The 60,948-nt window shown below is 41.5% G+C and overlaps 4 protein-coding genes across 4 annotated transcripts; 1 reads left to right on the plus strand and 3 right to left on the minus strand.

Annotated features, from left to right (window-relative positions):
- Nucleotides 1–854: 854 nt before the first annotated feature.
- Nucleotides 855–6,915, minus strand: LOC121396128. The gene is made up of 2 exons (XM_041570705.1): nt 6,044–6,915; nt 855–3,556 (listed from the first exon to the last, which is right to left on the minus strand). The coding sequence occupies exon 2, from the start codon at nt 3,473–3,475 to the stop codon at nt 1,391–1,393; it is 2,085 nt and encodes a 694-aa protein (XP_041426639.1). The 5' UTR covers nt 3,476–3,556; nt 6,044–6,915; the 3' UTR covers nt 855–1,390.
- A 17,702-nt stretch (nt 6,916–24,617) lies between these two features.
- Nucleotides 24,618–29,627, plus strand: LOC108719103 (E3 ubiquitin/ISG15 ligase TRIM25). The gene has a single exon (XM_018267734.2). It carries the CDS (start codon nt 26,980–26,982, stop codon nt 28,558–28,560), a length of 1,581 nt encoding a protein of 526 aa, XP_018123223.1. The 5' UTR covers nt 24,618–26,979; the 3' UTR covers nt 28,561–29,627.
- Nucleotides 29,628–34,593: 4,966 nt separating this feature from the next.
- Nucleotides 34,594–44,469, minus strand: LOC121396151. Its single transcript, XM_041570720.1, has 5 exons — nt 43,899–44,469; nt 43,286–43,340; nt 41,379–41,503; nt 37,601–37,656; nt 34,594–35,100 (listed from the first exon to the last, which is right to left on the minus strand). The coding sequence occupies exons 1-5, from the start codon at nt 44,290–44,292 to the stop codon at nt 35,008–35,010; spliced, it is 723 nt and encodes a 240-aa protein (XP_041426654.1). The 5' UTR covers nt 44,293–44,469; the 3' UTR covers nt 34,594–35,007.
- A 2,105-nt stretch (nt 44,470–46,574) lies between these two features.
- Nucleotides 46,575–57,888, minus strand: LOC121396156. The gene is made up of 2 exons (XM_041570721.1): nt 57,675–57,888; nt 46,575–47,884 (listed from the first exon to the last, which is right to left on the minus strand). The coding sequence occupies exons 1-2, from the start codon at nt 57,736–57,738 to the stop codon at nt 46,707–46,709; spliced, it is 1,242 nt and encodes a 413-aa protein (XP_041426655.1). The 5' UTR covers nt 57,739–57,888; the 3' UTR covers nt 46,575–46,706.
- Nucleotides 57,889–60,948: the final 3,060 nt, after the last annotated feature.

Below are 60,948 nucleotides of genomic sequence, written 5' to 3' on the forward strand. Positions count from 1 at the left end.
CTCTATCGATCTCTGAATTGACCCTGGTCATACGTAACAGAAACTGTTCATTCTGAGAAAATTCTGAAATTTGCTTTTCTAATTCACTGATCTTAGCCGTCAAGTCTTTAACATTGCGGTTCTCATATTCACAGGCTAAGGACAGGAGTTGCATGGAACAATTGTGTAACAAATGTTAAGGATATTAGTTGGAGGAAAGAGAACCATTTCCATTTAAGAAAGGTCTAATATAAGGTAGCATTGTGACATCCAAGTAGAGGTAGTGGACAGTCAGGAGAAGATGTAAGTTATGAGTGCTGGGTTGAGATCAGGAGAGGAGAGATAGATCTGAGTATCATCAGCATAGAAGTGGTAGTGGAAACCATACGAGTTGATTATTTTGCCATGGGAGGAAGTATACAGTTAGAATAACAGAGCCTTAAGGAAATCCTACAGAAAGAGGTAGGTGTTAGGGCCACTAAACTCCACTGTGCTATCTCTGCACTGTCCTTGCAGCTGCGAGCCGGCTCGTCTTATACTTGATGCAACGGCAAACCATCTGATATCATCTCCCCAGGCTGCTGATCAGGGAACTTGCAATGAACGACACTGTAGGCTTGTGTGTTGCAAAACAAGTTCAGTTTATTATGGGTAGTACTACAACTTATATAGCATAGTAAACAAAGAGATTCCATTGTGATGTCATACACAATGTAACTACCCTATATTTGGTAATGTTTGAACACCTGAGTGGCTATAGTATGTTTACACAGTCTACAACTTGTGTGTATTTGATAAGAAGCATACTTGCGCTATCAAGTGTTCAGGCAGGAAAAGACATTAGCCCCTTGCAATCCCTTTCAATCCCCCTTTTAGTCACATAAGTGACTATACGCGAGCAGCATGAATAAGCTTAAGTTGCAAGCCCTCAGAAGAAGTAATTAAAGATGAAGTTAATTTCCTGATATAGGGAATTATACAGCAGAAAAGAAATGAAACAAAAATTAAGACAATCAATAAGGTGACACCGATCTGAGCTAAGATTTTTTTGCCAACGGAATTATACCAGAAGGTGGTAGTGCCATCACTTTGTTTGATTGCAACTTGTCGTTCATTAGTAGACTGACCTCCTAAGGTGGCGATGGGGTTTGATCGTTCATGGCTATGGAGTCTTGTATTGCTCTTGAAAAACTGGTAACAAACTGATCCCAAAGGGCTGTGAGGGTTTGGGTAACATATGCAGTTAAGGATTTTCATAATCGGGAAAAATAGAAAAAGGAAAGTGCCAATTATGCACCATAGTGCATATTTTGTGGACTTCCTCAACATCATCAGTGGTAAGAGTGTGAGGTCATCTTCGGGTCCTTCTGTGATGGATTTGGTGGTAGTGTCATGTTCCGTGTTGTCAGCTTTACTCAGTTCCGGCGTTGGAAGTGTTGGCGCGAGTTTCACTCGTGAAGCGTGGATCCAATGGTCGCTGGCATCGGTAAGGACTGCTGTCCAATCTGATGGCAATCACTGTGACTCGTGGGCCAAATGGGAATCCCCCTTTTCGATAGCGATGGAGCTGTCGAACCACAACAGGATCGCCTGGGCGAAATGGATCGGTCGGCTCCTGGGGGGGCAAAGGAAAAGACAAAGAAACATCACCATAGATGCCATTCAATGTAGTAATAAGATTACGTACATACTCCTCCTGAATTGAATTAAGATCAGTGTGTTGGATGACTAAGGAGCCTTTGACCCAGGGAGTGGGAAATGGGCGTCCCATGACAATTTCAAAAGGAGATAATTTAGTAACTGAATGTGGTGTCATGCGTATTTCAGCTAGTACTGCAGGTAAAAAGGACTTCCAATTAGTCGATGTGGCAGATGTGGCTTTGGTGAGCTTATCCTTTATGGTGCGATTCATTCGCTCAACAACACCGGCACTCTGTGGATGGTAAGGAATGTGAAACTTCCATGTGATTTGTAAGGTGGAAATTAGAAGCTGGAGGACCTTACTAACAAAAGCTGGGCCATTATCGGAATTAATTTGTTGCGGACAACCAAATCGGGGTATGATGTCATTAACTAGGAACTTAACAACGGTTTTGGCGTCCTCGTGACGGCAAGGGAAAGCTTCTACCCAGCGAGAGAAATGGTCGGTAAAAACAAGCAAATATTCCTGTAGTTTGCCAATCTTAGGAATATGAGTAAAATCAACTTGCCAGTGAGAAAAAGGTGCAATTGGGGGAGGCAAATTTTGGTGTACTTTGTGTGTTCCTAAGGTGTTGGCCCTAAGACAGGTGAGGCAAGTTTTAACAAAGGTAGAACAATGCTGTCTGAGGTTCTTTGCGATGAAATGTTTTTGCATTTCAGCCAAAGTGAGCTTGGAACTCCTATGGCCAATGCCGTGAGCTTGAGAGATAAGTAGGGGTAGACTGTTTTCGGGGATACCCACTTTGCCTTGGATGGAATAAAGACCAAACTGGTCAAGGGTAAGATTTTGCTGTTCCCAAAAATGCAGGTCAGTCTGAGTGGCAAATGTTTGCAAATACTGTAGAATTTGACTGTCTGGACAACTCGGAGGTGTGTGGAGAAACATGGGGATGACCGTGGGAGTGGCAGAGGATGCAGTAGTTTTGGCAACCTGGACTGCTAGGGCATTACCGAAGGAAATCTCATCAGTTCTGTTGGTATGTGCCCTGCAATGGATAATTGCAATTTCAGAAGGAAGTTGGATGGCCTGTAAAAGATTATCAATGAGGGCAGGGTGTGCGATGGATTTCCCATCTGTAGTAACATAACCTCTTTGTTGCCAAATTTTGCCAAAATCATGAACTACCCCAAAAGCGTATCTACTGTCACTGAATATATTAACGGGGCGGTTGGCAAACAAGTGACAGGCCCTGGTGAGTGCTATAAGTTCTGCTGCTTGTGCAGAATTAACAGGGATAGACTTAGTCTCGAGTACAATATTAGGGAGTTGGACAACTGAATATGCTGCTTTGTAGGTGTCATCGGAAGGCCTGGAGCAGGAACCATCAACAAAAACGTTAGTAGCATGTGACAAAGGAGTGTCAGTCAGATCGAGTCGAGGTGAGGTAGAGTAGTGGTTAGATTCAACACAGTCATGAGGATCGAGTATAAAAGCATTAGTAGGGTCAGACAGATGTAATAGAGCATGCAGTATGGCAGCAGGCCCTTGAGTGTTGATTGCGTATTTGATCTGTAAATTTGCAGTACCTAATAGAATAACTTCATAGCCACTTAATCTTTGGGAGGTCATGTGTTGGGTGGTAATGTTCTTCAATAGGTGTGTAACTTGATGTGAGGTGTGCAAAATAGTATTGTGGCCTATTGTGACAGACTGTGACAGTTCAACAGCCATAGCACTAGCTGCTAAAGCTCTGAGACACGCCGGCATCCCCTGTACCGGAAGCGGCATTACTTTGGAAAAATAGGCCACAGGACGAAAACTTCCCCCAGATTCTTGAGCACAGACCGCAGCCATGGTTTTACAGGTGTCCTTGACATACAAATGAAAAGGTTTAACATAATTAGGTAAACCAAGCGCAGGTGCTGTAACCAATGTCTGTAGGAGAGAATGAAAAGCATTAGTCATTTGTTCAGTCCATTGTACGTAAGATGGTGCATCCTTTTTAGTACATTGTCTTAAGATATTGTCAAAGTAAACAGTTCGGTATCCATTGACGGCAATAGTTGACGATGCCAAGGAAGGACAGCATTTCCTTTGGAGTTTCAGGTTTTTTTTATCTTAGTCAGTGCTTGTACTCTCTTTGGGTTTATTTGTCTCTGGCCATGGGAAAGAATGAATCCCAAATATTCAACATTCTCAGCCCCCATCTGAGCTTTATGTTTAGCAACCTTATGACCCTCTGCTGCCAGATGTTGCAGCAGTGAGGTGGTATCATGTTGGTTGGCTTCCTGGCTTGGACTACACAACAATAAATCATCAACATATTGAAGCAGGACAGAACCATGGCCGGGGGCCCATGACTTAAGGGTATGCTGGAGCACCAGGGAGTAAGCCGCTGGTGAATCCACTAGGCCTTGGGGGAGGCGTTTCCAGGTAAGTTGGAACCCCTCAAAAGTAAAAGCCAAAAGAAACTGTGTCTCAGGGTCTACTGGAACCAAAAAAAATGCATTAGATAACTCCAAAACCGTGAACACCAAAGCATCACACGGAATGGAGGTAAGAAGAACTGTAATGTCTGGCACAATAGGTGCAATTGGTATAATTAGTGAATTAATAGCTCTTAAATCTTGTACGAATCGAAATTCATTGTTCTTCTTAGGAACTGGATTGATGGGAGTATTGTAAGGAGAAACAACACTAGTGAGGATATCCTGATTAAGGAATATCTGTATTAACAAACGGATACCATCTAACTTTTCCTGTGAAAGAGGGTACTGTTTTATGTATACTGGATGTGAGTGTGGTTTAAGTAGTGCTTTGTAAGGTGTACAGTCAACAAAGCCCACATCAAATTTGTCATTAGCCCATACAGACAGAATGGAAGGGTTAGTAAAAAGGTCGTTAAAATTTAGAAAAATAGAGTTAGTTTCGGAAACAAAAATATCTGCAGAAAGGCCCCCATCAGGGGAAATTCTGATGGATTGAAATCCTAACTTGTGGAATAGATCTCTGCCTAACAGATTTTCGGGGCACCCAGGGATAAGTGTAAATGGGTGTGAAATGGTACGGGTAGAGCCTGGGCATACAATAGGTAAAGGTGGTGTTTGGAAGGTGGGAGTTAGTACCCCGTTAATCCCAACTGAAGGTATCGATCCGTGTCTGTCTCCCTCATAATATTTTGTATTAATGCAGGAGGTGGTGGCTCCCGTGTCCACTAGGAATAATAAATCCACTCCTGCAACGTTTAATACAATGTATGGGTCTGCACTGAATGAGGATGAGATGACAGGGAAAAGTGGGGTACAACCTTCAGGGCAGCCCTATGTAGAACCTGGTTATACCCATATCTTTTTCTAATTCGGGCATTTGGGGTATCTCGATTTTATCAGTATCTACTGTATCTAAGCCAGATAGGGGGAAGGCCGGCAATGGGTAGGCTGCAGCTTCAATCATACGGGGTGGGGCAGGGACAGGCATTGGTTATTGAACCAATGGGGCTGCTTGGACTAGTGCTATAGGGGCAGCTTGGGGTACTATAGGAGCAGAAGCTACAGCAATGCAAATCTCATCATCCTCCACGGTATCTGGTTTATGTGTCAAATTGGGGTAGATAGCCATGTAAGGGGGTGGGTAGTATTAACAGTTTGATCACAGGTTGTAGAGCATTGTGAATTGTGTCGTTTAAATAGTTTTAAAACACCAGTTTTTCGTGGATTGTAGTTCTTAGGGAGGGAAGGTGTAGAGTACCAACCTGGGGCAATCTTAAGCCAATTTTCCCCACCCGATGTCATATATGTATAATCCCATTTAGGGTCACCTTCTTTCTTCTGAACACACATTTGATAAACTATATTCATATAATATAAATCATTAGCTCCATCACGTGGAAAAGGATTGTCTAGCTCTAAATGTTCACACCAACCTGCAAGATTATCTACCCAGGGGTCAACATAAAATCCTCCAGTAGGACTACATCTATACACATACTGTTTGCAAGTCTCATTAAGGAGGGGCGGTGGTAAATTTTTGAAGTCTTACCACCCATCTTAATTCAATACAAGTACAGTCTACAAATAAGATTAGTAAGTATCAAAAAGAGAAAAAGAAGGTATAGGATAGACTAATTGGTGGTGTAATGATTAAATGTAACTCACAGTTTTCCTAATGAGAACTGTTTATTTATTCTTATATTATAGGCTGACTCTCTGTTCCAGGTTTATTCACCTATTGCCTGGACATAAACCTAAACTTTTTGCAGGAAAGATAGCCTCGAACTCTGAACACGCAGAGTTTATACGTCTACGGTGTATAATGGGACAAGAATAGGCCGAAGGAAGAGAAGTGAAATAGAGTCAACAGAAATATTGGTTAATCAATTATGTGGACTATCGAATTCAATAAAAAAAACAAATATATCAATACCTTAAATTCTTATCAAAGAACGTGTCATGTACGATTGCAACGAAACAGAGAAGCCAGGGCTGAACTGAGATCAAGGTCCCAACAATACCCGTTAGCAACTCGTGATCACTCTTAACACAAATACACAAATACACAAACAAGACAAGACAATAATACGCATGGAAAGATGAATCAGTCAGTAAGAAATGGTTCCCGTGCACAACCTGAGTATCCCTATTTTACTATACTACCATGGGATCTCTATAACCAGTCTCAACCATACATGAGACAGTCTCAACCATACATGAGACACTTTAGCTGCAAATCATGCCCTTGTCTCAACCATACATGAGACAGTCTCAACCATACATGAGACACTTATTTAAACTAAAGAATCGGTCAATCGGAAAGAGCCAAAGGTAAGAGAAAACACCGTCAGTTCAGACAGTGATTCTACTTACCTCTGGATTTCCAGCCGTTCCACTTCTGACACCAGAAAACTGTTAGGGCCAATAAACTCCACTGTGCTATCCCTGCACTGTCCTTGCAGCTGCGAGCCGGCTCGTCTTATACTTGATGCAACGGCAAACCATCTGATATCATCTCTCCAAGCGTGCTGATCAGGGAACTTGCAATGAACGACACTGTAGGCTTGTGTGTTGCAAAACAAGTTCAGTTTATTATGGGTAGTACTACAACTTATATAGCATAGTAAACAAAGAGATTCCATTGTGATGTCATACACAATGTAACTACCCTATATTTGGTAATGTTTGAACACCTGAGTGGCTATAGTATGTTTACACAGTCTACAACTTGTGTGTATTTGATAAGAAGCATACTTGTGCAATCAAGTGTTCAGGCAGGAAAAGACATTAGCCCCTTGCAATCCCTTTCAGTAGGGGAGAAGGTGCTACTCCATTGTAGGAGACACTGAAGGAATGATTAGTGAGGTAAGAAGAGAACCAGGACAGGGCTGTGTCACAAAAGCCAAGCAGATGGTGGGACTGGAGGAGGAGAGGGTGATTTACAGTATCAAATGCAGTTGAGAGATCAAGCAGTATTAGTAGTGAGAAGTGGTTGTTGGTTTTCACTGTTAAAAGGTCATTAGTCAGTCAGGTAAGGGCAGTTTCAGTGGGAGTGTTGTTACTTAAAACCAGATTGTTATTGTCAGAGAGGAATGAGGTTAGTCAGTTGTAGACTAGGCACTCAAATAGTTTAGAGATGAAAGGTAGCTGAGAGATAGGTCGGAGGTTGTCAAGACCGGAGGGTTTTCTTCAGAATGAGGATGACAAGCGCATTTTCTAGTTGAGAAAATTAAATAGACGAGTTAAGGTTTTGATTAGACAAGGATTAGTATTGCAGAGAAGTGTTGAAGTAATAGGATTAAGTGGACAGGTGGTAAGGTGAGAGGTAAGAGGTCAAATGTTTTGAGACTTCTTTATAAGTCACAGGGGTGAAGGAGCACAGGAGAGACTGGGGAGTGTGGAGGGAGGGTGGTGGAAGTCTAGGAGGGTTGAGTAGTGTAATGTCCCTTCTGATAGTGTCAATTTTGTTTTTGAAGTGCTCCGCAATATCTTGAGCAGAGACAGATGTGCATGGAGGGTGTGGAGAAGGGGAAATAAGAGAGTTAAAGGTGGAGAAAAGTTGTGCTGGATTTTTAGAAAAGGAGTTTATGACTGAAATAAAGTAAGTTTGTTTGGCTTGGGAAAGGCTGGTGGTATAGGAGTATAGGGCAAATTTATAGCTCCATAAGTCTGATTTTAAGCGGGATTTAAACCAGTGATGTTCGAGTGCATGTGAGTGCCTTTGGAGAGCTTTTGTATGAGCAGTATGCCAAGGTTGAAGTGGTTTGGGTCTAGAACGTTTCGTTTTTGCAGGAGCAGCTCATTAAGGGCAGTGGTGAGAGTACTGTATTAGACAAAGGTAGCCACATTAGGACAAGAGATGGCTGAGATATTAGAGTGAAGAGAGTCAAAGGAAGAAGAGAGATGTGACATGTCTATAACTTGTAAGTCACGGTAAGTACGTGTTTGGGGAATAGCAGGGGGTGAGGAGGGAGTTAGTGAGAGTTGAAATGTGACCATATTGTGATCAGAGAGGGGAAATGGTGAGTTAGTAAAATTGGTGGTTGAACAGAGTCTGGTAAATATGAGATCCAGAGCATTACCATTGGAGTGAGAGGGGGAGTCTGAGCACAAAGATAAGCCTAGAGAGGAGGTTAGTGAGAGAAGTTTAGAGACAGAAGAGTTGTTAATGTTGTTGAAGGGTATATTAAAGTCACCTAATATGATGGATGGGGTGTTACATAAAAGAAAGTAAGGAAGCCAGGCAGCAAAGTTGTCCAAAAATTGTGCAGTTGGTCCTGGTGGTGGATATATAAGAGCAATGCAGAGTGAAACAGGAGAAAAGAGCCTAATGCAGTGAGACTCAAATGAGGAGAATGATAAGGAAGGAACAGGTGGAAGAACTTTAAAAGTACATCGGGGAGAGAGAAGCAAACGTACCCCACCTCCAGGTTTGTTTCCAGCCCTGGGAGTATGAGTAAGGTGTAGCACCTATAGCCCTCTTCTGCTACTGCATGAGATCTAGCACGCATTTAGCTGCATGTGGTGCTACAGGAGTCCTGCACCTATGATATATGGGAGAGCGGGTACACTTTGCTATGGCATGCCTTCACCCAAGGTCAGGACAGGCTGGACTGTAATACCCATCCCTGGGAACTTCTCTAATCTGCAGTACATATACACAGTGGAACAGTTGATGGATTTATTTGGCAGGACACTATACCTTTAATTTACAGTGATACAGGTAGCCTGCCAGCCTGGAGACACTTCACTGAATTAATGAAGCTGATGATCTCTGAACTGCTGAGGGGAATCCCCACTTATGTGGCAGTTGCTTCAAAGTCCTAAGAAGGACTCCCTTTGGTTTTCTGTGCCCTGAAAAGAGCATACTTTGCTGTTCAGAGCCCTGACAAGGACCCCCTTTCCTTTTACACCCTAAAGAGAGTGCAATTCTCTGCCACTGGGGCTCCCTACTAACTTTCCCACACAGTAACTTGGGGAGCATATACACTTTGCTTGTACTCTGCTGCTTCTCTCTCCCAGCAGCCCTTTCTCACTCCCAGCAGCACTTCCTCTCTCCCAGCAGCACTTCCTCTCTCCCTCTTCCTTCCTGTCAGCTCACAGAGGGTTTTGCTCCTCCCCCTTCTTGCACAGAGACAATACAGAGGAGAGACATGTGTAAACAGCTCTTCTACACACCCATAGGACAGGGCAGCAGGTGAGGCAGTGTCAGTAGGAGAGAGACAGGTGTCAGTAAGTGTGAGTAGGTTAAAGGAATTGGCAATGAAATGGTCGTGTATAGTGGTGAGTTTGTTGCAGACAGATCTGGCATTCCAGAGAGCACAGGAAAGATTAACTGGGTTTTTGGGTATAGGAGTAAGAGTTCTGTACTGTTTGAATTTGCTCCGGAGAGAAGGAGCTCGTGGCCGTGATATAACTGGGATGGGGTAAGGGCCAGGGTTTGGGGAAATGTCCCCAGCTGCCAGTAATAGAAAGGAAAGAAAGACTAAGTGACGGTGGGATTTATAAGTCCTTGGTTTGTATGAAAAAGAGGAGTTTTGTGGAATAGCTAAACAGAGCACTTTATAAACTTCATGTGTGGAGAGGGAAAGAGAGGAGAGAGGCTGAGAGTTTTGTAGGACTGGGACTTGATGATGGGGGAGGTGGTAAAAATATTTTAGGAAGAATGAAAGTGAAAGGAGGAGAAATACAGGATAAAACATTGTTGGAATAAGAAGTAACAAATTAGCAGGTACAAACAAATCTTTCTTCTTGCCCCAGCTAGTTCTCGGTTAATTGCAGAGGAATCCAGTTCCTTGAGCCTTAACAATGCCTTGTCCAACTGTCATGTATAACTGCCATTCCCTAGCACATGTGAAATATTAGCACTAGTGCCATCCCCTATACTGGGCCTGAATTTAAATGTAGCTGATTAGGAAAACCAGACCTAATTGACTAATTAATCAATTAACCAGCTATCAAAGAGTAGAGTTTTACAGTTTTACAGACACCAGAACCAAGTTCACTGAGGAGTGTGTTTGAGATATTTATCAAAAGCTCTAAAGCAAAGTAGGCCCAGACAAAAGTTATTAGGGTTAACAGATACAAGTAGTGATAGAAGCAGAAAGTGCCAGAATAAGCAGTATACAGGAGTTGCAATACAATGGTGTATATAGCAGTATAAAAGACATATGAGGTACTTGTGATGATCTGACCCACCTGCTGAATTCATACTCCACTGTGAATATAACACTACGATGGTAAAGCTAATCACATTTGTATTATTTGCATGAGCTGTGCTGCCTAAGGTAGTTTCTTCCTATAACACACCTGTTGTCAGTCTGTCTATCCATGTATCTTCCTCCCTGCTCCATCTACATACTACAGCTTTTATACACTCTATAACAACTACAACACCTTTGTCCTGCAGTTACTAACAATACACCAATTCACAATCACTTTGAATCCTCTTCCCACATCTTTTCACTCTTTTTCCTACTTTGTCTGGCTGCAGGGGATATCTCTCCAAACCCTGGGCCCTATTCTATACCAACTTATATTTGTCCTTATTTTCCTGCCCTTGCACAAATCTTCTGATTCCTCTACTTTCTCTAACCTTATTCAGATTGCAATTCTTCCTCTCTTCCCTTTTCTTGTGCCCTTCTTAACCCGCTCTTTAACTAACAAAACCACATTTATCCATGATTTTTTGCTCTGAATCACTTAGTCTTTTTGCAGAAACCTGGCTCTCATACAATGATACCGCCTTTGAGGCTGCACTTTCTCATGAAAGTCTCTCTTTCTCTCACACCCCGAAACCACTGGACATGGTGGGGGAGTTGGAATTCTCCTCTCACTGTCAGTTCAAACCTATTCCTATTCCTCCAGCCTTCTCATTCTTGAGATACATGCCCTTCAGGTATTTCACCCTCTCTCTGTACAAGTGACTGTCATTTACAGATCACGTCAGCCTCCTCCTCTGTTCCCTTCATTTCTGATTTTGACACCTGGCAATAATCCTTGGGGATTTTAACTTCTACATCGTACGCCTGCAGACTTTATTCACTATAAATGTTGTTAAATGTCTAATGTCCTGCCTCAGTTCTGCCTTGTCGAAGGCCAAGCAAGAGTACTATATTCCCCTTTTAAATAATGACACAATCCTGTTTTCTTTATTCAATAATTTTCTCCATCCCTCATCAACAGTATCTGTCAACCTGATGACTCTCCTCGGGACTTTGTTGATTTCTTTAAAAACAAAGTAGACCATCTGCAATCAGATAGCTCTACTAATGCCTCCTTCCTAAGCCCCTTCTGCATATATTAATTCCTTCTATCCAACAACAATGTCTGAAGTCTCTAAGCTTCTCTTGTCCTCCCCATTCATAACTTGCCCTCTTGACCCTATGCCTTCTTCTCTGCTCAAACACTGTGCTGCTGAGCTTACACTCCAGTACTTACTCACATATTCATTTTCTGGAACCTTCCTCTCTCTGTTCAAACAGGCCTGTGGAAAGCCTATTCTTGCAAAGGATGCACTTATCCTTTTTGTCAAATGACTGCCCAGTGTCACTTCTACCACTTGCCTCTAAACTCCTAGAACATACAGTGTTCTCCATATTACTAATTTTCTATAATCTGTTGGACCCTCTGCAATCTGGTTTCTGGCCTCACACTCTACTGAGACTTTGTTGTGCAGAGTTACAAATGATCTTCAGGTGCCAACGGTCACTTCTCTCTCTTAATCCTCCTTGACCCATCATCTGCATTTGATATGGTTGACCACTCTCTCCTGTTGCTGATTCTGTATTCACTTCTGTCTTTAATCAGGATGAATCTTGGATCTCTTCTTACCGTTATTCTCCCTCTAGACTCTGGCTTTGGGAGTCTCATCTTCTCATTTGGCTTTAATTATCATCTGTATGCTGATGTACCCAATATATTTATCCACCCCTGAAAGTTACACCTCAAACTCAACCTAACACTGAAGGAATCATCTTTCCAGCTAAGCCTGGTCCTACTCCCCCATTTACTACCTCTATTGATGGCATGCTCATGTACCATATCAACTCAGCACACTGTCTTGGAGTAATCTTTGACTCCTCTATCTTTTTCTCTGATCATATTAACACTATTGTCAAAACCTGTCACTTTTTCTTATGCAGTATTGTCAAAACATGTTGCTTTCTTTCACCTGCTATGGCCAAGACGCTCATGCATGCTCTCATCCTATCCTGATTAGATTATTGTAACCTTCTACTAACTGGCCTCCCTAACTCTCATGTTTCCCGTTTACAGTCTATATTCAACACTGGTACCAGACTCCTTCTCCTCTCATCCAAAATGGTACAGGCACCTCCCCTGCTGCCCTTATCATGGTTCCTATAAAACAAAGAATAACTTACAAACCCCATTATTCATCTGCACCTAATTACATCTTATCTCTTGTCTCTTTATATGTTTCTGGCTGAAACCTCTGCTCCTCTCAGAGCAACCGCTTGGGTGTACCTGCACTACTACTGTTGTTTCCTTCCTTAACCTTTTCTCTCCTACTCTCTCCTCTCATTCCTAAATTTTTACAGAGATTATCCTTCCTCAATATCTAACTAAACTAAAAGACTCCCTCTTGGAGCACACACATACCGGTAACCCCTGAACTGGGAACTGGTGGTTATATGGCCACTGTTTTACCCACTGTCACTTAATACCCCTCCAAATTGTGTCTTTTAGTTACCCTCCAACTTATAATGTAAACTCTAAAGGGCAGGGACCTCTATCCTTTTGTCTCCTTGACAACAAGAAAAAAGCAAATGAGGAACCGGCACACAGAGATGAATGCAAAAGGGGATAGACCCCTATGTGTTTATTGTGTCAGACAAGCACAATAGACACATAGTCTGACACAATAAACACATAGGGGTCTAACCCCTTTTGCATTCATCTCTGTGTGCCGGTTCCTCATTTGCTTGTTTCCTGTGGATCCAGGGGAGTGCCGTCTCCCTAGAGGACTGAGCACCAGACAATTGCATCACGGAAAGGCCACGGAGTGCAAACGAATTTCACTTTGACCAGTCCTTGACACCAAGCCCTTAATCTGTATTATAACTGTACTGTATATTTATTTGTATTTAATTTTGTGCTTATTTGTAGGGATGCACTGAATCCAGGATTTGGTTCAGGATTCGGACAGGATTCGGCCTTTTTCAGCAGGATTTGGATTTGGCCGAATCCTTCTGCCTGGCCGAACCGAATCCCAATTTGCATATGCAAATTAGGGTTGGGAGGGAAATCATGTGACTTTTTGTCACAAAACAAGGAAGTAAAAAATGTCTTCCCCTTCCCACCCCTAGTTTTGCCGAATCTTTAGCGAAGGATTTAGTGGATTCTGTGCATCCTTACTTATTTGTTTTTATTATTGCAATTTATTATTTTGCTGTACAGTGCTTTGCCTTCAAGGAGTGCTATACAAATTAAAACATACATACAGTACATACATACATATAATTTATAAAAATGATATTATTTTTTCTCTGTAATAATAAAACAGTGCCTTGTACTTAATGGTAACTCAGCAGGATGAATCCATATTGGTGCCAAACAATCCTATGAAAATCCCTTATTTGGAAATCCCCAGGTCCCAAGTATTCTTGATAACAGATCCTATAACTGTATTTGCTGGCTTGCTATAGGGCACACCCTCTAATGTCAGCAGTGCTGCAAAAGCATGAATATAGAATAAACAGACATTTCATCAGTGGGCTGCTGTTCAGCACTACAACCCTCCCTTACTGTCAGGATCTACTCTGGTCACTGTGTTTCTATTCTCCTGCATTGCCCAGTGAGCCACTGGAGGCTTTTAGCAATTGTCCTCCCTAATTTCCAGAACTGGCTTCTGACATTCCTTTCCACACGGTGCCCTCCTCCTGACTCATTTAAGTTCTGTTATTGATCTGTTATTGATCAAACAATCTGGGGCCTTTATAAGCCTGCTTCTTGCAAAACCCAGTTGCTTGATCTTTGTAGCCTACAAGCCCGATCCAGCCAGTTACTCTTTTGTTCCTGTTTGTTCCCTGCCTGCTTCCTGTTTTGTTCCTTCATTGATTCCTGGTTTCTGGTCTGAGTCCTTGCCTTGTTCCTGTGCCCTTGTTCCTGATCCCTGCCTGTTTTCAGCTGATCTTGTACTGACTTCAGCCTGTTTTCTGATATATCCTTTGACTTTGATCTCAGCCTGCCTACTGGATTTCCCTGTTTGCCACCTGCCTCTGGCCTGGTAAAAGGACTTTTTGTTTATCTTTAACCTGCTACATTGTTCTTTATTTTCAATAATACATCCTCTTCGTACATAACATGTCATCTGTCTATTATCATGCTCCATTCCTGCAATACCCTCATTATACAGCACATAGGTTCCTACCTGCCAACCACACACATGCGGCCAGTCCTTACACTTACTGCAGATTTTAAACAAATTGACTATATAATACACATGAGAGTCTATGCAGACTTGAACATTATCAGTGTTTTTTTTGGTTTTGTTGTTGTTACTGGGGAGACCAGTTTACACATTCCATCAAAACCTGCACTTCAAGATTTTCTGGTTCTGTGCAAACTTTATGCAGTAAATGGAAGGAGATTCTACTGTTTGGTTGTATTATTAGTTTCACAGTGGGATTAAGATGAAGTTGTTCCTGAAAGTTTGTGTTAATTTACCAATTCCCTCAAACAAGTGACGATACCGCAACATTAAGTTAGACCCAGTCATGGTCATATGGCAGAGCTTTAACTTGAACCATCATCTGGGGGGCAAGGGCAAGTTGGGTGATGGTGATGTCAGAAAATGGGGTGGTGACATGGGAAGGCCCATTTATCAAAGGTCAAATTTCAAATTCATGTGAATACTCACAATTTGACTGGTTGGTTATTTAAGAAAAAATTTGAATGGCTAATTTTTGATCAAATGGTTCAGACGGGAAAATTCAAAGCATATTTGATTCATATTCATACAAATCCAATTTTTCTCCCCCCAAAAAAACTTGAATGTCAGAAAGGCAATTAACATCTCCAAATGGCTCAACAGACCTCTGCCATTGACTTGTACATGAACTCGACAGGTTTTAGGTGGCGAATATTCTAATTAGAATTAATTAGAATTATACAAAAAGGGGGGTTGTGGGAGCACTTAAAAGGCTAAGTTAAAATATATTCAAGCACAATGGAAGTGCTACTGACTTGCCCAATTAATCAATGCACATTCCCTGGTCCCCTGTCTCATAAGTAATTCAGTAAATATACAAGTGCATGTGTTTAGTTGCAAAGTTATGATCATAAAGTTGATAAGTCACCATACCACGTCACATGGTGGTCCCTAACTTGTTACCTCTGGTCATTGTATAAAAAGTCTTTTACTTCTCGGAATAGTAGCATTACTTGTAATCAGTGTCTCTTCAAACTTGGTTTCAGTCTGAGGGCTAGATCCTCCCTGCTGCTAACTTGCCCAAACCAACAGCGATTTTTAAAAGCATAGGACCACCATTAGTTTAAAGGGGGGTACGGGGAGCTTCAAACCACATGAAGCTCAGCCACAGCTTCCAGCTACAATACAATATACAAAAGGGGGATTGTGGGAGCACTCAAGCCTAAAAAAAACTAATGGTGGTCCTATGCTTTTAAAAATAGGCATTGGTTTGGGCAATCTCTCTATCTTTAAAGCCGCATTCTGGCGAGGGACTGAAACCAGGGTTCTAGGATACACTGACTACAAGGAATGTTACTATGCACAGAAGTACAAGACCTTTTATACTAAGATCAGAGGTAACAAGTTAGGGACCACACTGTGGGTTTTGCCTTGATGTGGTATGATGGTTTATCAACTTTATGATTATAACTTTGTAACTAAAAACCCCTATTTTGTAAATACACACACTTGCATATATAATGAATTGTTTGCATGGTCAAGGTGTGATAATAAATATACATTCGAATAGCGGGATTCAAATTCAAAAGTGTGAATTTTTAAACTCAAAAATTCGAATTGACTATTTGACCCTTGATAAATCTGCCCCATAGATGATGGGGCTTTGACATTCAGGGGCAGATTTATCAAAGGTTGAGGTGAATTTTAAATTAAAAAGATTCAAATTTCAAGCTTTTTTTGTGTACCTTGACTAGGGAATAGTCCAAATTGGATTCAAATTTGAAATTTTTTAAAAAATTTTGAATATCAAAATCATGTACTGTCTCTTTAAAAATTCAACTTCGACCATTCGCCACCTAAAACCTGCCAAATTGCTGTTTTAGCCAATGGGAGACCTCTTAGAACCTATTTGGAGTCAATTGGTGGACTTTGAAAAATCAAAGTTTTTTTTGAGAAAAAACTTGAATTCGAATTCAATCGAATTACTTCGATTTGTACAATTCAAAGGCGGCCGAATATGGACCTATTCGATCAAAAATGGGCCTATTCCACCCAAAAAAAACTTTGACTTAATTTAATTTGACTTTGAGTATTTTAGGCTTTCTGCCAAAAGCCTCTTATTAAATTAAATTTCAGAAACTCATTAGTTACAATTGTATCTCAGTGCTGGGGCTAAGTATTCTGGCCTCCCTGCAAAAAGCCTCTTATTTAATTACATTTCAGAAACTCTCGTTACAATTGTATCTCACTGCAGGTGCTGAGTATTCTGGGCTCTGTCAAAAGCCTCTTATTTAACTAAGTTTCAAAAAAGGTGTATCTTTTTCTGTAGTCAGTGCAGGAGATCAAAGAGAAACTTGAGACATTTTAGTAAGAACCTCGGACTGTGAGTTGAGCTGTCAAAATCAGGACTGTCCCGTTAAAACGGCACAGTTGGGAGGTATGCAAATATTTTACAAAATTACTAAAATGCCCTTTGATTCAAAAACAACTGAAATACTATAGAATACTTTTCAATACTAACAACGGAACAAAACACTTTCTTTCTTTGTGCATGAAATATAACATGTAAGAAGAATAAAAATATATTGTTATTCCAGATCTCATTAAAAAAAGAGAAAAAAAAAAACATTTTGCACTACAGAAATAAATTCTGCTAAAATTAAAGGGACTGTGTAATTATTTTTATGGTATAGTTTTTATTACTAAATTACACTGTGTACAATGCAAATCATTTACTATAACTTTGTATTCCTTAAATGTATTCCTGAACCAACAAGTGTATTTTTTAGTTCTAATATTGTTGTGTAGGTGCATCTCAGGTCATTGTTCCTGATCCTGTTCTTTCAGAAAGAGCCAGCACTTCACAATGAAACTGCTTTCAGATATTGTCTGAAAAGCAGCTATTGTTTCTTCTACTCAGTGTAACTGGAGGAGTCACAGTGGGACTTTGATTTTTACTATTAAGTGATGTTCTCATATCTACCACTAGGTGGGGCATGGGAGCATTTTTAACAATGCAGGTGTCATGGAGCTGTTATCTCTTAGTGTAACGATCGGTATCCCAAAACCCAGAACTAACTCTGATGTTCCGGTTTTGGCCAGTTCTTCTGCCTCTAGCAGAGGCCAGTATCCTCCATTGCCACCTCCCTCTCTAAAGATAGCTTGCATGCCCATCCTCTTAGCTTGGTTTTGGAGCACTAGCCGTTCGGTGCTAGTGCTCTGGCAAAAAACTGCTTGTGCGGCTGGGTGGCATTCTGCCCCTTAATTGATGCCGTCCTAGGCCCGGGCCTATGCAGCCTTGCTGCAAATCCGGGCCTGCAAATGCCACCAGGTCTTATTGTTGGAGAACCAAGGAGAGAGTTCTGGGAAAGCACAGGGTCTGAACATGTATGGATAGGACAGAGGAGCAGATAAGAAACAGGCCAGGTCAAACCAGACAACATGGTACCAAAGGAAGAAACTGGTGCAAGGTCAAACACAGGAACAATCAGACGCAGTACCAAAATCAAGAGGCAGACGAGTTGTCAGAAAACAGGTAGGAATCAGAACAGGCAGCGAACTGGCAGAATCAGGGATAGGCAAGGGTCAAAACTCAGAATCAGAATCAAGAAATAATACTTAGAACACCCAGGAACTAGAAAGAACCTTTTATATTGGGCAACTAGAAAGCCATCAGAGAGCCCTTTAAATGTTTAAATTGTGTGCCATTGTGTGATGATGTCATCCGCGCTGCCAATCCAAACCTGATGCAGCTATCCTTTTAGTGTCCGCATAGGTGCCAAAGAGACAAGACGCGGCTGACCTCCCCATCGCACCCCCACTAGACCATCAGGGTGAGTTCTGATACTTACCTTCCCGTTGTTCTGATGATGGGCTGAAGGGGGAGTGAAGGGAGGGGATGATATAACTACATTTCCAGTGCAGCAGTAAAGAGTGCCAAGTTTATCAAAGCACAAGTCCCATAGCTAGGGGCACCTGGGAAACTGACAACATGTCAGATATCAAAATTAATTATTAAACAAATTGTAACTGTGTTTTTGTCAGTAATTGGAACTTTTCTGGGGTTTTTTGGCTAGTTATAAAAAAAATGATTAGTGAAGCTTTTATGATGAATGTCTTATTGCCAAGATATTGAAGGGCAGATTCTGAAAGCTGTATCATATACATCATTACCTGAGGACACAATTTTAAAACCCTGACATCTCTTGCTGTCTCTGTGTCTGATGGGATCTGATGGATGAAATATCATTCATATAGATGTATGAATAAATATACGTATGTATACAAAATGCTTTTTTACCACTTCTGATAACATGAAATGAAAGCGTCTCTGAGCCACTTATATGGAGCAGAGAAAATCAGAGCTCGATAATTATGTGAAGTCAGTTTTACCCACAGGGATTGACTCAGGAGGCAATTGATATGTATTTATAGTTGCCCACAGGTGTGACGAATGGCTTAACCGTTAAGGGTTATGACACACAGGGCTAGTGACGGGTGATAAATCTCCTGAAAGTACCCTCTTTTGTATCATGGTGAATCACATATACTATGATTAAAATGAGTGCATTTTTTTTGAACTTTGAATCCAAAGACTGGATCAATTAAAAACATGAGAAAAATTTGAAAAGACGTGAAATCCCATTCTTCTCATCATTTTGAATGAGTTTTAAAAAAAATATATAAAAATCTCAAAAATTCAGATTAAAAAAATCACTTACATTTTGCCTAGGGCAACTGCCATTGACTTGTAGATGAACTTGCCAGCTTTGAGGTGCCTAATTTTTACATTCAAGTTTTTTGAATATTTTGCGTAACTTGTGAGTTTTATTCTAAAAAAAACTGGAATTGTGTTAAAAACTTGAATTCAAGCATTGCCAAATCAGCCCATGGGTCCCCACTTTGTTTAGCAAGTGCATATTTTCATTTCTGGAATTTCACCTGAAGCTGTTTTGTCATTGGTGGAAGAGTTGTCGGCCACAGTTTTCCGTTAAACCAGGACATATGGACAGATAAAAAATACCTGATGTATATTGGGCCCCTGTTAGAATTCCAAAAACTCAAGACCAATTTGCCAATTATTTTTATGTCCCCAAATGGAACAATAGCAACATGGTATTATATTATACACTCCAGAGTGTTGCTTTTTGACACAATTGATAGAAAATTGTCCCATTCCATTGTTTGAATAAGGTTTAAACTTGCAAACACATTAGGGCTGATTTACATCTGCAAGTAAAGTGACCAAAGTTGACCACAATCAAACATATTTTTGCAGAATGCACCTCCCCCCAGAATTCCAGGGCTGTTGAAGTTACAATGGGGACATTGTGTTTGTCTGGAGACGTTCCCTGGAATCATGTCCAGTGTCTGGTGTGAGTTACTTCTGTGTCTGAATCTTTAGTTTGGCACAATTGCACCCCTGCCATTCTGATATCTAATTGCTGAAATGTTTAGACAGGTAAAGAGAAACTTCAGACTCTCTCACTGTATTTATCTCTCTTTTTATATTGTGACAAACTGGCAGCTTGAATATGTCAATTCTGGGGGGATGAGCAAATGGTAGGCAGTTAATCATAGGAAAAGGAGCATTAGACACAGGGCTCATCAGACAAAACACAAGTTTATTATTCCAAGTTTTCCAATGTAACAATAAAGTCCAGCCATGCAGTGGCCATTTCAGCACAAAACAAAAATCATAAAATAAACTCCTGCCCACTGGGCGCTGCTTTCACTCATATAGTTACATAGTTAAATTGGGTTGAAAAAAGACAAAGTCCATCAAGTTCAACCCCTCCAAATGAAAACCCAGCCCCATACACACACCCCTCCCTACTGTCACATAAATGATATATCCCCATATCTATACTAACTATAGAGTTTAGTATCACAATAGCCTTTGTATTATGTCTGTCCAAGAAATCATCCAAGTCCCTCTTATAGTCATTAACTGAATCATCACCCGGCAGTGCATTCCCCAACCTCACTGTCCTCACTGTGATGAACCCCCTACTCTGTTCCTTTAAATGAAACTTCTTTTCCTCTAGTCTGAAGGGGAGGCCTCTGGTACGTGATTCTCTTTATGGGTAAAAAGGTCCCCTGCTATTTGTCTATAATGTCCTCTAATGTACTTGTAAAGTCTAATCATGTCCCCTCGCAAGCGCCTTTTTTCCAGAGAAAACAACCCCAACCTTGTCAGTCTCCCCTCATAATTTAACTCTTCCCTCCCTCTAACCAGTTTAGTTGCACTTAGTCTCTGCACTCTCTCCAGCTCATTTATATCCCTCTTAAGGACTGGAGTCCAAAACTGAACTGCATACTCCAGATGAGGCCTCACCAGGGACCTATAAAGAGACACAATTATGTTTCATCCCTTGAGTTAATGCCCATTTTATACAAGAACTTTATTTGCTTTAGTAGCCACAGAATGACACTGCCCAGAATTAGACAACTTGTTATCTACAAAGACCCCAAGATCCTTCTCAGTTAAGGAAACTCCCAACACACTGCCATTTAGTGTATAACTTGCATTTATATTATTTTTGCCAAAGTGCATAACCTGCATTTATCAACATTGAACCTCATTTTCCAGTTTGCTGCCCAGTTTTCCAGTTTAGACAAATCACTGTGCAAAGTGGCAGCATCCTGCATGGAACCTATAGTTCTGCACAATTTAGTATCATCTGCACAAATAGAAACAGTACTTTCAATGGCCACCTCCAGGTCATTAATAAACAAGTTGAAAAGCAAGGGACCTAGTACAGAGCCCTGCGGTACTCCACTAACAACACTGGTCCAATTAGAAAATGTTCCATTTACCACCACTCTTTGTAGTCTATCTTTTAGCCAGTTCTCTATCCAGGTACAAATACTATGTTCCAGGCCAACATTCCTTCATTTAACCAGTAACCTTCTGTGTGGCACTGTATCAAGTGCTTTAGCAAAGTCTAAGTAAATCACATCCACTGCCATCCCAGAATCAAGGTCTCTACTTACCTTCTCATAAAAAGAAATTAAGTTAGTCTGGCAAGATCTATTACACATAAAACCCTGCTGGCACATACTCATAGTATTATGATTTGCTATGAAGTCCAGTATCTTATCCTTGAACCATGCATCATTAGTTGTATTACTAGAATTGGGACTATTAAGAAGGAAACCTTCACTTACTGGTTCCTCATTTGTGTAGACAGATGAAAAATACGAGTTCAGAATCTGCGCTTTTATTTTGTTTTCATCAACCAGCTGACCCCCCTCTGATAGTAAGGGTCCCACCCCTTCCTGCTTCATTTTTTTACTATTAACATATTTAAAAAATAATTTTGGATTTTTTTTACTGCTTGCTGCAATATCCTTTTCTATAGCAATTTTATATATATGAAGAGGTCCCCTTACTAGTCTGGGCCCCTTGTGGACTACCAGCAAAAATGAAGCAAGTTTGTCTCACCTCGTTTGGAAGGTGCTCAGACTCTTCCCTCACTTTCTTTGCAAGAGTCTTGATCATAAACACAATCACAGTCACTGGCTCCCTCTGTGTGTAAGTGTGTGTAATACACAAGAGCCAGGAATATCTTGTTAATTATATCCCTATAATCAGAGATTAGTGATGTCATGACTCATCAGTTATAATCGTAGCTTAGTGATGTCGTTTTGGTCACATGACTCATATGTAATAAAGTGTGCTCATATGGTCGTGAAACTCCTCGGTAACTTATAATATCCTTATATTTTACAAGAAGTGGTACTTTATTCACTATATATATATCTGTATTTCAAAAACGTCTTTGCTCCCTGTCACTGCTTTTTTTGTTTGAGGTGCAGTAAAAATACAATACAGTTTTGTACAAAACTCTGAACAAGCTTCTCCTTCTTCTCCTTCAGGACACACCAGCCTGCTTTGCTTGCAGAAAAGAACCTGTGAACATAATATCTGTATTAGATATACAATAGTGAGATATTGCTCTATGTTTTTACACAATTCTACTCTTACTCAGGGCCCGATTTACAAAGCAGGAGCCCCTAGGCCCTCTGCCATTTATCTTCCCCACCCCCGACCCTTCCTTTGTGCACATTCACACATTTTCAGCATTGGCTTCAGAGTACTGGTAGGGTTGCCTACTGGCCGGTATTTTTTTCCAGAAACAGTGGCAACCCTAAGTACTGGGGATTGGTGCTGAGGAAATTTTAAAAACGATTGTATTTCCTGTGAATCCCCAGTGCTTCTGAACCAATGCGGGTGTGGTTGGGCTGCCTGCCGTCCCCCTAAAATACTGCTGCCCTAGGCCTTTACTGTAAATTCTGTGGAGTTAATAGGAACACACCTTGGTATATAAAACTATTCATTCCATCATTACAGTAAGTTCTCAACATGCTCAAACTAATACAGACCTGCATAACAAACAATGGCATTCTTTGTGCCCACAGTAACATACATTTTATATAAATGCCCTGGGGCATCATGTGTTCATTTCCAGTTAAACGTTACACAGAGGAATGTAGGGAAATGTTCTGTACAGTTTAGCCTCCATGCCCTCAACATTAGCCTGGCAAGCCCAAGCTGGTTCTGAAACAACAATTCGGTTAAAATGATTAATATATTTATAATACAGCAAAAAGTAATTGGCAACACACAAGAGGCAACATACTGTTACCATACATACTTTGTGTTGTTCTGGGAAACCAACACATACACATTTTGCTTCCTTGACAAAGTGTGTGGGGAGTAGGGATGTAGCGAACCGCCGAGTATGTGTTCGCGAACGCCGTTCGCGAACACCGGCAAAAAATGCGAACAGTTCGCGAACTTCGAACATCCGAAAATCGTTCGATTCGAACGATCGAAGGATTTTAATCGTTCGATCGAACGATTTTCGTTCGAATCGAACGATCGAAGCCATTCGATCGAATGATTTCATTCAATCCAATGGCTTCGATCGTTCGATTCGAACGAAAATCGTTCGATTTTAGCGATCGAATGGTCGAACGATTTTGACGCGAACGCCTATTGGCGAACGTCGCGCGACATTCGCGAACTTGCGGCGGACGCGAACAGTCGAAGTTCGCGCAAACTAGTTCGCCGGCGAACAGTTCGCTACATCCCTAGTGGGGAGTTGAGGCTCTGCTTAGGCTTGTTCCTCATGCCCTACTTCTCCTTCTGTCGGTGGGTGGAAGGAATGAACAAGGGCAGGAGTTGGTAATACACAAGGGAGGCAGCATAGGGACACACTGTTACCACCTTTCAATTAGGTTGGGAAACCAACACATGCAAAATTCTTCTACCTTAACAGTATGGTTTTGGGGAGGCTGTTTTGTCTTGGTTCTACGTATGACCATTGTAGGACATTACCTTCTTCCTCAGACACCTCTGAACATCCAAAAAACATGAGGAAAAAAGAGGACAAATACCAAGGTTTTTTCCATGCAGTCTCTGTAAGATGTGCAGATACAGCATGAAAACTAAGTCCTTTAAAAGCCAAAAAACTGGGGAAACCTTCCAAATTAAAGAATTAATTAAGTGTGAAACAGTAAATGTGAAAAAACAGTGTTCAATGGACATTGATTACAGGTAATGCTAGAATGCACATAAAAATAAAACCTTGACGTGGTATGGTGGCTTATCAATTTTATGATCATAACTTTGTAACAAAATAACCCCTGTTTTGGGTACATATGCAATAGCATTTATTATACTTATATATATACTTTAAAGCCTTTAGAGTGCTCCCACAAACCCCCTGTTTTGATATTATATATATATATATATATATATATATATATATATATATATATATATATATATATATATATACGTAATATGTAGGAAAGACAAATTTATGCAATTGTGAATTATCCAAACGCGATTCAAATTTTATTATTACTATTATTATTATTAACATTTATTTATATAGCGCCAACATATTGCGTAGCACTGTGTTGAATTTGTATTTCGAGATTTATCAAACCTATACCCTGGAAATAATTCGAATTCGACTATTCGCCACCTTAAACCTGTCAAGTTCATGTATAAGTCAATGGGAGAGGTCCAGTGACCAATTTGAAGATGTTATTTGCCTCCCTGACATTCGAGGTTTTTTTTGGTTGGAATAAGTTCAATAAAGAAACAATTCAATAGTATTCATTTGGATGTTTGACCATTACTTTTTTTCTCCGAAAAGGATACTAAACAGTGGGTATGCCTAAAGTTGGGGTTCTATTCCCTCTCTCAGATGGAAGGGCAAAAAAGATTGCAAAAATATAAAGCCAGAGAAACAGGAAGAAAACCAACCACTGGTTTTGTATGAAGATCAGCTGTTTAATTTCAGTATCACTCTTAGCTTTATAACAATGATAGGAAAGAGGGGAAAACTGTCATCCATTGCTATTGTATCCCCTATAATTAGGGTTGTTTACGGTAAGTATAAATTTATGCTATGGTGTTAACAAGTCTAAATTGCATTTACAATTGTAGGGGACTGGTAAATACACCCCAGTTACTTTGCATCCTTCCCACAGATTATGCCCAAAGGAAGGGAGTAATTCCCCAGTTCCTGGGCCACAGTATGACCCAAGCCTGGTGGTGATGTGCTAAAATATATAATGCCTGAGCCAAGTGGGGGATTCTGCAGATGATTCTTGCTTTCACCTCTCCTAAGTGGATTTGAGCCTCCCGTAAAGTCATACTTAGTCAAGACTAGTAAGGAATAGCTAGATCCTGTAATAGTTTCTCTAAGAGAGTCAGCTAAGTTTAGGGCTACCTATATTGAGTAGCTTTGGCTCTACTGAGGAGTGATTTAAGGGATTCGATCCCTAGAGCATTGTGGCCCAGTCAGGGCTGTTCTCCCATGTGGATATGATCTAATTAATCAGTTCTGTTATTGTTCAAGAACCACTGGTGCCCAATTATAGTGCATGGCACTCACAGTTGCACAACACCCCGTCTCCACACCGTTGCGAGGGCTCAACCCCTGGGAATTAAGGTCTCATCTGGAGCACATTATAGGGGTATAGCTCATAGTAGAGCAACGGTGCCACCAAGGGAGACTCTTGTGTTAAATCTGCCTGAGGCGTTATTTGCAATGCTACCCCACCCACATTTACCTAAACATAGCCAGCTGTAGTCTGGGGGGGCATTGATAGGGTGGAGAGCACAGTTGCATTCTCTAAACTAGAAAAGCCAAATTTCCAGTGTATTAAATAAAGTGACCAGGAGCTGCTTTTTGCCACCACTTGTAACTTGTAGAGAAATGGCACCAGGTAAGGTTCTCACTTTGTCTAATGGCAGAAATGTCCCTGGGTGCCACTCACTTTACTATAGGCTTACAGACACCTTATCATAGCCCCCATAGGAGCTGCACAGGGTGGTGTCATTGTGCACCTAATAAACTACAATCATTTTTATATGTCTGGCTGGATGATTGATCTTTGAGTGTCTGCTCTATCTGTACGGTTTCATTGTGCTCAATGCTAATTCAAAGCAGAGCACAATTCAGTCTTCTCCAAGCTTTCCTTGGTCTCTCCTTCCAAACACACTGCCACCCTCTCTGATGCCCCCCTGTCTCCCTATGACTCTCTGACTGAATGCTGCAGCAGGTGCTCCTTTATAGGGACAAATTTACCCTCGAGGGTTCCTGGAGACCACTGTCCTCTGACACCCCATCCCGTCTACAGGATCATGTGCACATGTATCATATCTGTAGCAGAGCGCTAAGTGGAATCAAGGCCCATGTGGATGGGCAGTATGTCACCCCATAAATGATGCTGCCCTACGCCCTGGCCTTTGTGGTCTCACTGAAAATCTGGGCCAGCTCTTAAATGAGCTCTCTGCCAACCATGTATTGGCTCTTCTTGGATCCTCCTCTTTTTCCCAAATGTCTTCTGAGGCTTCCAGATACTCGATCACTCCTCTGCCTCTAAATGGGCTCAATGATGTCACGGGATGGTGCATCTGATCCCCTACATATAATTATTAATAATAATAATAACACTGTCCTTTTTATATGCCCATGCTGATGGGCCTGGGACTGGGCAGAGCTGGCACTTTGACTCTCTAGTTATTGTGTGTATGTGACAGTCAGATACCTCTGCAGGGCCACGTTGCAAGAGAAGATTTTGGGGTTACAGCAGCTCACTACATTTGCTACCACAATACACTATCACATATGGTACTTGCTGGCTGGGATACATGCAAAGTGGTGCAGGCCCAGCAGCCCACGTTACCATTCTCATGTTTTTAGTATTTACTGTATGTTGATGTTACTGTGTTTTGTATATTCTGTGCCTGCTGGGAAATACAGAATGTTATAATGCCACATTTGTTTATTGTGAATCATTAGTAACACAAATGGTTAACATAAAGGTATACTCAAAGTCAAAAATCTTGCCCCACCCTGTGTGAGAGGGAGAGATTAAACTCCTCACTGGTTATAGAGAGAGAAGAACTTTCAGTTTAGTTTAATTTCTTGTTCCTGATTTCAGTGATGGCGACTGCTGATCTGAAAGACGAGCTGAGCTGCTCCATCTGCCTGAGCATTTATACTGATCCTGTATCCCTGCCGTGTGGCCATAACTTCTGCCGGGGCTGTATTGGGATGGTGCTGGGTACCCAGAAAATATCAGGAAATTATTCCTGTCCTGAATGCATGAAGAACTTTCAGAAGCGCCCTGCCCTGCACAGGAACAGAACTCTGGGTAACATAGCAGAGAGATTCCGTCCGAGTCTGACTGAGACAGAGCCGGGGGAGACTGGGATCTTCTGCACCTACTGTGTCCTCTCTCCTGTACCTGCTGCTAAATCCTGTCTCCTGTGTGAGGCTTCTCTGTGTGATACCCACCTGAGGGGGCACAGCAAGTCAGCAGAACATGTACTGACCCAACCCACCGACTCCTTTATGGGGAGAAAAAGTTCTGTACATCACAAGGTTCTGGAGTATTTCTGCTGTGAGGAGTCTGTCTGTGTCTGTGTGTCCTGCTGTCTGGCCGGAGAGCACAGGGGCCACAGGGTGGAGCTGCTGAGTGAGGCCTCTGAGAAGAAGAAAGAGAAAGTGAGGAAAGTTGTGGAGAAACTGAGGCCAGAGAGAGAGGAGACTGAGAGAGGAGCCCAGAGACTGCAGGAGCGCAGGAGAGAAGTGGCAGAAAAAGCAGCCGGTGAGACAGAGAGAGTCATTGCCCTGTTTAGAGACATCAGGGAACAGCTGGAAGCCCTAGAGAAGCGACTCCTGAGTGACATCTCCAGCCAGAAAGAGAAGCTCTCACTCACACTCTCTGATCTGATGGAGCAGCTGGAAATAAAGAAGGACGAGCTGTCCAGGAAGATCCGTCACATTGAGGAGCTGTGCAACATGGCAGATCCACTCACTGTCCTACAGGAACGGGAATCACATGGAGCTGCAGATAATGAGGGGGGCAGAGAGAGACATGATATAAAGGTCCCTGCTGTAGGGGATCTGGATGTGGATCTGATCTCAGAGACATTACTCACAGGCTTAGCTGCCATTGTGACTGGGGTAAAGGGAGGGATCTATGGGCAGGAGGCTACAGACCTGTTACTGGATATAAACACGGCTGGGAATGATTTATCTGTTTCAGGGGACAGGAAATCTGCTTCCTACTCACTCACAGACCAGTGTCACCCACAAACCCCAGAGAGATTTCAGGATGAGCTTCAGGCTTTAAGCACCAGGAGTTTCCCTTCAGGGCGACATTATTGGGAAGTGGAGGTCAGTGAATCAGGGGACTGGAGGGTAGGGGTGGCCTATCCCAATAAAGAGAGGAGAGGGGATCACACCAGGATTGGGAATAATAACAAGTCCTGGTGTTTGTGTAGATGTGACAATAACTATTCAGTAAAACATGACAAGAGAGACATAGGTTTACCCAACATCCCTTCCTGCAGGAGAATTAGGATCAGGTTGGACTATGAGGCTGGACGTCTGTCCTTTTATGAGCTGAGTGAGCCAATCAGACACTTACACACCTTCACTGCCACATTCACTGAGCCCCTTCATGCTGCATTCTGGGTAGGGTGGGATGATGGTACCTGGGTAAGAATTATAAATTAAGGCACTAACCATTGCAGAGCTGCCCTTGGAAGGAAGGAAGGCTAAACCATAAAAATGAAAATGGCTAGAAATATTTAATATGCATAGAGATAATAAGTCAAATCAACTGGACTTGCCAAATTTTCTTTTTCCTTGAAGCCGTTTCACTAGTCATCCAACTGGCTTTCTCAATTCAGAATGTCCTGTACACAAATAATTGTGGTTATATACTCTGGAATCTTACTCCAATTAGCATTATCTGTTTAGTAAAACCAATATGGGGTCAGAGAGATCACGGAGATGTTGAAGAGGTATTAGCATGATTGGAGCTATGAGCTATCCAGGGAGAGGGGCTAAAACAGCATTATATGTGGCAGACAATAAGGGGCAGATATTTTCAAATGTATTATAGTTAATTTGACAGAAGGAGTTGAAAAATTCGATAATCAAGTTTGAAAAATTCAAAAATCTAATTTTTTCAATTTGACTATCCGATTCTTCTATTCCAATTTGACTATTCGCATTTGATATCAAAGGATTCAAAATTTAACAATATTCACTTGAATGTTTTGACAAAATAATTTTCCCCCCAACTTTGACCTGCTGAGTTCCAAGTCCCACTTCGAAAATTCAAATATTCAAATTTTTATAATTCGAACATTCTATTTAGCCTATCTATCCTTAGGGTTCAGTAAATGGTTAAAGGCTCCATGCAATGCTGGGAAACATTGGATTACCAATACAAACCTATACCTGATGCTATTTTACTTTAAAATATAGTGTTGCCCAGGCTCATTTTCTTACCCTAAACCCAGGCAGAGTGGATAACATTGAAGCAGGACTTTTTCCAAATTGGACAATTCCCTAATTAACTAGGACTCATTGATTGCCTTCATCATTTGTTCACACACCACCTCGCCATCAACAGGAGCGCTACCATCATTGTTTTCTTTTCACATTCTTTTTATTGGAATTTTATAATAAAACAAGTTGACTGTTTTACAGCATGTTAATACAAGTGCAGTCTCATATTCCAAATAAATAAAATTCAGACTTTTACAGGAACAATAAACAAATATTGTTAACTATTCTGACCTGTTTCTCAATTATTTATTATTTATTGTTGCTCGAATATATGAATTTTGAAATCCAGATAGAGTTAATTAGTAAATACAATTTAAACAATTACGTGGATGGAATAAGAACTAGATTCTATTCCTGAATTTTTAATCAATCTTCCCCATAAGTTTATGTAAAAATTCATTTTTGTTGTCATCTAAATTTTCTACATAGATTGACCATCTCCCTTTTATTTATTTCTTAAATAAAAATCTGCAATTCTAAATCTAATAACTTCTTGAATACATAAACTATGCAAATATGAGAGTACATCTTTCAATGTGGGGGCTTTCTCTGTTATTCAAAATAAAAATATAGACTTCCTAGTGGCTGAGGTGAGATTTTCATGTCTAAAAGTGCATATTCTGGACCCAATTCAATATTTATATTAATTGAATCTTTGATGAATCGTTCAATTTTCTCCCATAATTGTTTTATCATTGGACATGACCAAATATAATGAAAAAAGTCAACATTATATTTTTAGCATTTTGGACAAAATTATATCTTTGAGGAATCAGGAGAATTCTGAAAAAATAACCCATAGCCAAGGTGAATGAACCTAAACTGTTGGTCTCTCCAACACTCAGAATTAACATACTGTCCAAAATTTTGAAAGGACTTTAGAAGGCTTTTAGAAGTTATGTCAACTCCCAAGAAAAAACATTTTCTCCAGTTTTAGACAATGGATCAGCATCTTTAGACATCCTTAGACAATTCATTAAGCACAAATTATGATATCTGTGGAATACTATTCAATTTGGGAACTTCTATTAAATGTAAAATTGATTCATAAAAAGTGGTGATTTTTAATTGTAACTTAGTTTTGTTACCTATTAGTTGAAATCCATGTTTAACTTGTGAATACCTTAGTTTTTTCCTCTCTGAACAATTATACTTTTCCTTTATTATTTTCCATGAGAAAATGCTCCTAATTTGAGATATACCAAATTTCCTCCACTTACATGAATACTGAATTCTTTGCTCTTCAGGAAAACCTTTTAAGAATAATGGAGAGAGAAAGGATGATATGTTATAATTTAAATTATATTTCTGTTTACATAAAATCTTCCATGTTATGATGGTATCTCTATAAATCTGATTACTTTTAATATCCACATGTTGATCAGACTAGTTTTTATGGAGGGAGGAAACAATATATTCCTTTAAATTTAAAAATAATTCCAAATTAAGATTAGTAAATTTTTCTTTCCCAGATAACCATTCTATGATATACCTTGTATTTGCTACCAGATTACATTTCCTGAAATTCAGAAAATTGAGCCCACCTATATCTTTAGGATTCTCAATTTTATTATAGACATTTTTGTTTTTTTTATTATGCCTAATAAAATTATTTAAAATTTGTTCCATCTTTTGCACATCTAGATGTTTCAGCAATAGTGGAAGATTAAGGATGGGATATGCCACTTTTGGAAAATTAACATTTTAAATAATGCCACTCTCTATTAAATTCAGTGGACTATTAATTCATCTTTTGCAAAGAGTGTTTATTAACTGAATTAAAGGAGTAAAATTCAAAGAATATAATTTGGAGGTCAGAAGGGATTAATATGCCTATGTATTTCAGTTTACGAGAAGGTGATTTAATTCGAAGATCTTGGAGCAATTGCTTTGAAATTTAATTGCAAATATTTAATGTATCTGTTTTGTTTGGATTAATAATGTATCCTGAAAATTATATATAATAATCAAAAAAAAACAAAAATACTTTTAAGATTTAGGTAAGGATTACTAACCACTAGAAGGAGGTCATCAGCATCAGCTAATGATTTGATATGTTTAACACTTACTACCACACCTTGAAACAGATCTGAAGAATCTAAAAATTAATGGTGCCATGAAGATATTAAACACAAGTGGGGACAAAGGGCAACCTTGTCGGGTCCCCTAAAGGAATCAAAAGTTTCTGAGAGTTCTCCAGCTACAACAATTTTCGCTTTAGGGGTTGAATAAATGGATTTAAGTATTACAGTGAATCACCCTCTAAGACCAAATCTGTCATAACATTCAGCTACCATCATTGTAAGTGCTCCCATTACAACAATGTGACGGTGTTGTGTAATTCACATATGCATATCATATGTCTGAGATCTGTCTTTCCTGGAAGTGTCCAGGATGCTACTATTCTCCCTCGCTCAGCTCCCAATCACCCCTTCACCCAATGGCAAATACCTGGCTTATGGGTAACTTATATGGGATATGCAGGTATTGTGGAATTGACTAGCTGCAATCTTGTAACAATAAATGCACTATGCATCTTGAGACTTGTAGTTTACTTCAATTAAGTGATTTGGGCAGGGATTGTAATTAATGGCAGCTGATTGACTTAGAGGTTGGATGTGTGTTAATCAATAAACTATTAAGTAAGGGAGGGGCTGACTCCTACCAAGTTGGTGATGAAATTGCACTTATGAAGCATCTCGCTGGGGTGCTGTGCTTTATTGCCCCTAGAAGGTTTTGCACCTCAGAATTGTGTTTGTCATGTTGCAGTGCAGCATGGCCTCAAACCAGATATTGATGAGGATCTGGAACCCCTGATTGAGGGGTATGTTGGCAGATGGAGGGCTAACCAACCACAGAGTAGAGTGTGTGAGAGGCTCATCATTGCACACTTAAGTTGTATGTTTACCAAACAACAGAAATAGTTAATTTCTAGCATCAAGGGTGTGCCAAGCCAAAGAAGGCTCAGGAAGTTCAGGAATCAATAAACACAAATTATTAAAGCACTCAGGAATCAAAACAGGAAATCCTACAATCAGTCATCGAACCCATGACCTGGAAGTCCTTAAGTATTTTAATTTTGCGCCGGCACCGGACCACTTGGGTCATGGGTGCTGCCATTTTGGAAGCAGGGCTGAAGAGGAGTGGAGCGCCGTTGGGCACTCCTGACACTTCCCTACTTTTACATAAATTCTATATACCCATACCTATACTAACTATAGAGTTTAGTATCACAATAGCCTTTGATATTATGTCTGTCCAAAAAATCATCCAAGCCATTCTTAAAGGCATTAACTGAATCAGCATCACAACATCACCCGGCAGTGCATTCCCCAACCTCACTGTCCTGACTGTGAAGAACAGAACCCCCTACATTGCTTCAAATGAAAGTTCTTTCTCTAAAGGGATGGCCTCTGGTACGGTTATTCTCTTTATGGGTAAAAAGGTCCCCTGCTATTTGTCTATAATGTCCTCTAATGTAAAGTGTAATCACTTGCAGACACACTGCACAGGGACAATGGCTCCTACCCCTCCCTTCACTCTAAGTTCAACCTGTAGCTGGGCAGGCAGGGGATTTCCCACCATGTGGTACTTGTACTGAGGAACAGAGGGGAAATAACCCTCTGTATCCCTACATTAGGAAAGAGTTAATTTTAAGACTGGGGTGCTAAGGGAAAAGAGAAGAAGCCAAATGAACTGCCACAAATAAGGAGAATACAGAGGGGCAGGGGGAGTGACACAGGGAGGATTTGCACTGTATGTGGTAAAGTAAGGGTTAACCTTGGAAGTGGGGTGAAGGCAGGATTGGTGATATTGGGGATGGAATTAATGACATGGCAATCAGCAGTTGGCTGATCGCCAGGTCATTATTTTTAATGCGCTGTCCCGATTTCCTAATTTGGAAGTTCAGACAGGAGGGTTTCACCTGGACAGCCCTTTCACATACCAGGCTTTCCAGGTAACATTTGGACAGGCAGCCACCATAACAACAGGGATAGAGAGGATTTGGGCTGCTTTAAACACACAACCTGTCAGTCCGTCTGTCCTCTGCATTGTTCTCTCACAAAGCTTCTATTAGCAAATGGAGGCAAGTACAAACCAGCGCTGCCCCATTACATTAGTCCTCAATGTGAGTTTGTGGAAGTGGCTGTGCTTCTTGGTTTCAAATTTCTGTATAAATTATTTCCCACAGGCCTCAGTGAAATGGTCTTTTAGGTTGTCAATGAACAATCATGGAAATAAAAAGAAATTGTTTTAAAGGGACACTAATGATTGATGGGCCCTTATTTCAGGATCACTGGTGGGCCCTTTGTATCCCAGTCTGACCCTGGAAAAACATCTATGAGCCAACTTATGGCATTGCCCCCACAGAACAGGCCTCATTTACATCCACAAGTCAGTTCTGCACCCCCCGGCTATGCATTTAATTTAAGCACATTCAGTAAAGGAACTTGCACCAACATGTTCTCCTAATACTTCCCATATAGTTCTATAGTGCTTGCACCGCTCAGTCATTCCTGTCTTTTGTTCAAAATTGAGTTGCACTGCACCCCATACATTTGCACCCAATGTCCATCACCCCATGGAAATCTGTTCTTTGGAATGAGTTTTATTGTTTATGTAGCGATATAGTAAATTGAGTGCACCATTCTCTACTATGAGCTTCATACCTAATACTGTGCTCCGGATGAGACCTTAATTATTCAGGGGTAAGCCCTCACAAATGGTGTGGAGGCAGGGTGTAGTTTAACTGTAACTTGGTGCAAGGTACAATAATTGGGCAACAGTGGTTCTTATAACTTAACCAGAGAACATATTTATTGACAGGAACATCTGCAATGGAGTGTACACACACAGCAAACAGGATCATACAGCAACAGTGGATAGGCATTTATTCATTGGTCAGTATCAGTCCCCACATGGAAGAGAACATGTACAGCAGCGAGGAGGTACACCCAGCTTTCAGCCTTTTCCCTAAGTGGAACCTGAGGGGAATCTCTATATCCCTAGATCTGTCCCTTCTTCTGGGCAATTAGTACCCAGGATCTTGGTCCCACTCACAATCCTTGGAGGAGCCTCAAGCTGCTCAGCTAAATAGCCTGTCTATCTGTCACTCCTAGAGTGACCTCTTAAGGTGAGTAGCCTATCCTTTCTAGACCTGACCTGTCTAGGTTCCACTGGATACCCTGCCTGCCTGCTCAGGCCTGGGCTAACACAAAATGGATTCTGAGCACATGGCTGCCCAGGACTTTATACTTTAGCACATCTACTGGGCACTGGTTGAAATGCAGGGGGCATAGTTTTAAGCAGGATAAAGAAACAGGTCCCCCCCCCCCCATGACTGTATTTTAGGACCCAGTTAGGTGTCTATAACAGTAGGGGACTGCCTGCTGAATAATAGTGGGGGATTATTTTACAAGTCCCCTACATTTATATGGGAGAATTTATGTTCAGGTTGACAATAATAAATAAAGAATTAAACAAAGATTTTTTTTGTTGTTGTTGTATATTAAATTTTCCTTTTATCTATGGGTAATAAACATAGTGTCGGATAATACCACAAACAGCCAAATAGCCATGAAGTCTCAGCTCCTCCCCTGCTATTTACTTCACACAGGTATAATGATCCAGATTTGCATACAACTGTTCCTTTTCCTCTTTCTTTGAAAATATTTTCTTATTGTCCAATGTATTGTCCTGGATAAAGTAACACAAATGTATATTAGAAATCACTGATGAAATCTGAGTATCACTCATGTATTATAAGGGATAATGTACCCCCTACTGTAAATTATAAGGATATTAGAAGTCACTAAGGGGTTGTTCTGTGACCATATAAAGCTACAAGGCTACAGGCTGAGTTATACAGGGAACTCTGAGTATCACTCATGTATTATAAGGGATAATGTACCCCCTACTGTAAATGATAAGGATATTAGAAGTCACTGAGGGGTTGTTCTGTGACCATATAAAGGCACAAGGCTGCAGGCTGAGTTATACAGGGAACTCTGAGTATCACTCATGTATTATAAGGGATAATGTACCCCCTACTGTAAATGATAAGGATATTAGAAGTCCCTGAGTGGTTATTCTGTGACCATATAAAGGCACAAGGCTGCAGGCTGAGTTATACAGGGAACTCTGAGTATCACTCATGTATTATAAGGGATAATGTACCCCCTACTGTAAATGATAAGGATATTAGAAGTCACTGAGGGGTTGTTCTGTGACCATATAAAGGCACAAGGCTGCAGGCTGAGTTATACAGGGAACTCTGAGTATCACTCATGTATTATCAGGGATAATGTACCCCCTACTGTAAATGATAAGGATATTAGAAGTCACTGAGGGGTTGTTCTGTGACCATATAAAGGCACAAGGCTGCAGGCTGAGTTATACAGGGAACTCTGAGTATCACACATGTATTATAAGGGATAATGTACCCCCTACTGTAAATGATAAGGATATAAGAAGTCACTGAGGGGCTGTTCTGTGACCATATAAAGGCACAAGGCTGCAGGCTGAGTTATACAGGGAACTCTGAGTATCACTCATGTATTATAACGGATAATGTACCCCCTACTGTAAATGATAAGGATATTAGAAGTCACTGAGGGGTTGTTCTGTGACCATATAAAGGCACAAGGCTGCAGGCTGAGTTATACAGGGAACTCTGAGTATCACTCATGTATTATAAGGGTTAATGTACCCCCTACTGTAAATGATAAGGATATTAGAAGTCACTGAGGGGTTGTGACCATATAAAGACACAAGGCTGCAGGCTGAGTTATACAGGGAGCTCTGAGTATCACTCATGTATTATAAGGGATAATGTACCCCCTACTGTAAATGATAAGGATATTAGAAGTCACTGAGGGGTTGTTCTGTGACCATATAAAGGCACAAGGCTGCAGACTGAGTTATACAGGGAACTCTGAGTATCACTCATGTATTATAAGGGATAATGTACCCCCTACTGTAAATGATAAGGATATTAGAAGTCACTGAGGGGTTGTTCTGTGACCATATAAAGACACAAGGCTGCAGGCTGAGTTATACAGGGAACTCTGAGTATCACTCATGTATTATAAGGGATAATGTACCCCCTACTGTAAATGATAAGGATATTAGAAGTCACTGAGGGGTTGTGACCATATAAAGACACAAGGCTGCAGGCTGAGTTATACAGGGAGCTCTGAGTATCACTCATGTATTATAAGGGATAATGTACCCCCTACTGTAAATGATAAGGATATTAGAAGTCACTGAGGGGTTGTTCTCTGACCATATAAAGACACAAGGCTGCAGGCTGAGTTATACAGGGAACTCTGAGTATCACTCATGTATTATAAGGGATAATGTACCCCCTACTGTAAATGATAAGGATATTAGAAGTTACTAAGCAGTTATGTCACCATATATTTATATTCTCTAGAATAGTATATGGGCCATTTTTATCATTACAAATTAGAAATAAATTCCATGTTAGAATAGAAAATCATCCTGATGCTGAAATGGAAATTACAGTCTACAATAGACTGTAGATAATTGTACCCAGACTGTTGCATTGAAAGTTTATGAATTACCAATTAGACAAACATGATTGGCTCCTAAAAAAAATAATGGGTCCCTGGGACAGATACCTCTCACCTTACAGTTATGTCAGTGCTCCTTGGTTACAGCTGTATAATCCTGTCTATAAGGAGAACCGCTACTCTGGTGTTGCTGGAGACTTAAGGCCATGATATAACGGTTGGGGGGGCCCAGACTGTGGGGTCTGCTTTATTATCTTCTCCTGTCCCAGCCCCTCTCATCCTTAAAGTTTGTCAAAAAGCTAGCGGTGATGGGCAGGGGGCAAGTGAGCTGTGGGTTGTTCACTCTGGGCCTCATTGAAGATTATTTTTGTGTTGGGGCCCAGTGTTTTTAAGTTTTACCCCTGCTCAGACACTCAATTTTCCAAGCACCTTTAAAAGAAAGACCATGTACATTATTGATTATTTAGTTTAAGTGAAACATTTCATTTTATTTTATGATATAACCGTGCCTTTACGTTTGACCCAACTCATGATGTAACTGAATGGAATAAAAAAGCTTCAAGTCTGAACTGACTGAGGAGAATCTGATCAGTGACTGGGACTAATGTGAGAAGATTCAAAGTTGTATTAAAACTGATTCACAATGAAAACAACATGTCTACCTGGTGATACACGGTGTGTTCTTCATGTCCTGATGTCACATGGAGATCTGCTGTGGCTGAAAAACACTTAAACGTATAAGTTATTTTTCCTCTCACATATATTTGGGGTCATGAGTCTTGCGGTTCAGCAAGTCAAGTCTTGGAAGAACTTGGATTAGTTCTGTGGAGGCCCCACCTCAGACGCACATGATGTTGGGTGCAGTGGTTCTTATAACTTAACCAGAGAACATATTTATTGACAGGAACATCCATAATGGAGTGTACACACAGAGCAAACAGGATCATACAGCAACAGCGGATAGGCATTTATTCATTGGTCAGTATCAGTCCCCACATGGAAGAGAAGGGAAGAGAACATGTACAGCAGCGAGGAGGTACACCCAGCTTTCAGCCTTTCCCCTAAGTGGAACCTGAGGGGAATCTCTATATCCCTAGATCTGTCCCTTCTTCTGGGCAATGAGTACCCAGGACCTTAGTCCCACTCACAATCATTGGAGGAGCCTCAAGCTGCTCAGCTAAATAGCCTGTCTATCTGTCACTCCTAAAGTGACCTCTTAAGGTGAGTAGCCTAGCCTTTCTAGACGTGACCTGTCTAGGTTCCACTGGAGCTCTGCCTGCCTGCTCAGGCCTGGGCTAACACAAAATGTATCCTGAACACATGGCTGCCCAGGACTTTATACTTGGATTAGTTCTGTGGAGGCACCACCTTGGACGCACATGATGTTGGGTGCAGATATAAGGGGCGATGCACTTGCAGGTCCATTTATTAAAAGTTGAATTTTAGTGTTATTAGAGCATTTGAAACCACAACTAAACTCTACTTCTCTAAAACCATGAATACCATGAAATTAAAATATTAAATATTTCCAACTGAAAAAAAGTGCCAAAACATCAAAAAAATATGAATGTCTCTAGCACCTGAGTTTTTTGGCAAATACCAGAGAAAAAACTATCTGAAAACCTCTAAATGGAAAAAAAGATCCAATAAGACCAGCACCGCTCCCATTGATTCGGTACCTCGACTGATTTTACTTGGAGAAGTTTTGTATTTGTATTTTCATGGTTTCTACACTTAATAAATCACGTTTTTGAGAAATAAAAAACCCCACAAATTTTGATTTGACAAACATATGATTTGTGAAAAAAGGAAATTTAGGTCGCAGATTTATCAAGGTCGAATTTGAAAAACGTTCGAAAAAAGTTCAAAAAGACCAAAGAAATTAAGTCGAATTTGAAAAACGTTCGAAAAAAGTTCAAAAAGACCAAAAAAATTAAATCAAAGTTTTTTATGGCCGAATAGGCATTTGATCGAACTAGATTTGAAGTTTTTCCAAAAAAAACTTTGATTTTTCAAAGTCCACCAATTGACTCCAAATAGCTTCTAGGAGGTCCCCCATAGGCTAAAACAGCAATTCAGTAGGTTTTAGATGGTGAATGGTCGAATTTTTAAAGAGACAGTTCATAATGGGATCCATTATCTAGAAACCCATTATCCAGAAAGCTCTGAATTACAGGAAGTCTCCCATAGACTCCATATTGATAAAATAATTCACATTTTTAAAACTGATTCCCTTTTTCTGTGTAATAATAAAACAGTCGCTTGTACTTGATCTAATTAATCCTTTCAACCCAACTTGCCTCCAAGCCAGGAATTCAAACACAAGCGTCTGCTGTGGGGCCACTGGGAGCAATTTGGGGGTGTGGGGGGCAACGAGCTGCTCTTAAGCCACAGGTTGGGGATCACTTTACTAGAAGGACCTTGGCTGTGCCAGTTAACTCTTACATTGCCTGTAATCCTAACCAAATGAATTAGTAATTAAAGTGTTAAAGTCCATTCAGACAACACAACAGAAATACTCTGTCTCAGGCTGTGGATTAGTCGAGAGAATTAAAGACACACAATGAATCACACAGGGACACACAGGTACAAACAATAGATAAAATAGGGGCTGGAACTAGGGGTGAATAACAGAGGTGCCTGGGGTACAATAGGGGGAAGGCAAGTGACCAGCAGGGGGAGACGAGGGGGTAACAGGCAGAGGAGAAGGTGAGTGATCAGGAACATAAACAGAGGTGATGTTACTGTATTGAAATCTTTTTGTGTCCCCCTGAGGCAAAGTGAAAACTGGGATTAAAGACTCAAATGTATAATTATTAACCACCTTCTAATCACTTATGCATAAGGTGGGTGTGACCATGGTGCCAGGCTCCTCCCTTTCTCATTACATATGCATACGGTGGGAGTGGTCATGGTGCTGGCTCCTCCCTTTCTCGTTACATATGCATAATGTGGGAGTGGCCATGGTGCTCGGCCCCTCCCTTTCTCATTACATATGCATAAGGTGAGCGTGCCCATGTTGCTGGGCTCCTCCCTTTCTCATTATGTATGCATATGGTGGGAGTGGTCATGGTGCTGGGCTCCTACCTTTCTCATTACATATGCATAAGGTGGGAGTGGCCATGCTGCTGGGCTCCTCCCTTTCTCATTACATATGCATAATGTGGGAGTGGCCGTTGTGCGGGGCTCCTCCCTTTCTCATTACATATGCATAAGGTGGGAGTGACCATGTTGCTGGGCTCCTCCCTTTCTCATTACATATGCATAAGGTGGGAGTGACCATGTTGCTGGGCTCCTCCCTTTCTCATTACATATGCATAAGGTGGGAGTGGCCATGGTGTCGGGCTCCTCCCTTTCTTATTATGTATGCATAAGGTGGGAGTGGCCATGGTGCTGGGCTTTCTCATTAATAATAATTTATATTATCTTGGATTAGCTGAGAGCTCCAAGGTAAGGCAAATGGATCTATTTTTGTGTAGTCCAGGAATTATTAGGTGATCAATGAAGGACCCCATTGTGCTATTTGCTGTCCCCCAGACCCTCTCCTTTAAACATTACTCCAGTGTTGGTTCTGCCTCCGACTAGTCCTGTAGCAAAGCAAATGCACCCCTTATTTACCTCTCCCTACTGCCATCTCTGGGAGAATGGAGACAAGGTGCCCAGGTTAACCCATTCAATGCCAGACACTACTGCCCCAGCATGACAGGTCACATCAATAATTAATAATGCCGGGTACAAACCTGTCGCATTGAGCTGCTTTCTATCATTTAATTTGGATCAACAAATAAAACCAGTTTATCAAAACAGATTATGGACCAGTTTGGCAGAACGTGTTCAACTGCTTCGAAAATCCCGTCCGAAACGTCGAATGTGCCAGACACAAATGTTACAGTTTAACTCTATCAATTCTGAGCAACTGGAACATTTTAAAAAGTCCCATATCTTCCAGACTGCAAAGTGTTAATAGGTGGAATGATCTGAATCAGGATTCCCGGTAGGAATAATAAATCTTCTCCAATGGCTGATTGTATGAGATACAAGTAAATATCAGGCCATAAGGTGCTGCTTTATACAAAAAAGAGAGAAAATGAAAGAACTGGCCCTCACAGTTGCACCTTCCCATATATAACCTCCAAATTAATTAGAAGTATTTTAATTTTAATACTTCTAATTAATTCGGAGGCTATATATGGGAAGGTGCAACTGTGCGGGCCAGTTCTTTCATTTTCTCTCTTTTTTGTATATAGTTATTATTTGGCCTTGCACAGCATACTCTGTGTTTGATGGTTGGTGCTGCCCAACATCACACTTTTTCATAAGGTGCTGCTTCCAGCCTATTTGACAATTAACCCCCCGAGTGCTTATTTGTAGCAGAATTCAGTGTATCTGACCAATAATCCGGCTTCTTCTTTAGAAACAGACACTTATGTGTATAATTACCTTGCCTGGAATCCCAATATTTTTTGCTCAGAGTAGAAATCCCTTTCCAGAGGAGAACACTCAGCAGTCCCAGGAGCTTCAGGGAAATGGGGATCACAAGTCCAAACGTGGGTCCCACAAATAAACTGGAGAAATAATTTTATTAGAAACTGCTTGATCATGAATAGATAGTAAGCTCTTTGGGACAGGGACCTCATCCCAAATGTGTACTGAAACCTCTAGCATTTAAGTATTTCTTTTCGATGTCTAAATTATAACGACTGTACCCCGTTTGTGTCTTTCCCTTGTACAACATATAAATTCACTCTCATTAGCTCGGGGATCTCTTGCGCTGGACTTTTAATTAATTCCCCAGTATTTATTTAGCTCTGATACATGTCTGCACCATATGATGATACTGCAGAGGATATCCTGCATCTGTCTGTAATTTTGTGGTCGCACCATCACTGCTTTAGTGGTGAGCACAACTTATTATGGAGGAAACTGCAACGTATCAGCTCTTCATAACTGTCAGGCTCTGCTGGGGTTCGATCCTGGGATGTCCTGGTTCCTGGCTGCTCTCCCCTAACCACTGTGACAGGACAGCAACCAACAAGCTCTCATTTCATTTTCACCTGGCTCCCTGATTTAACTATCTTACCCCAGCATACTTATTGGTGGGTTGGGGTCAGCCAATCAGAACTGCTCTGCACTGTGTAAGCCCACCCCTCCTCAAATGCAGTGTCTGAGAATTGGCCTAACTGTCCCTGACTCTCACTCCCTACTCTGGCCTCTGTCTGTGCCTTGTCTTGTCTAGTTCCTTTCCTCTTTCCTGATCTTCTGGTTCCTGCATCTAGTCCTGTCCTCGTTCTGTTCCTGGTTCCTGCCCAGTCCTGACCTGTTCCAGTCCTCCTGCTCACACCCCATCCAGACCTGTTCTTCATCTGCTCCATCCTGTCCTGTTCCTGATTCTGCCACTTCACCCTCACTGTTCTGCTCCAGTCTTCCACCGGCTCCATTCCAATCTAGTTCTCTCTGCCCTCTCCATCTTTTCTCAGCCTTATTCTAACTCTACTCCCTCATCACCTGATCCTGTGATTCCTTCATGTGTCCTGTGTACATAAACAACTCCTGCCTGAAGGCCTTACGTTTCCTCTTCCTCTTTACTGCTCCCTACCTATCCCTGACAATAACAGGCCTAGGGATCCAGTGGAGCCCATATAAGCAACTGTCATTCCTATGAATAAAGAAAAGAGCTGCCATGTTTGGGTGGATACCAGCCAGTTCTATAGAGCTCCTAATTGGAAATTGCAACAGAGAGTTTAACTGGATAAACTAAAGAAATAAATCCTTGTCATGCTGCTTTATTTGGAGTAAATAGATGTTTTTATCTGTTAAAATAAAATCTGTGCATAGCTTAACTAGGAAGTCTAATGGGGGTTTCCACTATCCCCTATTTCCTAGTCCTGCATAGAGATTAAAAGTAAACATTTTAACATATATTGGCATCAGGCTTGTCCCTCTGTAAAGGCTGCTAAGTAGCTTTTCCACATTTTGGGAACCATTGAGTATCACAACATATTCATGGTTTAAGGCACACAATATGCCAAAGCTTGGCCAAAATATGGCAAGAAACATTTTAAGCTTTAAGAGACATTAATGACAAACCCAGAGATTCCCCAAATCATGGCGTACTCTATGTGCATCACCCCCACTGAGTTTGGAAGAAGATCTCTAAGTTTGTAGGTGCAAAGATCTAGCAAGGAGTCGCTAGACAAAAACTCCAAGGAACACTGCATGAAAGAAAAGGCAAGATAAGATCTTCTGGGAATCTTTGTTGAAATATAGAAGAGAAACTTTAATTGGAATGAAGGAGCCGTATAACAGAAGAGAAAAGAGCAGAGGTCCTGGGAAAGTTTTATACTCACTCCCATGGTTGGATCTCGGTCTGGTTCATCCCATATGAGGGGCCCATGGTAAAGTCTAAGTGGAAGACAAAAAAGAGCATTCGGACCAATATTCCCTGATTTGGACCCCACCATGGAAAGGTTTTAATGGCAAAAATTCTACTTTCTGTATCTCTGGGCCAGGTCTGCCCTTTACTACAACTTCATACAAAAGTCCTGCCCTTAGTTAGCTGATGGTTAGTGTGTGTATATGATACGCTCTCAGGCTGCTGGGTCCCAATCAATGGATCAGACTATTATGCTAATGGAACACTGGGCTATTGAATTTCTTTAATTGGGACCAGTCCCATGTACCATTACAGAGCAGATTTATAATAGACCCTTGATTTTAAGCGCATTAAGGCCTGGGCAGCCCATCCCAGACACACAGGTCTATACCAGTTTACACCAGTCTCACTAAATCCACATTACCAGTCACCACACTTGTGTATTGAATTGTTGTCCACTTGTGTGTCCAACCTCAGCAAGATATGGATGGTAACTATAATACTCACCATAAATGCAGTAGATGGACATTAAGCCCTCACAGTTACACAATATAAGCACTGGCTGCTACACAATGAATATTTCTTACTGGTTTGTGAGCAGAACACGTGTCCCACGTTCCATCTGTTTCTATTGGTCTCCTTCACACACTGTATCAATCTCACGTTGGGCTCATAACCTCCTGGGCACCCAATTGTGACCTCTTCTCCGGGGCCATAATATTCCTGATCAGGAAACAGAGTTATATTTGGAGAAAGGATTTCCATCTTTCTGCATTTCTCTGAGAAAAGAAATTTAATGTTAGTGTCTGAGAAAATAGACAAACTATCCTGATCCAAACAAAAGTAAATATAAGTGGATTGATAGTAGCAGGGCTGCCTGATCTGAACACTTGGAATAAGGAAAAGCTGTAACAGTAAATGAATGAATGTCTCACTTATAGGCAATTGGTCACCCCTAGTTTGCTGCCCAACCAGAACCATCAATTGTTAGTGGGATTACACTTTATACCCAGGATTAAGAAATAAGAATGTTGCAGTTGGGTTTTGTGGTTATTTTGCAGCTCTGCACGTATTTCTCTATTTATGTGGCACTTATATATATCCAGTGGTCATTATGTATGGCAGCAGCAGTGGGACATGACTGTACATGATCTTCATACAGACACAAGAAATAGAAGCAGTTGGGGTATAACTTGTCCACTTGGTATATGTCGCATGGTCTGGCTGCTCTGGGGCAATAAACTTTATGTCAGGCTCTTTATATTTATAGCCTTATTTATAAGGTTTCTGGTCAAAATGGCATTGTGTCTGGACCAAAACTTGTATCTGTCCATCATCCTGATGTGTCCATTAGACAACGTTTCATGCTGAATATGTAGTGAATAATGAAGCATTGCTGAGAGAAGGGTGGATTGAAGGAGATGACTGGAAACTGATACATTTTTATATTCATATTGTGTTTATGTAACACTACTTTTACAACTGGTCAGTATGTCTTGTGGGAAAAAATGTACATTCCCAGCCTCCTCTTTGCACTTTAGTACTAATGCCTTTATCTCATACTGTTCCCTGCAGGAAACATTCATGGATTCACCCAATCTCAGCTCCTTAAATATTTCTGGAAACTCCAGTACATCTGACCATAGAGCTTCCATTCTGCAAACACCTAAGGAATAACCCAACATGGAACAGAACCATTTAATGTTTCCATATGAATTAGTAAAAAGAAAAGGTTAGGTGAAGTATGGGTGGCATTTGTGAAAGGGTAAGTATAGCAGATGATAAGAGTAGACAAATGATGAAGTAAAAGATGGTAAAAAGGGTGGTAGTAGAGTACTGATAGTATTGTGTAGTGATGAAGAGTGATAGGGTCAGAAGGTAAGAATGAAAAGGGCTGAGGGAACCACATAACAAGAGTAGAGGAGGGTAGAGGAGTTGGAATTTAGCAGAAAGTAAGAATGGAAAAGAGTGAGGATACTACAGAGTAAAAGAAAAGAAGTGTGTGAGTAGCAGATTGTAAAAATGGAGCTTAGTACAGCAGGAGGCAAAGGTGATATCACCATGTAGTAGAAGTAGAGATGTCAGGGATAGCAAAGAGTAAAGCTGGCCATAGATGCAAAGATCCGATCGTACGAATCATCGTACGATCGGACTTTCCCATCTCCCGTCCCGCCACTAACCGCCACAGATCAAAGTCTTACCAGTTAGATTAGTTAAAGAACAGATCAGCAATGTTCTGCCCCTGACAGTAATCGTACGACATCTATGTGATATAGTGATATTATCGGCAGCCGACAGAAATTTTCTAACCTGTCCCATCGACCAAACGACCGATCTCCGCCGGACGAAAAATGTCGGGACTCTCCACACACGGTTCCAAAATCGTACGAATCCTCGATTCATACGATCAGATCTTTGCGTCTATGGCCAGCTTAAGAGTAGCAAGTGGTGAGAGTGCAAAAAAGTGACAGAGTAAAAGTAGAGAAAGGTGATGGTGTAAGAATAAAAAGGTGTGAGGGTACCATAGAGTAAGACTATGGAAAGATGAGGGTACAACAGAATAAAAATAGAGAAAGAATGAGTGTACCAAAGAGCAGAGCAGGATGAGAGTACCACAGAGTCAGAGTAGAGAGGGGCAAGGGAACCACAGTAAGAGTAGAGAAGGGTGAGAGTACAATCATAGTAGACAAGAATGAGTGTACCACAGAGTAACAGCAGAGAAGGATGGGGATACTATATAGTAAGAGTAGATAACGGCAAGGGAACCATAGTGTAAGAGTAGAGAAGGATAACCTTTATAAGATCAGCTTTATACCACTTCATGAGGAAACAAAAAAAAGCTTACAGAAGTGGTCTTACACTATTGTGGTTTGGAAGAATTGCAGCACTTAAAATGACGATCCTTCCCAAATGTTTGTATTTATTTGAGACATTACCAGTAGCAGTTCCCGTAACTGATTTTAAACAAATCCAAGCAACTTTACATAAATTTATCTGGGGTAACAAACAATACAGGATTCCTAAATTAACTCTAACTACAGCTGCAAATCACGGAGGACTGGGAGTCCTGCTACTTCATAAGTACTACGAGTTGGCTCACCTCCACCAACTACTCGCTTGGTCACCAATACACAAAACAAATCTGGGTAGCATGCACTAAACAAAAGGAGAACGCCTACAAAATACTTATGTTTTGGTATTATACACCAGACAAGCTACAAGGTGGGATCTCTACTCCATATTTTTCGTAACTGCACGAAAATACAGAACTTTTGGGATGAAATAGCTCAACTGCTAGCGAAATTAATAATTTACCCATTAAAAAAAAATCTGCTTACATTTCTGATGAGTAGACAGTTTCCTGAGCTCTCCAAACAATCCCAATCCTTAGCCAATCAGGTTGTGACAGCTTCAAGATTGGCTATAGCTAGCAAATGGAAAACCACTAATACTCCTGCACTATCTGAAGCCATTGACAGGGTTAACAGTAATAAAGCATTTGAAGAACTTTCTTTACACGGTAGAGAAGGGTGAGGTACCATAGAGTAAGAGTAGAGAAGGGTGAGGTACCATAGAGTAAGAGTAGAGAAGGGTGAGGTACCATAGAGTAAGAGTAGAGAAGGGTGAGGTACCATAGAGTAAGAGTAGAGAAGGGTGAGGTACCATAAAGTAAGAGTAGAGAAGGGTGAGGTACCATAGAGTAAGAGTAGAGAAGGGTGAGGTACCATAGAGTAAGAGTAGAGAAGGGTGAGGTACCATAGAGTAAGAGTAGAGAAGGGTGAGGTACCATAGAGTAAGAGTAGAGAAGGGTGAGGTACCATAGAGTAAGAGTAGAGAAGGGTGAGGTACCATAGAGTAAGAGTAGAGAAGGGTGAGGTACCATAGAGTAAGAGTAGAGAAGGGTGAAGTACCATAGAGTAAGAGTAGAGAAGGGTGAGGTACCATAGAGTAAGAGTAGAGAAGGGTGAGGTACCATAGAGTAAGAGTAGAGAAGGGTGAGGTACCATAGAGTAAGAGTAGAGAAGGGTGAGGTACCATAGAGTAAGAGTAGAGAAGGGTGAGGTACCATAGAGTATGAGTACAGAAGGGCGAAGATACAATTGTTGGTACAGTTTGAAAATCAGTGGGTTGAGCAAAATCTTTTCTAGACAGAATGTAACTGCCTCAGTTTTGGAGCATTTGGAGTCACAATGGGCTGTTAATGTGACATCTCTGTGCTCCAATCCCATGTGAACTTTACCTGGAAGCACTGTCACTTTAATTACATACATATCATCCACCAAGAAACGTTCCACTCCACAGAAATACGTGTCTTCATCTTCTCGGGTCACAGCTGTGATGGTGACGGAGAAGGTGCGTTGACTCTGTACATCTCTGATGGAGAACCTTCCACTTGTGGTCTCTCCGTCTCTTCCGGATGTTTTAATGACAACATTACAGTTCTTCCAGTTTCCCCCTCTACACCAGTATTTTCTATGGGTCTCAAATCCGCTATTGTAGGTGCAGCTGACTGTCAGCGACTCCCCGGAATGGGCTGTAACAGGACTGGCTGGGCCAGTGAGACTTCTGATTCCTGGGAATGGAACGAGATTTCAGCTGAGATTATCTGGGATTTACTGGCTGAGCTTTATACACTTCTGTATGACACCCAGGAATTGGCAGTACAATGGGGCTGTAACTGATCAGTCAGACATGGGCTCTGAGATCCAACAATTTCAAGATGGCAGTTACATCAATATAATGTACAGACCTGAACTGTTTCATTTTCATAGCCCTCTAGTCCTCTCCATAAACTACTCACCCTACTGATGTGACTTGTCTCATTAATAAAGAATTCCATCTGTTTTAAAAGAACTACTGGCACCCAAGTTATTTGAAACATCAAGTAGCGTGTGATTAACCCTTCCTCAGACAGTACAACAAGGGCCCATCTGAAAGGAAAGCGTCCATGTAACACGTGCTCTACAGGGAGTTGCAGGGAATTGCTACTGCCCAAAGACAACCGGAGTATGATTCATTATAGTACAAGGTAGTAGTACTGAGCAATTCCTAATTCAGTGACGTCTAATATCCTTATCATTTACAGTAGGGGGTACATTATGCCTTATAATACATGAGTGATACTCAGAGTTCCCTGTATAATTCAGCCTGCAGCCTTGTGTCTTTATATGGTCACAGAACAACCCCTCAGTGACTTCTAATATCCTTATCATTTACAGTAGGGGGTACATTATCCCTTATAATACATGAGTGATACTTAGAGTTCCCTGTATAACTCAGCCTGCAGCCTTGTGCCTTTATGTGGTCACAGAACAGCCCCTCAGTGACTTCTAATATCCTTATCATTTACAGTAGGGGGTACATTATCCCTTATAATACATGAGTGATACTCAGAGTTCCCTGTATAACTCAGCCTGCAGCCTTGTGTCTTTATATGGTCACAGAACAACCCCTCAGTGACTAGGGATGTAGCGAACGTCGGAAAAAAAGTTCGCGAACATATTCGCGAACTTGCGCAAAAATGCGAGCGGTTCGCGAACGGTTCGCGAACCCCATAGACTTCAATGGGAAGGCGAACTTTAACATCTAGAAAAGACATTTCTGGCCAGAAAAATGATTTTAAAGTTGTTTAAAGGGTGCAACGACCTGGACAGTGGCATGCCAGAGGGGGATCAAGGGCAAAAATGTATCTGAAAAATCTGCCTGTGTGTGCTTGGAAGAGATAGTGTAGGGGGAGAGCTGTTAGTGATTTCAGGGACAGATGATAGTAAGTTTGCTGGCTAGTAATCTGCTTGATACTGCTCTGTATTGGAGGGACAGAAGTCTGCAGGGATTTGAGGGACATTTTAGCTTAGGTAGCTTTGCTGGCTAGTAATCTACTGTTCTCTTTAAACAACTGCCATACGTTGACCTTGTAGGCATTGTTTGCCCAGTTTTTTTGGACGCAGCCACTGAAGCACAGTTGCCAGAAAAAATATGCCATATAAATGCTGAAAATAGTCATTTTTCGCCATACGTTGACCTTGTAGACATTGTTTGCCCAGTTTTTTTGGACGCAGCCACTGAAGCACAGTTGCCAGAAAAAATATGCCATATAAATGCTGAAAATAGTAATTTTTCGCCATACGTTGACCTTGTAGACATTGTTTGCCCAGTTTTTTGGTTGCAGCCACTGAAGCACAGTTGCCAGAAAAAATATGCCACATAAATGCTGAAAATAGTCATTTTTTGCCATATACGTTGAGTCAACGTATGGCAAAAAATGACTATTTTCAGCATTTATATGGCATATTTTTTCTGGCCTCTGTGCTTCAGTGGCTGTGGCCAAAAAAACTGGGCAAACAATGCCTACAAGGTCAACGTCGTTTATTATTATTTTTAAATTATGCCATATAAATGCTGAAAATATAAATTTTTTTGGTTGCAGCCACTGAAGCACAGAGGCCAGAAAAATTATGCCATATAAATGCAGAAAATATGCATTTTTTTGGTCGCAGCCACTGAAGCACAGTTGACAGAAAAAATTATGCCATATAAATGCTGAAAATATAAATTTTTTTGGTTGCAGCCACTGAAGCACAGAGGCCAGAAAAATTATGCCATATAAATGCAGAAAATATGCATTTTTTTGGTCGCAGCCACTGAAGCACAGTTGCCAGAACAATTATGCCATATAAATGCTGAAAATAGTAATTTTTTTGGTTGCAGCCACTGAAGCACAGAGGCCAGAAAAATTATGCCATATAAATGCAGAAAATATGCATTTTTTTGGTCGCAGCCACTGAAGCACAGTTGACAGAAAAATTATGCCATATAAATGCTGAAAATATAAATTTTTTTGGTTGCAGCCACTGAAGCACAGAGGCCAGAAAAATTATGTCATATAAATGCAGAAAATAGGCATTTTTTTGGTCGCAGCCACTGAAGCACAGAGGCCAGAAAAAATTAAACCAGTAGGGTTTGCACCCTAGTTTGTAACGGTGGCGGAGGGAGGAGGAGGACGCTAAAGGACAGCTGTGTGTGGAGTCATGAGGCTTGAAGAGAAGGACAGCTGCATAGAAGTCAGAACAAGTCTTCCGGCGTGCAGTAACCCTCCGAGATCCACCCCTCATTCATTTTAATAAAGGTCAGGTAATCGACACTTTTGTGACCTAGGCGAGTTCTCTTCTCAGTTACAATCCCTCCTGCTGCACTGAAGGTCCTTTCTGAGAGCACACTTGAGGCTGGGCAAGACAAGAGGTTCATGGCAAATTGTGACAGCTCTGGCCACAGATCAAGCCTGCGCACCCAGTAGTCCAGGGGTTCATCGCTCCTCAGAGTGTCGATATCTGCAGTTAATGCCAGGTAGTCCGCTACCTGCCGGTCGAGGCGTTCTTTGAGGGTGGATCCAGAAGGGTTGTGGCGCTGCCTTGGACAGAAAAACATTTGCATGTCTGACGTTACAGACTGGCCAAAGGGCTTTGTCCTTGCAGGTGTGCTCGTGGCAGGATTACTGGCACCTCTGCCCCTGGAATGTTGATGAGTTCCTGAAGTGACATCACCCTTAAAAGCATTGTACAACATGTTTTGCAGGCTGGTTTGTAAATGCCGCATCTTTTCGGACTTGTGGTATGTTGGTAACATTTCTGAAACTTTATGCTTGTACCGAGGGTCTAGTAGCGTTGCGACCCAGTACAGGTCCTTCTCCTTAAGCCTCTTGATACGGGGGTCCTTCAACAGGCATGACAGCATGAAAGACCCCATTCTCACAAGGTTGGATGCAGAGCTATCCATCTCCGCTTCCTCATTATCAAGGACTGCATCATCCACGGTCTCCTCCCCCCAGCCACGTACAAGACCAGGGGTCCCCAAAAGGTCACCACTAGCCCCCTGGGAAGCCTGCTCCTGTTGGTCCTCCTCCTCCTCCTCCACAAAGCCACCTTCCTCCTCTGACTCCACTTCTGGCACCTCTCCCTGCGTTGCAGCATGTGCCTGGGTTCGTTCTGGTGATTCCGACCAGAAATCGTGCGCTTCCAGCTCCTCGTCACGCTGGTCTACAGCCTCATCTGTCACTCGTCGCACGGCACGCTCCAGGAATAAAGCGAAGGGTATTAGGTCGCTGATGGTGCCTTCGGTGCGACTGACCATATTTGTCACCTCTTCAAAAGGTCGCATGAGCCTGCAGGCATCGCACATAAGCACCCAGTAACGGGGAAAAAAATCCCCAGCTGTGCAGATCCAGTCCTACCACCCAGTTCAAAAAGGTACTCGTTGACGGCCCTTTGTTGTTGCAGCAGACGTTCCAACATAAGGAGCGTTGAATTCCAGCGAGTCTGGCTGTCAGAAATCAAACGCCTGACTGGCATGTTGTAGCGCTGCTGAATGTCAGCAAGGCGTGCCATGGCTGTGTAGGAACGTCTGAAATGGGCCGACACCTTTCTGGACTGGGTGAGAACGTCCTGGAATCCTGGGTACTTGGAGACAAAACGTTGGACTATTAAATTTAACACATGTGCCATGCAGGGCACATGTGTTAAATTGCCTAGTCTCAACGCTGCCAACAGATTGCTTCCATTGTCACACACCACTTTTCCGATCTGCAGTTGGTGTGGGGTCAGCCACCGATCGGCCTGTGACTGCAGAGATGACAGGAGTACAGATCCGGTATGGTTTTTGCTTTCCAGGCACGTCATCCCCAAGACAGCGTGACAACGGCGTACCTGGCACGTCGAATAGCCTAGGGGGAGCTGGGGGTGCACAGGTGTGGAGGAGGAGAAGGAGGACCCAGCAGCAGAGTAAGAAGAAGAAGAAGACGAGGTAGAGAGCGATGGAGGAGTAGAGGTGGTGGCAGAACCGCGTGCAATCCGTGGCGGTGACACCAACTCCACTGTTGTTGTTGAGCTACCCATTCCCTGCTTCCCAGCCATTACCAAGTTCACCCAGTGGGCAGTGTAGGTGACATACCTGCCCTGACCATGCTTGGAGGACCATGCGTCAGTAGTCATATGGACCTTTGGCCCAACACTAAGTGACAGAGATGCGGTAACTTGGCTCTGCACATGTTGGTACAGGTGTGGTATTCCCTTTTTAGAAAAAAAATTGCGGCTGGGTACCTTCCACTGCGGTGTCCCAATTGCTACAAATTTGCGGAAGGCCTCAGAGTCCACCAGCTGGTATGGTAAAAGCTGGCGGGCTAAGAGTGCAGACAAGCCAGCTGTCAGACGCCGGGCAAGGGGGTGACAGTCAGACATTGGCTTCTTACGCTCAAACATGGCCTTCACAGAAACTTGGCTGGTGGCAGATGACTGGGAATGGGAACAGGTGGTCAAGGTGGAAGGCGGAGTGGAGGGTGGTTCAGACGGGTCAAGGAGAGCAGAGGTAGAGCAGTAAGATGCTGGACCAGAAGGAGTGTGGCTTTTAGTTTGCCTGTTGCCTTTGAGGTGTTGCTCCCAAAGTGCTTTGTGCTTGCCGCTCATGTGCCTTCGCATAGAAGTTGTACCTATGTGGCTGTTGGGCTTACCAAGGCTCAGTTTCTGACTGCACTCATTGCAAATTACAATGCTTTTGTCAGAGGCACACACATTAAAAAAATCCCACACTGCTGACTTTTTGGAAGTGTGCGATCTGGCGGTAACAGTAGAAGTTGGCGGAGTTGGCGGTATTGGCGGCAATGGCGGGTGCGTTGGCCGGCTGAACACAGGTGCCGATACATGTTGTTGCCCTACTGATCCCTGCGGGCTGTCCTCCCTGCTTCTTCTAAGTCTTATTCTCCTACTGCCTCTCTGACTCTCCGTCTCTCCATCTGAACTACCCTCCTCTTGCTCTCTTCTACTAGGCACCCACAAAACATCAATCTCCTCATCATCATTCTCCTCAGATGCATCAATTTCTTCTGACACATCACAGAAGGAAGCAGCAGCGGGGACCTCCTCCTCATCACTCATTATGTCCATCTCTATCGTGTTCTCTGCCAGAATTAAATCTGGTGTAAGGTCCTCATCTCCTTCATCTTCTTCTGGCAATAATGGTTGCGCATTACTCAGTTCAAGAAACTCATGGGAAAATAACTCCTCTGACCCCAGTGAAGAAGGGGCACCGGTGGTGGAGGAAGTGTTACGTGGGGTGGCCATAGCAGTGGAGGATGAGGAGGATGTTGTGGTAAAGTTAGAAACGGTAGAGGATGGGGTGTGCTGTGTAAGCCAGTCAACTACCTCTTCAGCATTTTGGGAGTTCAGGGTCATTGGCTTTTTAAAACTGGGCAATTTGCTAGGGCCACAGGATTGCATAGCAGCACGGCCCCTAGCACGGCCTCTGCGTGGCGGCCTGCCTTTGCCTGGCATTATTTTTAAAAAAACAACAACAACAACAAAAACTCAGTTGGTTTTTCTGGAAACGATAATACACACAGCTAGATGGCGGGTTGAAGAAAACACTGTGCAAATAATGCCTACAAAGTCAACGTATACACTACTACAGCGGTGGATACGGATTACGTAAAATATATGAATGCTGCTTGAAAAAAAGTAACTCAAGTGGTTTTTCTAGAGACGATAATATTATCAATATTTAGACAAAATGTGAACAAGCTCACACAGCTCGATGGCGGGTTGAAGAAAACACTGTGCAAATAATGCCTACAAGGTCAACGTATACACTACTACAGCGGTGGATACGGATTACGTAAAATATATGAATGCTGCTTGAAAAAAAGTAACTCAAGTGGTTTTTCTAGAGACGATAATATTATCAATATTTAGACAAAATGTGAACAAGCTCACACAGCTCGATGGCGGGTTGAAGAAAACACTGTGCAAATAATGCCTACAAGGTCAACGTATACACTACTACAGCGGTGGATACGGATTACGTAAAATATATGAATGCTGCTTGAAAAAAAGTAACTCAAGTGGTTTTTCTAGAGACGATAATATTATCAATATTTAGACAAAATGTGAACAAGCTCACACAGCTCGATGGCGGGTTGAAGAAAACAGTGTGCAAATAATGCCTACAAGGTCAACGTATACACTACTACAGCGGTGGATACGGATTACGTAAAATATATGAATGCTGCTTGAAAAAAAGTAACTCAAGTGGTTTTTCTAGAGACGATAATATTATCAATATTTAGACAAAATGTGAACAAGCTCACACAGCTCGATGGCGGGTTGAAGAAAACAGTGTGCAAATAATGCCTACAAGGTCAACGTATACACTACTACAGCGGTGGATACGGATTACGTAAAATATATGAATGCTGCTTGAAAAAAAGTAACTCAAGTGGTTTTTCTAGAGACGATAATATTATCAATATTTAGACAAAATGTGAACAAGCTCACACAGCTCGATGGCGGGTTGAAGAAAACACTGTGCAAATAATGCCTACAAGGTCAACGTATACACTACTACAGCGGTGGATACGGATTACGTAAAATATATGAATGCTGCTTGAAAAAAAGTAACTCAAGTGGTTTTTCTAGAGACGATAATATTATCAATATTTAGACAAAATGTGAACAAGGTCACACAGCTCGATGGCGGGTTGAAGAAAACAGTGTGCAAATAATGCCTACAAGGTCAACGTATACACTACTACAGCGGTGGATACGGATTACGTAAAATATATTATGGCTGCTTGAAAAAAGTGACTCCGGTGTTTTTTCTGGAGACGGTAATATTATGGATATTTAGACAGAATGTGAACAAGGTCACACAGCTCGATGGCGGGTTGAAGAAAACAGTGTGCAAATAATGCCTACAAGGCCAACGTATACACTACTACAGCGGTGGATACGGATTACGTAAAATATATGAATGCTGCTTGAAAAAAGTGACTCCGGTGTTTTTTCTGGAGACGGTAATATTATGGATATTTAGACAGAATGGGAACAAGGTCACACAGCTCGATGGCGGGTTGAAGAAAACAGTGTGCAAATAATGCCTACAAGGCCAACGTATACACTACTACAGCGGTGGATACGGATTACGTAAAATATATTATGGCTGCTTGAAAAAAGTGACTCCGGTGTTTTTTCTGGAGACGGTAATATTATGGATATTTAGACAGAATGTGAACAAGGTCACACAGCTCGATGGCGGGTTGAAGAAAACACTGTGCAAATAATGCCTACAAGGTCAACGTATACACTACTACAGCGGTGGATACGGATTACGTAAAATATATTATGGCTGCTTGAAAAAAGTCACTCCGGTGTTTTTTCTGGAGACGGTAATATTATGGATATTTAGACAGAATGTGAACAAGGTCACACAGCTAGATGGCGGGTTGAAGAAAACACTGTGCAAATAATGCCTACAAGGTCAACGTATACACTACTACAGCGGTGGATACGGATTACGTAAAATATATTATGGCTGCTTGAAAAAAGTCACTCCGGTGTTTTTTCTGGAGACGGTAATATTATGGATATTTAGACAGAATGTGAACAAGGTCACACAGCTAGATGGCGGGTTGAAGAAAACAGTGTGCAAATAATGCCTACAGGGCAAATAATGCCTAAAAGGTCAACTTATACACTACTACAGCGGTAGTAAAATAAAAAAAGTAAAATAAAAAAAAAATGAATATTAAAAAAAAAAAATTAAAGTTGGTGCTGCTGAACTACTAGGAGCAGCAGATTAGCACACCAGTCCCACTCCCCAACACTGCTAGACTAATAGCACTGGGCTCTTATAGTAGTAGTAGTAGTAGTAGTAAAACAACAAAAAAATAAATAAAAGCAGTCCTTACAAGGACTACTGTTATTGCAGCAGTCAGCAGATGAGATCAGAAGCAGGACAGCTGCCCACTGCAGCTACATACAGAGCACTGCAGTAGAAGGTAGATTACTAGCCAGCAAAGCTACCTAAGCTTAAATGTCCCTCAAACCCCTGCAGACTTCTGTCCCTCCAATAACAGAGCAGTATCAAAACGATTACTAGCCAGCAAACTTTCAACTGTCCCTGAAATCACTAACAGGCAGCAGCTCTCTCCCTACACTATCTCTTCAGCACACACAGGCAGAGTGAAAAAACGCTGCAGGGCTTCGGTTTTTATAGGGAAGGGGAGTGGTCCAGGGGAGAGCTTCCTGATTGGCTGCCATGTACCTGCTGGTCTGGGGTGAGAGGGCAAAAAAAAGCGCCAACAATGGCGAACCCAAAATGGCGAACGTCGCGCGACGTTCGCGAACTTCCGGCGAGCGCGAACACCCGATGTTCGCGCGAACAAGTTCGCCGGCGAACAGTTCGCGACATCTCTATCAGTGACTTCTAATATCCTTATCATTTCCAGTAGGGGGTACATTATCCCTTATAATACATGAGTGATACTCAGAGTTCCCTGTATAACTCAGCCTGCAGCCTTGTGCCTTTATATGGTCACAGAACAACCCCTCAGTGACTTCTAATATCCTTATCATTTACAGTAGGGGGTACATTATCCCTTATAATACATGAGTGATACTCAGAGTTCCCTGTATAACTCAGCCTGCAGCCTTGTGCCTTTATATGGTCACAGAACAACCCCTCAGTGACTTCTAATATCCTTATCATTTACAGTTGGGGGTACATTATCCCTTATAATACATGAGTGATACTCAGAGTTCCCTGTATAACTCAGCCTGCAGCCTTGTGCCTTTATATGGTCACAGAACAACCCCTCGGTGACTTCTAATATCCTTATCATTTACAGTAGGGGGTACATTATCCCTTATAATACATGAGAGATACTTAGAGTTCCCTGTATAACTCAGGTAAAAAAAAATACGACTCAACTGAAAATGTATTTAGAAGGTGAACAACTTGATGTCTGATGTAGAGAGGGATATAAGGCGAATAATTAAAAAACTATAAAAAATAAAAACCAGTGGAGAAGTTGCTCAGAACTGACCATTCTTGGCATACTAAAGGTTAACTTAAAGGTGACCCACCCCTTTAATAGCAAAGAATATTGTTTTGTGTGACAATTTTCTAAATGAAATTTCTAAATGAAAATGATAAATAATTTATACTTAGTGCCGGTGCTGATTAACATGAGATATTTCCTCTCCGTCCATTGGTTCATTTTGTACAACAGGAGATTCATCCGTGAGGTCGTCCCCTCTATTTTCAACAAATCAAATATTTGCTTTTATTTGGAATATTAGTTATTTTGCCTTTCTCCCACTTTATTGTCAATGTGCAAAGAGCTTTGTCTTTGGATATTTTGGGCACAGGAAGTTATTGGGACAGGACAGCTCAGTTGTTACCGGTAATCACTTTACATTATTCTCAGTTGGACAATGAGTAAGTGACGAGTAGCACAGGGTTTAGCTCACAGTCCAGTTCCACGTCACCCACTAAACCACTAGTATTTGTGAATCCCAGTTGTGCTGACACAAACTTACCTCTGAGACTGAACAGAACCATCACAAGGGCCCATGTTACAGTGCGAACGTCCAGAACCTTCATCTCATTCTCTGAGCAGATCCAATTCTGTGATGTTCTCGGGAACTTCTCTTGTAACTTGCGCTAAAGTCTCGTTTCCTCAATTCTGTGGCTTTTCTAAAATTAGCTCTGTGTGTTTGTGTGTCTGTGTGTTTGTGTGTCTGTGTGTGGTAAGTTGTGTGTGTTTGTGTGTGTGTAGTTGTGTGTTTGTGTGTCTGTGTGTGGGTGTGTTTGTAGTTGTGTGTTTGTCTGTGTGTTTGTGTGTCTGTGTGTGGGTGTTTGTAGTTGTGTGTTTGTGTTTGTGTGTAGACAACTTTGTATCTGGGGGTGCAGACAAATCAAGGGTCAAGTTATTAAATATCTTTTTATGAATGTTTTGTGTTTAAGCTGATAAGGACTTTGTTATACAGATTTTCAGATTGTCTGGATATAGAATGTCACACAACTAACTGCAGGGAAATTGTGGCAGTGGATGTAAAGCTGGTGAGACTAAAAGGCAATATATATATATATATGAGGGATTTTATGAGTAACACTTAGGGGGTTATTTATCAAGGTCCGAATTTATCTGAGTATTTCTAAGTTAGAAATCCAAGCAACACTGATTGCTCGAATGCACCTTATTAATGAAGAAAAAAACCCAAAAAAATAGGGTGGGGCAAACTTAGGAGCTTTCCCCGAAAACTCTGTTTTGTTCGTGGTTTCTGCGTAAAAAACTCTGAAATCTACAAAAAAATCTTAGTTTTTTGCACAGAAACCACAAACTCATGGGATATCGGTACGGACATCAGCACAGACACTGGCACCTTCCCCATTGACTTATACAGGACCTCGAGAGCTTTAGATGCAGGGGTTTCAGATTCTGAGTTTTTAGACCATTAGACTTTAATAAATCTCAAAAAATGTGTAGGTTTTTTTTTCCCTCCGAAAACCACAAATTATTCGGACCTTGATAAATAACCCCCTTAGATCCGACACTGAAATCCATCTGATTAGGTGTAAACTGCATTATACAAGGTATAAAAAATAAATTATTGTTACAGGTCTGGGACCTGTTATCCAGAATGCTGGGGTTTTCCGGATAATGGATCTTTCTGTTATTTGGATCTTCATACCTTAAGTCTACTAGAAAATTATGTAAATATTAAATAAAGCCAATAGGCTGGTTCTGCTTCCAATAAGGATTAATTATATCTTAGTTGGGATCAAGTACAAGCGACTGTTTTATTATTACACAGAAAAGGAAATAGTTTTAAAAAATCTGGATTATTTTAATAAAATGGATTCTATGGGAGACGGCCTTCTCGTAATTAGGAACTTTCTAGATAATGGGTATCTGGATAAGAGATCCTATACCTGTATATACATTATATGCAGGATATAACAAAAGGGGGAATGGAATATGTTTCATTTTTCTTATCTTTTCTCTCGTTATATATCATTAATTTTCTAATACAAATAAACTATATCAGGAATTAATCAGCTACAAAGGCCCCTGCCGAAACTTCATGGACACAAACTTGACCCAACAGTAATCAGATCCCTATGTGGACGTGACCTCCTGGTTATGGATTAGTCCAAGCACCAACGATGCACCAAAATCGACTTTTTTTAAGTGCCTAAATACCAAATCCTCCAGAAAAGATTTGGCTGAATCCCAAAGTGAGTTGAAACACTAATTTACATATGCAAATTAGCTACAAATCAGCACCTTCCATTCTCTAGATGCCTTTAGTTGCGTGATTTTAAGTGTTTGTATTGGGTTAAACAAGGCACCTATATGTAGTGGAATCCTCCCAATAAAGACTCCGATTTAGCTGAATCCTGAGGTGAATTGAGGATTTGGTGTAACCCTAAGTCTAAACAGTATCGGGGGCATCAATGAGCTGCTCTTCCATCTGGGTTGGTCGAAGCTTCTGCAATCGTATGTGAGTTTTATCGACCAATGGTGATACAGACAATGGTCATCTCAGAGTTGGAGCCTAGGACAGTCGCGGTGACTGACCCAGCTAAGATGACACTGAGTGCGAAGGACAAGGTAGTTATGGCCAAGAAACTGGAGGTGAAGGACGTGCGTTCTAGTAGGAAGGCCACAGAGCCTGAGCGGACTACAATCGCAATGACAGCAGTGGAGGTGGCCAAGAAGGCTTTGGCGGATACGGCGTAAATCTATTTCTTTGCCAGAACAAGTACCTCCAGTTGTAACACCAGTGTCTTCGACTGGATCAGAGCAAAGTACTATGAAGATCCAATAAAACAGTAAAGCAAACCTGAGCACCATTTCATTGCCCCATGGCAGTGGAACCTGCAAAACCTCGCAAGTCTGTGCAAAATGAGAGTCCCGGAGGAAAGGTTATGGAAGTCCAAAGCAAAGGTGAAGGACTCCCTGGTTGGGAGGTTGTGAGAAGGAAGAGGTCTTCAAGGAACCGGCGCTCTGAAATGGTTGGTCAACAGTTGGGCATTAAGGTAGTTCCTGTAACTGGTATGGGGACAAGGGCGTGAAAATCAGAGGTTGGGGAGAAGGCTTCCTCTACTAAAGAATTTGATGATGTTGGTAACCGGCAGCCAGCTGTAAACATCTTAAAAGTGTTGGTGGTGGCGTCCTGAGAAAACATCATTATATTCCAGCTCCAGTGACGGAGAGGCCCGGGTGAGCGTGAATGTGGAACACATGTCTGTGTCGGACCTGGTTAACATCGAGGAGTTTGTGTCCCTGGAGGGGGTCTCAAGAGTCATCAAGGATCTCTGATGGGGATGGTTCGGATTCGGATATGGACATTTTACCTACAAAAGCACAACGTCAGTAAAGGTAGCGTCACTTAATATAAGATTCCTGAAGGGTCTTACTCGTCGGACTGCTTTATTTTCATACCTCAAGACTTTAGACTTCGATATTATTTTTCTGCAGGAATGTGGAATAGACACTGGTGTGGACTATAACTATCAGAATAATTACTGGAAATGGGGACCCTCAGTTTGGTCAGGGTGAAACGATAACAAATGTACTGGGGTGGGTCTGCTTTGCAGAGGCCCTTAATTTTCAGTGTGGACAATAACTGAAATTTTACCTGGAAGAGCCATGATGGTCCATTTAAGTTTTGAAGGATTTATCTTTTGTATTTTAAATGTGTATGCATCCACTGACAAGCAAGAAAGATGTGAAAAAAATTTCGCCATGCCGAAAAAAACAGACACCAGCGTCAAAAAAACAGGCGCCGGCATCAAAAACGGGTG

This window comes from Xenopus laevis, chromosome 1L (genome assembly GCF_017654675.1).
Source record: "Xenopus laevis strain J_2021 chromosome 1L, Xenopus_laevis_v10.1, whole genome shotgun sequence".
NCBI classification, from domain to species: Eukaryota; Metazoa; Chordata; class Amphibia; order Anura; family Pipidae; genus Xenopus; species Xenopus laevis.

What these genes read in the sequence shown, in the direction of transcription:
- LOC121396128 (XM_041570705.1), bottom strand. Translation starts at nt 3,475, where the DNA reads ATGGCTGCGGTCTGTGCTCAAGAATCTGGGGGAAGTTTTCGTCCTGTG.
- LOC108719103 (XM_018267734.2), top strand. Translation starts at nt 26,980, where the DNA reads ATGGCGACTGCTGATCTGAAAGACGAGCTGAGCTGCTCCATCTGCCTG.
- LOC121396151 (XM_041570720.1), bottom strand. Translation starts at nt 44,292, where the DNA reads ATGGTTCTGGTTGGGCAGCAAACTAGGGGTGACCAATTGCCTATAAGT. An exon ending in CGTGTTCTGCTCACAAACCA is followed by an intron (nt 43,341 to 43,898) that starts GTAAGAAATATT and finishes TCTTCCACTTAG; the next exon opens with ACTTTACCATGGGCCCCTCA. An exon ending in ACCGAGATCCAACCATGGGA is followed by an intron (nt 41,504 to 43,285) that starts GTGAGTATAAAA and finishes TTATTTCTCCAG; the next exon opens with TTTATTTGTGGGACCCACGT.
- LOC121396156 (XM_041570721.1), bottom strand. Translation starts at nt 57,738, where the DNA reads ATGAAGGTTCTGGACGTTCGCACTGTAACATGGGCCCTTGTGATGGTT. An exon ending in GGTTCTGTTCAGTCTCAGAG is followed by an intron (nt 47,885 to 57,674) that starts GTAAGTTTGTGT and finishes TTCCATTCCCAG; the next exon opens with GAATCAGAAGTCTCACTGGC.